The sequence below is a fragment of the Theropithecus gelada genome, chromosome 20, assembly GCF_003255815.1.
Source record: "Theropithecus gelada isolate Dixy chromosome 20, Tgel_1.0, whole genome shotgun sequence".
Classification (NCBI taxonomy): domain Eukaryota; kingdom Metazoa; phylum Chordata; class Mammalia; order Primates; family Cercopithecidae; genus Theropithecus; species Theropithecus gelada.
In genome coordinates this window covers 59039294-59110330 of record NC_037688.1, presented here as the reverse complement: position 1 = coordinate 59110330, position 71037 = coordinate 59039294, and the positions used below count along the sequence as shown (strand labels likewise).

The 71037-nt window shown below is 45.6% G+C and overlaps 3 protein-coding genes across 3 annotated transcripts; 2 read left to right on the top strand and 1 right to left on the bottom strand.

Annotated features, from left to right (window-relative positions):
* The first annotated feature begins 21967 nt into the window (after positions 1 to 21967).
* Positions 21968 to 34007, top strand: AQP8 (aquaporin 8). The gene is made up of 6 exons (XM_025371533.1): positions 21968 to 22078; positions 22219 to 22466; positions 26420 to 26546; positions 29153 to 29367; positions 31612 to 31746; positions 33490 to 34007. The coding sequence occupies exons 1-6, from the start codon at positions 22067 to 22069 to the stop codon at positions 33536 to 33538; spliced, it is 786 nt and encodes a 261-aa protein (XP_025227318.1). The 5' UTR covers positions 21968 to 22066; the 3' UTR covers positions 33539 to 34007.
* Positions 34008 to 40841: 6834 nt separating this feature from the next.
* ZKSCAN2 (zinc finger with KRAB and SCAN domains 2) lies at positions 40842 to 63553 on the bottom strand. Its single transcript, XM_025371532.1, has 7 exons — positions 62351 to 63553; positions 60813 to 60999; positions 58656 to 58747; positions 57865 to 57991; positions 52337 to 53020; positions 48638 to 49129; positions 40842 to 45562 (listed from the first exon to the last, which is right to left on the bottom strand). The coding sequence occupies exons 1-7, from the start codon at positions 62747 to 62749 to the stop codon at positions 44640 to 44642; spliced, it is 2904 nt and encodes a 967-aa protein (XP_025227317.1). The 5' UTR covers positions 62750 to 63553; the 3' UTR covers positions 40842 to 44639.
* On the top strand, positions 63225 to 65442 carry LOC112613888. The gene has a single exon (XM_025369760.1). It carries the CDS (start codon positions 63225 to 63227, stop codon positions 64410 to 64412), a length of 1188 nt encoding a protein of 395 aa, XP_025225545.1. The 3' UTR covers positions 64413 to 65442.
* The last annotated feature ends 5595 nt before the right edge of the window (positions 65443 to 71037 follow it).

The window sequence follows — 71037 nt, the reverse complement described above, 5'->3', positions numbered from 1 at the left end:
TCTTTAAAATTAAAAAAAAATTGTTTTGGCCGGCACAGTGGCTCACACCTGTAATCCCAACACTTTGGGAGGTCAAAGCAGGCAGATCATTTGAGGTCAGGAGTTTGAGACCAGCCTCACCAACATGGCGAAACCCCATCTCTATTAAAAATACAAAACTTGGCTGGATGTGGTAGCGTGCTCCTGTAATCCCAGCTACTTGGCAGGCTGAGGCAGGAGAATTACTTGAACCTGGAGGCGGAGGTTGCAGTGAGCTGAGACTGTGCCACTGCACTCCAGCCTGGGTGACAGACTCTGTCTTAAAAAAAAAAAAAAAATAGAAAGATGTTTTTGACTGGGCACAGTGGTTCACACCTGTATTCTCAGTGCTTTAGGAGGCTGAGGCCAGGATTATAGGTGTGAGTCACCACTCCTGGCCCCTCATTTTAAAATTTATTCAATAATTTATTTTTATCAGTATGGATTCATGGACACTTATTGTATACCTTGGGTACACGATCCATTACTGCTTTATTTATTTTGTCACGTGTAGGTTAAAAAAAAAAAACAACTATCACTGGGTGCAGTGGCTCACACCTGTAATCCTAGCATTTTGGGAGGCTGAGGCAGGCAGATCATTTGAGGTCAGGAGTTTGAGACCAGCCTGGCCAACACGGTGACCAGCCTTGGCCTCCCAAAGTGCTAGGATTACAGGCGTGAGCCACCGTGCCTGGCCCCGTGTTCTGTATTTTCTCCGGTTCATATGATCAATCCTTTCCGTTTATAAGCGTCTAGTATTCTTGTCAAGCCCCTCCCCTCTCATGACTACAAAAACATCCACCCATGTTTTATTTCAGTGCTTTTATGGTCCCTATTTTACATTTTAACCTTTGGTTCGTTAGAATTTATTTTGAGCTAAAGAAGAAGGCAAAGATCCAACTTTGGTTTTTTTTTTGTTTGTTTTTTATTTGAGGTTACCCAGTTTTCCTAACACGATGTAGGAGCCAAACAAAAGCTTCCCCTTTGCCCTCCGAAGGTTTGCTGAAAATCACTGACAAGAGGCAGATAAGTAGGAGAAAAGTCGTATACAGTTATTTGATCATCGTTTTATGTGACACAGGAGCCTGCGGAATGAAGACCCGAAGATACAGGGACAACTGTCCATTTTTAAGCTTAGGTTCAACAAAGTATGGACAGCCGTATAGCAATAGGATTGAGCAAAAAGGGTCCGATCTACTGCTAATACACTGCGTGGGGAAACCCTGCAAGGCTTGTCTGTCTGGATTCTCCTTGGCCTCTCTGAGCAGCTCTTTCCTTGCTGGTGTGGGCCGCGACCCTCTCTAGAATGGGGGTCTTATGATCTACAGTCTAACAAGATAGGTCAGATACATTCTGGGCCCGTTTTCACACCGAAAGGCAGGGGAAAATATACAGTAACAATTTTAGAGTTTATGGCTGGCTCAGGGGAAAAGGGGATCTGGTTTCTATCACCAGCCTTAAGGAAGGATTCTAGTTTCTATAACTTGCCTTGGGGGAGGAAGAGGGGCCAGAGACAGGAGGGCAGAGAAAAAATTTTTTTTTTTTTTTTTTTTTTTTGAGATGGAGTCTCACTCTGCCACCCAGGCTGGAGTGCAATGGTGCGATCTCGGCTCACTGCAACCTCCGCCTCCCAGGTTCAAGCGATTCTCCTGCCTCAGCCTGCCAAGTAGCTGGGACTACAGGCACCTGCCACCACGCCCAGCTAATTTTTGTATTTTTAGTGGAGATGGGGTTTCACCATGTTGGCCAGGGTGGTCTCGATCTCCTGACCTTGTGAGCCACCTACCTTGGCCTCCCAAATTGCTGGGATTACAGGCGTGAGCCACCACGCCTGGCCAGAGAAAAACTTTTGTTTCTGAAAACTTCATTTTAGGCTTCAGACCTCAGCCATTTTCTGAGTTCCAACAAATATTTAGTTTTTTTTTTTTTTTGGAGATAGAGTCTCACTCTGTTGCCCAGGCTGCAGTGCAGTGGCACCATCTGGGCTCACTACAACTTCTACCTCCCAGGTTCAAGCGATTCTCCTGCCTCAGCCTCCCCAGTAGCTGGGATTACAGGCATGTGCCACCACACTCGGCTAATTTTTGTATTTTTAGTACATTCGGGGTTTCGCCATGGTGGCCAGGCTGGTCTCGAACTCCTGACCTCAGGTATCCACCCGCCTCGACCTCCCAAAGTGCTGGGATTACAGGCATGAGCCACCATGCCCGGCCTTATTTAGACATCTTTAATTCATGACTGTAAACATCAATATAAATTTTCATGTGAGTGTCTGAGTCCAAAAGGACTCTTTTAAAAAACCTACGGGTTATCAAAGAACTGTGTATTTTGATTATTGCAAATTATTCACTCTTGGCCTTAAATGAAGAATTCCTTGAAAGAAACAAGGTATGCCTTATCTTTAAGGGGAAACTATTTTACCCAATAGCGATTTGTATAAACCTGTAATCCCAGCACTTTGGGAGGCTGAGGTGGGCAGATTGCTTGAGGTCAGGAGTTCGAGATCAGCCTGGCCAACATAGTGAAACCCCGTCCCTAGTAAAAATGCAAAAAATTAGCCAGGCATGGTGGTGGGCGCCTGTAGTCACACTACTCGGAAGGCTGAGACAGGGGAATCGCTTGAACCCCAGGGGGCAGAGGTTGCGGTGAGCCGAGATCGCACTATCGCACTCCAGCCTAGGCGACAAGAGTGAAACTCCATCTCAAAAAAAAAAAAAAAAAAGACTGGCTGTGGAAACAGACTTACAGACTTGGTTGAATGCCATCTCCACTGTTCACATGTGTGGTCCTTTACCTCTCTGGGTCTCAGCTACCTTGTCTGTAAAATGGGGATGATAATTATGATCCCTACCTCACACAGTTGTTGGGATTCTTGTTCTAGCTAAGAGTGTCCTGCCCACCTGTGGGTATGACTTTGTACTTTCAGCCAGAGACTACCATGCAGCACCCTCTGCTTTGGGCTGATGGCTGGGGTCCCACTTAATCATGCCACTGTTTTCTTCTCATTGGCCTACGGTATCAAGGTCCTACGGGGTGTTGAGGAAAACTAGGATACTCACTGGGACAACTGCATATTCCCAAAGAGGATGACTGGGAATGCAAATGACTCCTTCTGTTGTCAGAATTTCTGGCATTGTGACAAAGAGACATTGTTAACAGACAGGTACACCCTATCTATTGGACTAGAGTTGGGTCATCAGCGGTGGCCACATAAACCCCAGGGCAGCTTACTGGAGTGTGACTTTTGCCTTCATGTTCTGTTTTATATGACAGTTACTGGTGCATCTGACACATCTCCCCGATTTGACCGGAAAGTCTGCTTGACATTATCTGTTACTCATCTATATTCTGGATGTGTCATAAGGTGACTAAGGTATTGCCCTGTCCATATTCACGAGCAAAGTCCTGGGCTTCAGAAACACCAAGGGCATGTCTTCTTGCTGTGGTGTCTCTGGTCCAGCATCTCCTAGGAATTCTGAAATCTAAAGAGCAAATGGTATCTTGGCAGAAAAGGGAGTTCAGCAAGCAGAATTCTCTTTTTTTGAGGAAGGGACAAAAATCCAGCTCCAACCGGCTTAAGAAAGAAAAAAAAAACCTGAAAAAGACCAGGGCTAGGCCAGGTGCGGTGGCTCACACCCGTATTCCCAGCACTTTGGGAGGCTGAGGTGGGCGAATCACGAGGTCAGGAGATCAAGACCATCGTGGCTAACACGGTGAAACCCCGTCTCTACTAAAAATACAAAAAATTAGCTGGGCGTGGTGACTGGCGCCTGTAGTCCGGCTACTCGGGAGGCTGAGGCAGCAGAAAATGGCGTGAAACTGGGAGGAGGAGCTTGCAGTGAGGTGAGATCAGACCATTGCACTCCAGCCTGGGTGACAGAGCCATACTCCATCTCAAATAAATAAATAAATAAATAAATAAATAAATACCAGGGCTAGTTCAGGCACAGCTGGACACAGGGCACAATATGGATTCATCAGTCTTCCTCCACCTCTCAGCTCTGTTTTTCTCTGACTGGCTCCCTTCTCTTCCGGCCCATCCCTTCTGGTGGCGAACACAGTGGCTGGCAGCCTCAGGTCTAAATCCTCACCCTCAGCAATCCCATTGACAGGGTATATCAGCCAGGAGCAGTGGCTCATGCCTGTAATCCTAGCACTTTGGGAGGCTGAGACCGGTAGACCACCTGAGGTCAGGAGTTCAAGACCGGCTTGGCCAACATGGTGAAATCCCATCTGTACTAAAATACAAAACTAGCCGGACATGGTGATGCATGCCTGTAATCCCAGCTACTCGGGAGGCTGAGGCAGGAGAATCACTTGAATCTGGGAGGGGGAGGTTGCAGTGAGTTGAGATCACGCCATTGCACTCCAACCTGGGCAACAAGAGTGAAACTCCATCTCAAAATAAATAAATAAATGAAAATACAAAAATTAGCCAGGTGCAGTGGTAGGTGCCTGTGGTCCCACTACTCAGGAGGCTGCGACAGGAGAATCTCTTGAACCCGGGAGGCAGAGGTTGCAGTGAGCTGAGATCGCGCCACTGTACTCCAATCTGGATGACAAAGCCAGATTCTGTCTGGAAAAAAAAAAAGGAGGTATGTTTAACTCCCCAAAGTCTCCAGATTCCCAGATTGGCCTGGCTGTGATCACATGCCCATCCCTGAAGTTTGAAGTATGGCCTGGGAGAGGGAGTGTCTGATTGCTGGACCCGGGTCTGATGTGCAGCCTTCGAAGGGGTAGGGTGGATGAGGTTGGGGAGCTGAATGACGGGGGGAAAGGGGCTCTGCTCTACTCAAATCATGTGAACCTAGAGTGGAGGAATGGTGACTTCCCCAAGGAAAATCAAGATGCTGTCACCTAAGGAAGGAGGAATGAGATCTTGAGCAGATATTCATGCGAGATGTCCGTGGACCACAGAACACAGCCAGAGACATAGCATCAGAGAGGGGGAGGGAGAGCCAGAGCTAGATGGACCATTAGGGAAGCCAACCACTGACACAGGGGAAAGAAAGAGACTTTTGTAATTTTAAGAAGAAAAGTGACTTGTTTTTAACAATCAGGAAACACAGCTGGGTGTGGTGGTTCATGCCTATAATCCCAGCACTTTGGGAGGCCGAGGTGGGCGGATCATGAGGTCAGGAGATCGAGACCATCCTGGCTAACACGGTGAAATCCCATCTCTACTAAAAATAAAGTTTTAAATTAGCTGGGGATGGTGGCGCATGCCTGTAGTCCTAGCTATTCAGGAGGCTGAGGTGGGAGGATTACTTGAGCCCAGGAGTCCATGACCAGCCTGGGCAACATAGGGAGACCCCATCTCATATTTTAAAAAGGAGAAAATAAAAAGAAACAGTTATTACATGGATGTTCATAGCAGCATTATTCACCACAACCAAAAGGGGGAAACAACCAAAATTTTCATTAACAGATAAATGGATAAACAAGGGCTGGGTGCAGTGGCTCACGCCTACAATCCTAGCACTTTGGGAGGCTGAGGCGGGTGGATCACCTGAGGTCAGGAGTTCGAGACCAGCCTGGCCAGGCATGGTGGCGGGCACCTGTAATCCCAGCTTCTTGGGAGGCTGAGGCAGGAGAATTGCTTGAACCAGGGAGATGGAGGTTGCAGTGAACCAAGATGGCATTACTGCACTCCAGCCTGGGCAACAGAGCAAGACTCCATCTCAAAAACAAACAAACAAAAAATGTGGTCTATACCTGCAATGGAATATTATTCTGTCATCAAAAGCAAGGAAATTCTGACACATGCTGCAACCCAGGTGACCCTTGAGGACATTATGCTAAGTAAAATAATCCAGACTCAAAAAAATATATATTGTGTGATTCCCCTAAAGTAGTCAAATTCATGGAGACAGAAAGTAGAACAGTGGTTCCCAGGGCCTTGAGGGAAGAGGTTTAGGGAGTTAATGGAACAGAGTTTCAGTCTGGGAAGATGTAAAAGTTCTGGAGGTGGATGGTGGCAATGATTGCACAACAATGTGAATGTATTTAATGTCACTGATTTGACCTTAAAAGTGGTCAAAATAGTAATTTTTATGTTATGTATATTTTCCCACAATAAAAATTAAATTAAGGCCGGGCGTGGTGGCTCAGGCCTGTAATCTCAGTGCTTTGGGAGGCTGAGGTGGGTGGATCATGAGGTCAGGAGATGGAGACCATACTGGCTAACATGGTGGAACCCCGTCTCTACTAAAATATAAAAATTAGCCGGGCGTGGTGGCTGGCACCTGTAGTCCCAGCCACTTGGGAGGTCGAGGCAGGAGAATGGCGTGAACCTGGGAGCGGAGCTTGCAGTGAGCCCAGATCACGCCACTGCACTCCAGCCTGGGCGATAGAGCGAGACTCCGTCTCAAAAAAAAAAAAAAAATTAAATTAAATTAAAAGAAAGAAACAATCACTATTGGGACTGAGAGGAAGAAAGCGATTTCGCCTCACACCTTCTTGGCAATACACTTAACTCAGACTGTCTAGTGCGGTGCCCTACAAACAGAATAAATACATAAAAATTTCCTGGATATATCAATAAAGTAACTTGAGATGTTCTGGCCCCATCACCAAGCCAGCGATGATTTCTTTTGTTTTCTTTTCTTTTTTTGAGAGGAAGTCTCACTCTGTTGCCCAGGCTGGAGTGCAATGGCACTTGTGAGCTACCTTGCCAGGCCACCAGCAATAATTTCTGAGCACATGTTAAGATCATCATCCTCTGGCCGGGCACGGTGGCTCACACCTGTAATCCCAGCACTTTGGGAGGCTGAGGTGGGCAGATCACCTGAGGTCAGGAGTTTGAGACCAGCCTGGCCAACGTGGTGAAACCCCATCTCTACGAAAAGTGCAAAAATTAGTCAGTCATGGTGGTGCACACCTGTAGCCCCAGCTACTCGGGAGGCTGAGGCAGGAGAATTGCTTGAGTCTGGGATGCGGAGGTTGCAGTGAGCCGAGATCACGCCACTGAACTCCAGCCTGGGTGACAGAGCAAGACTCTGTCTCAAAAAAACAAAAACAAAAACAAACATACAAAAATTATCCTGTACATGTCACATCGTGGCCCTGAATTCTTGAGTCTTTGTGGGAACCTCAGCATTATCTCACGCAGACCTGATCATCAGCATGTGGCTGTCAGCCTTTCCCAAATAGCCCAAATCCCCTTCAGTTCTCAACCCTTCTTGCCCATAGAGCACATAAGGCAATATCTAGAGATCTTTTTTTTCTTCTTCTTCTTTTAGATGGAGTCTTGCTCTGTTGCCCAGGCTGGAGTGCAGCGGTGCCATCTCGGCTCACTGCCACCTCCACCTCCCAGGGTCAAGCAATTCTCCTGCCTCAGCCTCCCGAGTAGCTGGGATTATAATTTTTGGTTGTTATAACTAGGGGAGCAGGGAGATTTCATGGATAGAAGCCAGAGATGCTGCTAAATATGTCAGAATGCACAGGACAGATCCCAACAACAAAGCTATTCAGTCCTAAATGTCGATAGTTGCCAAGGCCAAGCCCGCCCCGGAAGCCCTCTTACCTGTCCAAAAGCTCAAACATGCACGTGCACACACACACACCCTCACCTATGTCCTCCTAGGTACCTTCCTGGTCTGTGTTAATTTTCAATGAATCACAAGAAGTTTACAGCATAAAAATACACTTCTAAAATTAACTTATTGCTCAATATCCTTTACAGCAAAGGGTCATGCAATACATTTGCCTTGGGTTCAATTCCATGCTTGGGATTCTGCATGACAGGGTAGGGGCAGGAAGAGGAAGGGAAAGGGAGGGGCATTGAGATGCACCCATAGCGCAAACAATAAGGACCGATGCCCCCTCCCGCCCAGCTGGGCCCCACTGAACCATCCTGACCTCAACACGCAGATGTAAATCACCGATCAGGTGCAACACACAGCACGGACTTTCTGGAGGTTGCGAGGAGGGTTAAGGGGTAAAGAAGGGAAATCATGCTGTTTCAAAAAATATGTTTAATATAAGCATACAGCCAGGTGTAGTGGCTCGTACCTGTAATCCCAGCACTTTGGCAGGCCAAGGCAGGTGCATCACCTGAGGTCAGGAGTTTCAGTCCAGCCTGGTCAACATGGTGAAACCCCGTTTCTACTAAAAATACAAAAAATTAGCCGAGTGCGGTGTAGTCCTAGCTACTGAGAAGGCTGAAGCAGGAGAATCGCTTGAACTGAGGAGGCAGAGGTTGCAGTGAGCTGAGATCATGCCACTGCACTCCAGCCTGGGCAACACAGCAAGAAAAAATATATTTTGGCTCCCCACCAAAAAAAACATATATATGTATATATATAAAATAAAACTGTATGATTTTATATATATATGTATATATGTATAAATGTATAATGTATGTATATGTGTATATATGTATATGTATATATGTACAAATGTAATATATATATATGTATAAAATCATACAGTTTTATTTTAAAAACTGAATACATATTGACCTTTCTGTGTTTCTCAAGAGGTGGTTTAACTTACAGAATGTTGCAGTTTGACACTTTTTATCAGGCCAGAAGTTAAACTTTCTACTTGATTGACAAAAATTCTTTTTGTGAAACAAAGTCAGAAAAATAAAAACAAAAGCAAAAAAATCTAATTACATATTCCTCTCCCTCCTTTTTTTCTGAGACAGAGTTTCGCTCTTGTTGCCCAGGCTGGAGTGCAATGACACGATCTCGGCTCACAGTAACCTCCACCTCCCAGGTTCAAGCCAGTCTTCTGCCTCAGCCTCCCGAGTAGCTGGGATTATAGGCATGAACCACCACGCCAGGCTAATTTTGTATTTATAGTAGAGACGGTGTTTCTCCCTGTTGGTCAGGCTGGTCTCGGACTCCAGACCTCAGGTGATCCGCCCTCCTTGGCCTCCCAAAGTGTTGGGATTACAGGTGTGAGACACCGCGCTGGCCCCTCTCCTTGCTTTTAAATGTTTTGTATCCAGACAGCTTCCGGGTGGATGAGTTAGTCTCGACAAATATTTTCCCCCTAGGTGTTTTGTTGTTTTGTTTTGAGACAGAGTCTTGTTCTGTCACCCAGGCTGGAGTGCAGTGGCTCGATCTCGGCTCACTGCAACCTCTACCTACTGGTTCAAGCGATTCTCATGCCTCAGTCTCCCAAGTAGCTGGGATTACAGGCACTCACCACCACGCCCAGGTAGTTTCTGTATTTTTAGTAGAGATTGGGTTTCACCATATTGGCCAGGCTCGTCTCGAACTCCTGGCCTCAAGTAATCCACATGCCTCAGCCTCCCAGTGATGGGATTACAGGTGTGAGCCACCACACCCAGCCAATACCCCTAGGTTTTAAATGTATACTATTGCATTTATGTTTTTTTCTGTTACATTAAATATAATAGAATTACATCATTTAACTTACGGATGACTGTATAACTTACGTTTGTAAAATCCTACTCCATTAGACCAATGACTAGAAGTATAAGAGTGATAGTTATTCAATAGGATTCCAACAAAAAATGCCAAATTGGCCAGTCTTTTCTACAGTTTTTCAAAGAACAGAATATATGTGGCTCTGATTAAGCAAGATGTACGTTCTAATTCAACAAATATGTATTGAACATACACTATAAAGAGTTATTAAAGTTCTATGCTAGGTGCTGTCATATGTATTTGGCTTAGTAATCAAAACAATAAAATATCTTATACAGAATATTTAAAAACCAATGGAAATAATCCTTGTAAACAACTGGAAGCACTGCATAATTTTCCACCCTTTCTTTTATACTTATTGAATGGTTTAGATGACCAGACAGGTTTTTTTTTTCTTTTTTTTTCTTTTTCTGTCTTTCCTTTAGTCTAGCTTAGAGGGTCTGAATTGTAATGTTCATAAGAATTGTGAACATTAGGGCTGGCGCAGTGGCTCACTCCTGTAATCCTAGCACTTTGGGAGGGCGAGATGGGCAGATCACTTGAGGTCAGGCGTTCGAGACCAGCCTGGCCAACATGGTGAAACCCCATCTCTACTAAAAATACAAAAAAATTAGCCAGGCCTAGTGACACATGTCTGTAGCCCAGCTACTCGGGAGGCTGAGGCAGGAGAATTGCTTGAACTCAGGACACAGAGTTTGCAGTGAGCCATGATTGAACCACTGCATTCCAGCCCAGGCAACAGAGTGAGACTCCATCTCAAAAAATAAATTAAAAAATAGGCCAGGCATGGTGGCTCACGTAATCCCAGCACTTTGGGAGGCCGAGGCAGGTGGATTACTTGAGGTCAGGAGTTTGAGATCACACAGTGAAACCCCATCTCTACTAAAAATACAAAAATTAGCCAGGTGTGATGGTGGGCGCCTATAATCCCAGCTACTCGGGAGGCTGAGGCAGGAGGTTTGCTTGAACCTGGAAGGTGGAGGTTGCAGTGAGCTGAGATTGCACCATTGCACTCCAGCCTGAGCAATACAGCAAGACTGTCTCAAAAAGGAAAAACAAACAAACAAACAAACAAATAAATAAATAAATGTCTGAATGTTTTTCTCTAAGTTCTGAATAGAATTTCTAGGTCCTTATTCTATTATCTTTTTTAAAAAACTCTTAATACTTAACATTTAATTGAAAAAATTACTAACATTTCCTTATCTCTAAGCTCACTAGTCAGTCTTTTTCCCCTATTATTGGGGACAAATATGCCTCTGAGTTTTTGAGGAAAGCCTATTTTTCTAATTAGACTAAATTATTTGTGTTTTCTGAAGACATTAGAAATTCTTTCAACTGGGCGACATGACGAGACGCCATCTCTACAAAAAATTAAAAAATAGCTGGGTGTAATGGCCTGTGCCTGTAGTTCCAGCTACTCAGGAGGCAGAGGTGGGAAAATTACCTGAGCCCAGGAGGTAGAGGCTGCAGTGAGCTGAGATCACACCACAGCACTCCAGCCTGGGCAACAGTGAGAATTCATCTCCAAAGAAAGAAAAAAAAAAAAAAAATTTGGAGAATAAGAAGGAGAATGAAATAATTTTGGAGAAGATTCTTAATTAAGACCCACATCTGTTCCCAAACTCTGCCCAGGGTTTTTTCATCCAGAGGTCGATTTTCACAAGTGAAATAGAACCAGATGACTTTGTCAAAAGGTATTGCTTGTTCCTGTTTTCCGGTGGTTTCTCTCCTGTAGAGAGATTTTACCTGTTAAAAGCATAATTTTCAGAGTTTGCAAACTGATTCAGATCCTAATTATATAATATATGACCTTTTGTGAATCACCAGGTCTTTGAACTTTAGTTTCCTGCAAAATGGCAACAATACCTACCTTATAGGATTGTCACAAGGAGTAAGTAGGATGTTGTTTGTTAAATGGTCTGTGCAAAGCCTAGGCTAGGACTTACTGCATGTTAACCTTTATTCTCCTCAGCAATTTCAACTGCTGTCATTATAAAGAGCATAGTAGAGGCTCCAGATTTTTTTTTTTTTTTTGACAGAGTCTCATTCTGTCACCAGGCTGGAATGCAGTGTCACAATCTCGGCTCACCGCAACCTCCACCTCCCAGGTTCAAGAGGTCCTCCTGCCTCAGCCTCCTGAGTAGCTGGGATTACAGGTGTACACCACCACGCCCGGCTAATTTTTGTATTTTTAGTAGAGACGGGGTTTCACCATGTTGGCCAGGATGGTCTCGATTTCTTGACCTTGTGGTCCACCCGCCTCGACCTCTCAAAGTGCTGGGATTACAGGTGTGAGCCACTGCGCCCCACCTTCTGATTTTTTTCTTTTCTTCTTCTTCTTTTTTTTTTTTGTTTTTTGTTTTTTGAGGAGGTGTCTTGCTCGGTGGCCCAGGCTGCATTGCAGTGACGCCATCTGGATCCCCCCTCATTGCAACCTCTGCCTCCCAGGTTCAAGCTGTTCTTGTGCCTCAGCCTCCCGAGTAGCTGGGATTACAGGCGCCCGTTACCACGCCAGGCTAATTTTTGTACTTTTAGTAGAGACAGGGTTTTACCATATTGGCCAGGCTGGTCTCAAATTCCTGACCTCAAGTGATCCGCCCTCCTCGGCCTCCAAAGTGCTGGGATTACAGGCATGAGCCACCACACCCAGCCGAGGCTTCTGATTTTTAGAGGCAATTTCCAAATGTGCTTATTTATTTGTTTAGACACAGGGTCTTACTCTGTCTTCCAGGCTGCAGTGCAGTGGTATGATCAGGGCTTTCTGCAGCCTCAAAGAGATCCTCCCACCTCAGGTCACCCCCAACCCCCGGCCCCAGTAGCTGGGGCTACAGGCGTCTGCCCCTAGGCCAGACTAATTTTTTTAATTTTTTTTTTTTTTGTAGAGACGGGGTTTCGCCATGTTCATATTGCCCAGGCTGGTCTTGAACTCCTAGGCTCAAGTGATCCACCCACCTCAGCCTCCCAAAATGCTGGGATTATAGGCATGAGCCACTACGACTGGCTTTTATTTATATTTCATGGTGATAAAATGTTATAGCCGACAGCATGGAGTTTGAATTCAGTATTATCTTCAGCATTCTCTTCTTAGGTACTAAAGAGTCACCTACAGATTTCCTCTTATGTCCAGCAGGTGACTGTCTGAGAATAGACTGGTTTTAACTTTTTATTCAAGTATACCATACACACAGAAAAGCACACATACTGTAACAGCTAGATGAATTTTCGCTAAGTGAACTCACCCGGTTAACCAGTGTCTGCACCGAGAAACAGAGGTATCACCCCAAAAGTCTCCATGTGCCCTGGGCAGTAACTAACTCCTAAAGCTAGTAGTGTGGCCAGCTTTGCTTCTTTCTGGGTTTTAGAATCCACAGTATGTACTCCTTTGTGTCTGGTTTCTTTCACTTTATGTTTGTGAGATCCATCCAATTTCTAACCAGTACACGTGATTTGCATTTCCCATGATGCTTTCTCTCTTTCTCCCTTTCAAAACATTATCATTTATCTGTAATCCCAGGAATTTGGGAGACCAAGGTGTGCAGGTCTCCTGAGCTCAGGAGTTAGAGACCATCCTGGCCAACATGGGGAAACCCCGTCTCTATTAAAAATACAAAAATTAGCCAGGTATGGTGGTGGGCGCCCGCGGTTCCAGCTACTCGAGAGGCTGAGGCAGGAGAATCGCTTGAACCTGGGAGGTGGAAGCTGCAGTGAGCTGAGATCGTACCAATGCACTCCAGCCTGGGTGATATGGCGGGAATCTGTCTCAAAAAAAATTATCATCTTTTATCCTTTTATCTTATGTGCAGTATATCAATTATGCCTCAATAAAGTTATTAGAAAAAAAACAAGAAAATCATATATATATATATTTTGTTGTTGTTTTTTGTTTGAGACAGGCTCTCACTCTGTCACCCAAGCCAGAGTGCAGTGGCCCAAACATGGCTCACTTCAACCTTGGCCTCCTCGACTGAAATGATCCTCCTGCCTCAGCCTCCCATGCATCTGGGACTACAAGCACATGCTACCAAGCCTGACCAACTTTTAAATTTTTAATCTGTAGAGATGGGGTCTCACTTTCTTGCCCAGCCCCCCAAAATTATTTTTTCTTAGTTGAGACTTGAAGGATGGGTAGGTTGTCTTCGGCATTAGGGAGCAGTTTGGGTAAAAGAAGTAGACTGTCTGAAGACCTGAACAGTGAGAGAAACTATGGGATGTTCAGGACAGTGAAAGAAGACATTCATCTTTTTTTTTTTTTTTTTTTTTTCTTTGGTGAACGGTGATGAAGTTGGCCAGGCATAGTGGCTCACGCCTGTAATACTAGCACTTTGGGAGGCCCAGGCAGGTGGATTGCTTGAGCTCAGGAGTTCAAGACCAGCCTGGGCAACATAGTGAGACCTGTCTGTACAAAAAATACAGAAACAAAATTAACCGGCCCTGGTGGCGTGTACCTGTGGCCCCAACTACTCGGGAGGCTGAGGTGGGAGGAACTCTTGAGCCTAGTCAGCGAAGGTTGCAGTGACCCGAGATTGCACCACTCCACTCCAGTCAGAGTGATAGAAGTGAAACCCTGTCTCAAAAATATAAAATAAATAAATAAATGAAGTCAATGTCTCTGTAATTGTATTCTTACCTAATGGAGCTTTTATTTCTGTAGTCTAGAATTCCCAGTTTGAGGTTTGCTGGGTCAAAGGTGTGTGTATCTAAGTATTTAACAATAACTACTTCAAGATTATGTTACAAAATACTGTAGCAATTCCCACTTCTACCAGCAATGTATAAGTTTGCCTATTTTCCCCCCATCTTTTTTTTTCTTTTCTTTTTTCTTTTTTTTTTTTTTTTGAGATGGAGTCTCACTCTGTCACCCAGGCTGGAGTGCAGTGGTGTGATCTCGGCTTACTGCAACCTCCACCTCGTAAGTTCAATCAATTCTCCTGCCTCATGGCGTGAACCCGGGAGGCGGAGCTTGCAGTGAGCCGAGATCACGCCACTGCACTCCAGCCTGGGAGCACAGCGAGACTCCGTCTCAAAAAAAAAAAAAAAAAAAAAATTCTCCTGCCTCAGCCTCCCAAGTAGCTGGGATTACAGGCGTGAACCACCACGCCCGGCTGATTTTTGTAGTTTTAATAGAGACAGGGTTTCACCATGTTGACCAGGCTGGTCTTGAGCTCCTGACCTCAAGGTGATCTGCCTGCCTTGGCCTCCCAAAGTGCTGGGATTACAGGCGTGAGCCACTGCGCCCGGCCTGTTTTCCCCTTCTTTATCAGCACTGTATGTTAATCATTTTAAAAAAAAATCTTTCTATCAGTCTAATGGTGAAAATGTTATTTCTGTTGCTTTAATTTGAATTGTTTTCTGGCTATTGCAGAGATTAAGTTGTTGTTGTTGTTTTTTTTGTCTGTTTATGGATCATCTGGATTTTTTCTTCTGTAGAGTTATTTAATTTGGATGTAGATTAAAAGGATAAAAGAGATAGAAAAAGAAGCCGGAGTGCCAAGCTCTCAGTAGGTTCTCAGAAAGTGGTGGTCATTTTTATTGTTCAAAACATGCAGATGAGAGAAGCTGGACCCTTGCTGATGAGACTTAGTGGACTTCTTCCTTCGTTCAACAACGCTTTGGCTGTAGAGCATTCTGAAATAGCCAGTATAACTGGTTACCTGTGACTCAAAAGACATTCAACAACTTGACCTTGACACTGCAGGGGAGAAAAGAAAGATCTGGTGACTTCTATGAGGAAGGAAGTTGCTCAGATGCAAACTAATCTTGCAGTTTGAGAAGACGGAAAGGTGAAAACTAGACTTACTTCCAACGGCTGGTGGCCCTGAGCTCCAAGTGGTAATATATTGAATACATTTGCAAATCTACTGAGATAGAAAGAAAGCAGTTTCAGAAGAGAATGAGAGGTTCTGCTTTAAGTTTCTGTGGTTGTCCACAGAGCACAGCCTAAATTGTCAAGTCTCTGCATTATAAATGGTGTCTAGTTTTGAGAAGAAATCATTAAGCTGAAACCCAGTATCTCTGGAATTTTGGGATGATGTTTCTGCAAGAACTGTTCTCTTCTGCAAGTACTTCAAATAGAAGAACATACATTCTTTAATTCAGAGGACCCCACACTTTCTTGGTTCACTCTGTGCAGAGGCCCCTCCCCCCAAAAATACCTAATAGCTCTATTTATTAAGGAATTAGGTTCGAAACACTTAAAAAATTCTTTTTTTTTTTTTTTGAGACGGAGTCTCGTTCTGTCGCCCAGGCTAGAGTGCAGTGGCCGGATCTCAGCTCACTGCAAGCTCCACCTCCCGGGTTTACGCCATTGTCCTGCCTCAGCCTCCCGAGTAGCTGAGACTACAGGCGCCCGCCACCTCGCCCAGCTAGTTTTTTGTATTGTTTTAGTAGAGACGGGGTTTCACCGTGTTAGCCAGGATGGTCTCGATCTCCTGACCTCGTGATCCGCCCGTCTCGGCCTCCCAAAGTGCTGGGATTACAGGCTTGAGCCACCGCGCCCGGCCTAAAAAATTCTTAAGTTCTAACAACTTAGTAGCCATTTGAAAAAAACCCCACATGTACACAAAAAATTCACATATATTGTACATACAGACAATAACACACATACACTGAATAAGACACGTACGTTAAAAACATATTTTATTTATATTTGTATTTCATTCCTAAATAATTACATAACCTCCCAGCAGATTCACCTTGCCTGCTGCCTAGACAGAGCCAATTTATCAAGACAGGGAAATTGCCATAGAGAAAGAGTAATGCACGCAGAGCTGGCTGTGCAGAAGACCAATTTATTACTACTCAAATCAGTCTCCCTGAGCATTCAGGGATCAGAGTTTTTAAGGAAAACTTGGTGGGTGGGAGTAAGCCAGTGAGGCAGGAGTGTCGATCGGTCAGAGATGAAATTTTAGGGAGTCGAAGCTGTCTTCTTGCGTTGAGTCAGTTCCTGGGGGGAGGGCACAAGATCAGATGAGCCAGTTTATCCATCTGGGTAGTGCCAGCTGACCCATCAAGGGCAGGGTCTGCAAAATATCTCAAGTACTGGTCTTAGGTTTTATAATCATATATGTGTGTGTGTGTGTGTGTGTATATATATGTATGTGTGTGTGTGTGTGTGTGTGTATATATATATATATATATATATATATTTTTTTTTAGATGGAGTCTTGCTCTGTTGCCCAGGCTGGAGTGATCTTGGCTCACTGCAACTGCTGCTTCCCAGGTCTAAGTGATTCTCTTGCCTCAGCCTCCTGAGTAGTTGGGACTACAGGTGTGTGCTATGATACCCCGCTAATTTTTGTATTTTTAATAGAGACGGGGTTTCACCATGTGGCCAGGCTGGTCTCGAACTCTTGACCTCAGGTGATTCGCCTGCCTCGGCCTCCCAAAGTGCTGGGATTACAAGCATGAGCCACTACATCTGGCCTATATATATGGTCCAAGGTGGCTGTCACAGCACCAGCATCACATCTGGCACAATAGTGCAGCCATCAAGGCAAGAAAGAAGAGAAGAAGAGAAAGGTGAGATGCCAGGGTAAAATGTGACCTGATTCTACACTCCATCTGGACCTGGTGGGGGATGGCAGACAAGTATAGATGCAGAGAGGTCTTGCCAACCAAACAGGGATAAAAATTCAAAACCTTGGTCGTGTCAATGAGACCTGGGTTTGGAAAACTAGGAAGTTTGCCAGCCAAAGAATTTCTTAGGAAGACAGTTATCTCCTTAGCCCACTACATTTTTCAGTGGTTTTGAGAGAGCAGTATATTGTGTATGAGGACATCAGGACATACTCTAAAACTCTCATGTAGTGGAAATATGTTGTTTTGTCTGAATGGCATTCAGGTTTTCCCTGGAAGCCACTAGTTTTTTTTTTTTTTTTTAATTGAGATGAAGTGTTGCTCTGTTGCCAAGGCTGGAGTACAGTGGTGCAATTCTGACTCACTGCAACCTCCGCCTCCCATGTTCAAGTAATTCTCCTGCCTCAGCCTCCCGAGTAGTTGGGACTATAGGCGTGTGCCACCACGCCCGGCTAATTCTTTGCATTTTTAGTAGAGACAGGGTTTTACCGTGTTAGCCAGGATGGTTTCGATCTCCTGATCTTGTGATCTGCCCTCCTTGGCCTCCCAAAGTGCTGGGATTACAGGCATGAGCCACCACGCTGGTCTAGTTTTGGAGCTATGGAATCCAACCTTGCCTTGAGCAAAGGAAGGGTGTTTTTAGAGGACTATTAGGTAGTTGGCCCAGGCATCAGAGGACATAATATTTGATCTGAGATCTGAATGAGCAGTAGAAGTTGGCCAAGAGGGCAAACAAAGACTCCAAACAGAGGGACCGGCATGGACAAGGCCGGGTGAGGGCACGTAGCTTATCTGATAAATTGTTTAGGGTTCATGTGGCAAGAGATGATTCAGGGGCTAGGAACTGACGCCTCTGTGGCTAGCTAAGGGAGTCTGGTTTTGTCTTGAAACCATGGGAGACACTGAATGACTTAATTCAGGGATAAACTTGACTAGAACCATGGTCTCTGGGAAAGCAACAATTTCTAGTTTGTGGCAGACATTGCTCGATATTCATAAACTGCCTTTCTTTTTCCCCCTGGGCACAGGGCAAGACTACAATTCCCAGGCTCTGTTGTAGTCAGGTGAAGCCATGTGACTGAGTTTGAGCCCATCAAGTATAGATGAAAGGGATATATAGTATTTCTAGGCCCAGCACATAATAATCTCCTGCACAGCCCTCCACATTCTCTCTTTCCCATTTTGCTGGAGAAGATCTGAGGACCTAGATGGGGCGGCTCCAAGATGGAAGTAGCCTGGATCCCTGAGTCACCATTTGGAGATGAGCCTGCCATGGACTATTATGTGAGCAAAGAATCCATTTTTTTGAGGTGGGGGTGGGGGATGGAGTATCGCTCTGTGGCCCAGGCTGGAGTGCAGTGGTGCGATCTCGGCTCACTGCAACCTCCGCCTTCCAGGTTCAAGCGATTCTCCTGCCTTAGCCTCCTGAGTAGCTGGGATTACAGGCGTGTGCCACCATGCCCGACTAATTTTTGTATTTTTAGTAGAGACGGGGTTTCACCATGTGGGTCAGGCTGGTCTTGAACTCCTGACCTCGTGATCCGCCCGCCTTGGCTTCCCAAAGTGCTGGGATTACAGGTGCAAGCTAGTGCGCCCAGCTTAGTTTTTCTTTGTTCAAGGGACTAAGCAAGAATAGATGAAGGCATAGGTGAAAACGAGAGAGAATTATTCTGGAAGCAGTACTGGCAGGACTTGGGCAAATAATGAGGGGGATGGGGCAGCCTTGGGTCAGACTATCTTATGTTGCTATTTATAGGACGTGGAAGGAAGGGTCTAAGAAACATCCTGTATGATGTGCTGTGGGATATGTGGGATATGGAGGAGGTAGAGAACAGGGCTAAAGATAACATTCCTAGAGGTGAAGATATCCGGCAGAGACCCTGTATTCCTGGGCCTCTCACTGACATGGGCTGTCAACAAACTGTCACACTCTTCTCTAGATACATCCACTTCTGTCCTGAAGCAGATATTCTTTGTGTACACAGCCATGGGTGAGTTCTTTAACTTCTTTGTGCCTCATTTTTATCATCTGAAGATGGTGATAATAAGTGATAAGACTTATCTCAAAGGGGGGTTACGAATATATACAGAGTGTTTAACATGGTGTTGGAGATGTAGTGAGTAGTTGAGAAATGTCAGAAATAATCATTAAAATTCCTTTAGCTCCAGCATGACTTCTCTATCAGTGCATACAAACACTCAGAGATAAAGCTATGAGCACAGAGCAGGATTTCGCCTGTCTTGTTCACTGCTACATCTCCAGCCAGCTTAGAGCAGTGACTGACTTGCAGCAGCTATTTAAATGTTTGGTGAGTGAATGAATGGATAAGGAACTCATCTCATTTTCTTTCCTTCCTCCTTCCTTTCTCCCTTCCTTCCTTCCTCCTCCTTTCTTTTCTTTCTTCCCTTTTTTCCATCTATCCATCCATCTATCCATCCATCCATCATCCACCCACCCATCCATCCATCCATCCATCCATCCATCCATCCATGCATCCATCCATCCATCCATCCATCCATCCATCCATCCATCCATCCATCCATCCATCCATGCATGCATGCATCCATCCATCCATCCATCCATCCATCCATCCATCCATCTATCCATGCATGCATCCATCCATCCATCCATCCATCCATCCATCCATCCATCCATCCATACATTCATCCATCCATCCATCCCTCCCTCTTAGAAAGGCAGTAGAGTGTAGTGGGTTAGCTCACAAGTATTTTTTTTTCAACTGTGGCAAAATACACATAAAATAAAATATGCCATTTTAACTATTTTTTTTTTGAGATGGAGTCTCGTCCTGTCACCCAGGCTGGAGTGTAGTGGTGTGATCTCAGCTCATTACAACCTCTGCCTCCCATGGTCAAGCGATTCTCCTGCCTCAGCCTCCGAAGCAGCTTGGATTACAGGTGCGCACCACCACACCCAGCTAATTTTTGTATTTTTAGTAGAGATAGGGTTTCACCATGTTGGCCAGACTGGTGTTGAACTCCTGAAATCAAGTGATCTGCCTGCCTTGGTCTCCCAAAGTGCTGAGATTATAGATGTGAGCCAAACATGCCTGGCAATTTGAACCATTTTTAAGTGTACATTTCAGTGACATTAAGTACTTCACACTGTTGTGTCACTATATCATCCATCCCAAAACTTTCCTCCCAAACAGGAAATCTGTACCCGCTAAACACAAACTCTTCATTCTTCCTTCCTCTCGGGCCCTGGAAACCACCATTCTACTTCTGTCTCTATGAATTTGACTAGTCTAGGTACTTCATACAAGTGGAATCATATACAGTATTTATCCTTTTGTGACAGCCCACAAGTTCTGTGATCATATAAGCTGTATAATCCTGGGAAACTCAATCTTCCTGACACTCCACTTTCTCGTCTGTGAAATGGCTATAATAATAGTACCTGCTTCACAGGGTGGCAGTGAGGTTTAAATGAGATAATAGAAGGCACTTAGCCCCAGTGCCTGGCACATAGAACATGCTCACTATTAGCTATTACTTACAGCCAAGCATACATTGTAAATTCGTGGACACTGGTATTGTGTGTCTAGCACTGTCCTGAGCACTTTATCCATATTATCTCATTTAAACTTCCCAACGACCCTATGACATGGTGCAGCCACAAACATCCACACCCAACAGATGAGAAAACAAAGGCCCAGAGAGGCCAAGTGGTGTGCCCAAGGGTTACATGGCTAGTTTACGGCAGAGCTGGGACTGAACTCCAAGCAGCCTGTTTCCAAAGTCCATGGGTCTTGCCACTGCATTGCATTACCTCTTGCTAGTCTCTGCTGCCTCTGTCTGTGAAGGATCGTCATCTATACACTCAGTCCTGGCTCAGGTTGTCACAGTGACTGTAAGCGTTTGAAGCTGTGGGACTCAGTGGAAAAATACTTGAAAATGGGTTTGCTGTTTCTTTCTTTTCTTTTTTTTTTTTTTTTTTTGAGACAGGGTCTCACTCTGTTGCCCAGGCTGGAGTGCAGTGGTGTGATCTCAGCTCACTGCAACCTCTGGGTCCTGGGTTCAAGTGATTCTCATGCCTCATCCTCCTGAGTAGCTGGGATTACAGGCAAACACCAACACACCATCTCTTCCTTCCCTTCCCTCCCTCCCTCTCTCTCTCTCTTTCTTTCTCTCTTTCTCTTTCTTTCTTTCTTCTTTCTTTCTTTTCCTTCCTTCCTTCCTTCTTTCCTTCCTTCCTTCCTTCCTTCCTTCCTTCCTTCCTTCCTTCCTTCCTTCCTTCCTTCCTTTCTCTCTCTTTCTTCTTCCCTCCCTCCCTCTTTCTTTTTCTCTTTTCTTTTCTTTCTTCTTTCTCTTTCCTTTTTTTCTTTTTTCCCAGAGCCTTGCTCTGTTGCCCAGGCTGGAGTGCAGTTGCACGATCTTGGCTTACCGCAATCTTCGCCTCCTAGGTTCAAATGATTCTCCTGCCTTCGCCCCGCTAAGTAGCTGGGATTACAGGCATGCACCACCACGCCCGACTGAGTTTTGTGTTTTTAGTAGAGGTGAGGTTTCACCATGTTGGCCAGGCTGGTCTTGAACTCCTGACCTCAAGTGATCCACCCACCTCAGCCTCCCAAAGTGCTGGGATTCCAGGTGTGGGCCACTGTGCCTGGCTGAGTTTGCTGTTTCTTAACATGTGACGTTCCAACCCAGTGGGACCCACTTACATGCACTGTCCTGCTTTGGACCATGGGGAGCTGGGGTGCTGGACCCATCTCCCACCTTCTACAGCCTGGAGTGTGCTCCCAGATGACATAGCCAAGCTGGCAGGTTTTTCCCTCATTGGTGGAAAGTTCAGCAATCCCTGACTCCCTCATCCTGCCCTGTTGAGATTTAAAAAAATTTCCTCCTCTGGGCCTCAGAGCCGCCTCCTACCTGAGGTTTATTGCTTTCTCTGCACTTGCATTGAGCCTCTGCAGCCCTTTAAAAGGGGCAGAGCCTATAGTGTGACCAGCAGGTCCTGTCCCTAGGAGATAACAGCGTCCCGGACAGCAGGTGCAGGTTTCCCAGCCGCTCAGGCAACAGCCTGATGTTTGTGCCACCTGATCCTGATGTCTGGAGAGGTGAGCCCTCTGCCAGCATCTTCCTCTCCAGGCTGGCAGAGCAAGGGGGGCTGTGAATTAATTCGGGGTTGGGGGTCGGGACCTTCTGTATCTGGACTTGCCTCCCACCCGTGTCCTCTGTCCCTTTTTCCCTACGGCAGATAGCCATGTGTGAGCCTGAATTTGGCAACGGCAAGGCCAGGGAGCCGAGTGTGGGTGGCAGGTGGCGAGTGTCCTGGTATGAACGGTTTGTGCAGCCGTGCCTGGTCGAACTGCTGGGCTCTGCTCTCTTCATCTTCATCGGGTGCCTGTCGGTCATCGAGAATGGGACGGACACTGGACTGCTGCAGCCGGCCCTGGCCCATGGGTTGGCTTTGGGGCTCGTGATTGCCACGCTGGGGAATATCAGGTGAGACCAGCTCTGAGGATTCAGCCTGGTGCTGACTTGGGGCGCTGGGGGTGGAAAGCAAAGCTGTTGTCAAGGACCCCTGGGCGCATATATTGGGGATTTCAAGGAGCGCTCTGGATAACGATGGGGTTGGGAGTCAGACTGTCTGGGGTCACCTCCAGACCCCACAGCCTGTGAGCTTGTGACTTTGGGCAAGTCATTCTCTTTTTGAGTAGCTGGATCACAGGCATGTGCCACAGCACCCAACTAAGTTTTAAATTTTGTGGTAGAGATGGGGTCTCACTATGTTGCCCAGGCTAGTCTTGAACTCCTCGTCTCAAGCGATCCTCCTGCCTTGGCTTCCCAAAGTTTTGGGATTACAGGTGTGAGCCACCATGCCTGGCTGGCAAGTCACTCTCTAAACCCAAAGTTCCCCACCTATAAAATGGGAATAGTAGCGTACTTTTAAATGGTTTTTTTTCAAGCCAACACATCTATATTGCTAACCATGTACCAGGCACTAGTCTAATTACTTTATAGATATTTGTTATTTAATCCTCACAAAAGCCTTGTGGGGTATGTCTTGTTATTAACCCCATTTTATAGCTGCAAAAGAGAGAGGCTGTGTAATCTGTCCAAGCTTAGAGGGCCAGAGAGTGGCAGAGCCGGCAATCAAGAACAAGCTGTCCGGCTCCAGCGCTCAAATCCAAGTGCCTCGGGGGGAGGCGTGAGAATTAAATGAAGTAGAGCGCCTGGCACACACCAAACATACAATAGGCATTGGTTGCTGTGTTATTGTTACCACTAGAAGGGGGTTTTAGGGAAAGCAGAAATGCACAGAAGACCTGAGCCAGGTTTTCCCACCTGGGTATGCGGGGATTTGCAGTGGTCCTGGCTTATCAAGAGGTGACCAAGAAGGAGGGGCAGGGAAAGGGACAGGCTTCTCTGGCTTAGCTCTCATCTGGGTAGAGGATCAATGGGAAGGTCTGTGGACATGGCTGCTGGTTCCCAGGAGAGCCAGCCAGCACGACGAAGATCCTGAATGGGGTGCCTGGCAGAGTGATCTGGGACATGGTTGGTCTGTATCAAATCTCACTCAAAACATAGATCTGAATGGGGAAACAGAAATACTGTTTCTGAGAAAACCAGAATGGAAAAGAGCTTTAACATCTCTTTAGACTGGGTGCAGTGGCTCACGCCTGTAATCCCAGCACTTCGGGAGGCTGAGGCGTGTGGATCACCTGAGGTCAGGAGTTGGAAAGCAGCCTGGCCAACAGGGTGAAACCCTGTCTCTACTAAAGCTACAAAAATTAGCTGGGAGTGGTGGCAGGTACCTGGAGTCCCAGCTACTTGGGAGGCTGAGGCAGAATAATTGCTTGAACCAGGAGGGGGAGGTTGCATTGAGCCAAGATTGTGCTACTGCACTCCAGCCTGGGCAACAGAGTGAGACTCCATCTCCAAAAACAAACAAACAAACAAACAAACAAAACCACGTCTCTTTAGACGTCCAAGGGAGGCTGTGAGTGAAAGAAAAAGTATATGATATTCCCTTTGGACGGATCTGAGATTGAAGGTAACCTTTATCACTTCTTAGCTGGGTGACCACAGCAAGTTGCCGAAGCCTCTGTGTGCAGTGGTATAAATGTGAGTAATAATAATAGCTGATGTTTATTGAATGCTAACTCCATAGATAGTACTATGGGCTGTACACGTATTAATTCTTTGTATCGTTGCAATAGCTTTCTCAGGCAGAGATCACTGAGGCACAGAGAGGTTATGTAACTTGGCCAATGTCACACAGCTCTTCAGTGGCAGAGCTGGGCTTTGAACCCAGGCCAGCTGGCAGGAAAGATCATCTCTTTGGCACTGCAAATACTGCCTCTCTGTTTGGCTTTTTTGACAAATATTTATTCAGCACCTACTGCGTGCCAGACACTGACTTTGAGGTTGTTCACCGGATCCAGGATAAGTTATGTATGTAAGTTATAAGCACCACAGCACCTGGCACAGAGTAAATGTTAGAGAAATATTTGCTGAGTGAACAGTGAATGAAGGAATGAATGTGTCTTGATTGTTTTATTGCTAATGAGTGTAAACCAGGAAATGTGTGATTCTCGTCACCTGGCCCTCCTGGTACAGCCATGCTCTGAATGACAGTTTCTCTCCCTTTTGGGGCTCCCGTGGGAAGCCGCCTCACCCTGACTCCATCTGTGTATCTCAGCAGAGCCCAGGCTAAGCTACTTGAGGCCAAGTAGGCCCGGCTGCCCCTCTTCCCAACCTGTGGAGTTTAGCACTGGCTGGTGCTTTCAAACCATGCATGGAGGTTGGGCACGGTGGCTCACGCCTGTAATCCCAGCACTTTGGGAGGCCGAGGCAGGTGAATCACCTGAGGTCAGGAGTTCAAGAGCAGCCTGGCCAACATGACAAAACCCCGTGGTGGCACGCCCCTGTAATTCCAGCTACTTGGGAGGCTGAAGCAGGAGAATCGCTTGAACCCAGGAGGCGGAGGTTGCAGTGAGCCGAGATTGCACCATTGCACTCCAGCCTGGGTGACAAAGTGAGACCCCGTCTCAAAAAAAGAAAAAAAAAATCAAATCAAATCAAACCATGCATGAGGGTCTGGGCCCAGAGCTGAGTCAGACAAGTTGGGGCAGCTGGTCTTGAGGTATCAGGGTGTTGGACAAAGTCCTTTTATGTAGAGCTGAGGTCCTCTGTCCAGTCTCAGCTGAATGTCCTATGTCCATTGGAGGTTGGGTAAACTCATTGGTGGGCTCTTAACATTTGGGGGGCACTTTGGTTCTTGCGTGACATGGGGAGTCTTGGGGTCCCTTTCTCTCTCATTGGGGAGTATCCATTCCTGGAAACCAGATGGATTCAGGAGGCCAAACTGTGACAATAGTTCCTCCATTAGAGTGGGACTGGATGGGACACTGGTGAGTGCAGCCACCCTGGCTCTGGGGCCTGGGCTGGTTGAACATCTTGATGAATAGGAAGGCTCTTTACCCATGGGCCAGGGAGTGGCTGATCAACTGCAACCTGCCCTTTGACCTCAGGTTCTGACTTGTCTAATTCCCTTCCACACCCCAAACTCCCAATCCCAGTCCCCAACCTGGTCATGAACCTCCAATTCCACCCCAGGATTCTCCATGCCATTTCCAGCCCGAACTCCAAATCTGCATTTTACACCCATCACACTTTCAGACCACAAGTAGGGTTTTCATTGGCTGAGCAGTTCAACCAATCAGGAGGTCTTATTCAGGGCCTAGCTACTCATAAGGGGAGACCCGGGCCGGGCAAAGTAGCTCATGCCTGCAACCCCAGCACTTTGGGAGGCTGACGTGAGTGGATTGCTTGAGGTCAGGAGTTCAAGACCAGCCTGACCAATATGGTGAAACATCGTCTCTACTAAAAATACAAAAATCAGCTGGGAATGGTGGCACACGCCTGTCATCCCAGCCACTTGGGAGGCTGAGTCAGGAGCATTGCTTGAACTCAAAAGGTGGAGGTTGCAGTGAGCCGAGATCATACCACTGCACTCCAGCGTGGGCAACAGAGCAAGACTCTGTCTCATAAAATCAAACAAATCATAAGGGGAGGCCTGGATACGGCTCATGGGCTACTAACTTGGAGCCTTGGTGTCTCAATGTGACCTGTGGCCACATCTCTGAAGGGCTGGAGGGAGGCTCGGAGGGAGTCAGGGAGGAGTTAAGGGATGGTCTCCTACACGTGCTTCCTCCAGGGCCATCCTGGGGGCTGGACTTAGGACGTAAAGGCTGCCCTTTATCTCTTACCCTCTGCCTGGCATCTCAGGGAAATTGGAAGCAATTTGGCGTCTCTTTGTATTTGAGCTGGGCCCTGGACTGACTCTCACCCTGTGAAACCAGCCTGGTGGGTTGGCTGGGACATGCTGTCTCGAGTGCCAGCCATGTGGTCAGCCCTGGGCTCATGACTCCCTCTGCTCTTGTGGGTTACAGTGGTGGACACTTCAACCCTGCCGTGTCCCTGGCAGCCACGCTGATCGGAGGCCTCAACCTGGTGATGCTCCTCCCGTACTGGGTCTCACAGCTGCTCGGGGGGATGCTCGGGGCTGCCTTGGCCAAGGTGGGTGAACCCCAGGCGCTGGGCTAGTGGCTTCCTCTCTGATGGGGCTGCTGGAGGTGTATGATGTGTGTGTGTGTCGGGGGGGACAGTGGGGAGTGGGGAAATGTCCAATCTTTTGCTTATTTCTGCCAGTGGAATTAGTGGATGTTTTTCTTCTCTCTTTCTTTCTTTTTGCATTTTATTTTATTTTTTTTTATTTGCTTTTTTTTTTTTTTTTGATGGAGTCTCACTCTGTCACCCAGGCTGGAGTGCAGTGGTGTGATCTCGGCTCACTGCAACCTCTACCTCCTGAGCTCAAGCAATTCTCCTGCCTCAGCCTCCTGAGTAACCGGAATTACAGGCGCATGCCACCATACCTGGCTAATTTTTGTATTTTTAGTAGAGACGGGGTTTCACCATATTGGCCAGGCTGGTCTTGAACTCCTGAGCTCAAGTGATTTGTCTGCCTCGGCCTCCCAAAGTGCTGGGATTACAAGCGTGAGCCACTGCGCCCGGCCTCTCTTTTTTTATTTTAGAGATGGGGTCTCACTCTGTTGTCCAGGCTGGAGTGTGGTGGTGCAATCATAGCTGACTGCAGGCTGGACCTCCTGGGCTCAAGTGATCCTCCTACCTCAGCCTCTTGAGTAGCTGGGACTATAGGTGTGTGTCACCACACCCAACTCATTAAAAAAATTTTTTTGTAGAGGTGGGCTCTCACTATGTTGACCCCATTGGTCTCCAACTCTTGGTCTCAAGTGATCTTCCTGCCTTGGCCTCCCAAAGTGCTGGGATTACAGGCATGAGTGACCCAGCCTGGCCAGCCACAGAATTTTCATAGCTTTATGCATAAATCCATCCCTCTTTTTCTTTTTTTCCTCTCTCTCTTTCCTTTTGCCCTTAAGTCTCAGTTCAGCCAGGGACCCTTCAAGCCCGTCAAGATGTGGGCCTTGCTTGGTGGGTGTGTTGGGGGTGGTGGATGGGGAGCTCTGTTAGCTTGGCTGCGATAGGGTCTGAAGCTGTAACTGCTGACCCACCGCAGACTTTGTTCTCAAGCCTCACTTTACTGTCATCCCCCGCCCTGGTCTCTCCATGCTCCCATTTGAGAGCCACAGTCTGTTCCCCTATCTATGGAACATGCCCGGGACCTTCCTGCTCTGCTTCTTGAGGAAAAGCAGTGCCCAGACCTAGCTCAAGCCCTGCCACTTAAAACCTGTGAAACACGGCTCTGCCAGTTGTGGGACAGCACGGTTCCCTGAGCACATTCTCCCTGCTAAATGTTTTACACATATTCTCTTATTTCATCTCCCAGCAACTTTACGAGAAACCACAGTCAGCTCATAGACAGCGCTTACCTTGTGCCAGGCACACCAGCGGCCTTGTCTGTGAGCCGGGAGCTGTCAGTATCATCCCTATTTTATAGATGAGAAAACAGAGGGGCAGAGAAGCAGGCAACTTGCTCAAGTTCAGACGTGCTTGTAAGCAGCGCAGCCCCGACTGGGTCCAGAGTCCAGAAGCTTGCGCACTGCGCTGTCTTTCCCTTTTGGGGCTGTGACAGCCCTGAGGCTGACTGCCTGTAGAAGTAATTGAGCTCAGGCTTCAGGGCCCTCCTGCATACGCCCCTTCCACAGTTCTATGGGGGCCTAGCAATGAGTTCACCTGATCATATGTGTTTGTAAAGTTTGTAAGCGTAAAGTATTTTGAGCCGCACATGGCAGCTGATGCCTGTAATCCCAGCATTTTGGGAGGCGGAGGCAGGAGGATCACTTGAGCCTAGGAGTTCCAGACCAGCCTGGGCAACATGTGAGACCCCCCCATCTTTACAAAAAATAATAATAAAAAAATTAGGTGGGCGTGGTTGGTATGTACCTGTGATCCCAGCTACATGAGAGGCTGAGGTAGGAGGATCACTGGAGCCCAGGAGATCGAGGCTGTAGTGAGCTATGATCGGGTCACTGCACTCCAGCCTGGGTGATGGAGCTAGACTCTGTCTCAAAGAAAGAAAAAAAAGACAGTTTATGTTCTTCTTCTCAAAGAGGATCATCTAAGCTTTAGGCCTGTAACCTGGAGCCATGACTGGGTTATCCTCAGTTTTCTTTTTCTTTTTTCTTTTGAGATGGAGTCTTGCTCTGTTGTTCAGGTTGGGGTGCGGTGGTGTGTGTGATCTCAGCTCACTGCAACTTCCGCTTCCAGAGTTCAAGTGATTCTTGTGCCTCAGCCTCCTGAGCAGCTGGGATTACAAGTCCCTGCCACCTTACCCCGCTAATTTTTGTATTTTTAGTGGAGATGGGGTTTCACATGTTGGCGAGGCTGGTCTCGAACTCCTGGGCTCAAGTGATCCACCCACCTCGGCCTCCCAAAGTGCTGGAGTTGCTGGCGTGAGCCGCCACGCCTAGCCCCATTCCTATTTTTCAGCTGAACAAAGTGAGGCTCAGAGAGGTTCAGTAGCTCACACAGGGTCACAGAGTAAAATCTGGCAGAGCTGGGATGTGGATCCAGGTCTATGTAACTGACATTGGACATAACCCTTCACTGGCCCTTACGGTGGGCAGGCATGTTTTAAGCCCTCTCCCCTCAGTTTCCAGCTGTCTCTCTGCCCCACTGTGAGGCTGAGCAGCTTCTCTGTGCAGGCGGTGAGTCCCGAGCAGAAGTTCTGGAATGCGTCTGGGGCAGCCTTTGTGACTGTCCAGGAGCACGGGCAGGTGGCAGGGGCGTTGGGGGCAGAGATCATCCTGACGACGCTGCTGGCCCTGGCCGTGTGCATGGGTGCCATCAATGAGAAGACAAAGGGCCCTCTGGCCCCATTCTCCATCGGCTTTGCTGTCACTGTGGATATCCTGGCCGGGTGAGTGTCCCTTGGCAGTGGGGCGACCATGCCCAGATCTGCACTGTTCAGCTCTGGAGGAGCTCAGGCCTGAGGGCCACAGATTCAGTTGCTATTAGGGGCCAGGAAGGTGCTGCAAATGAGGAGGTGGGCCGGCATCAGGCAGACAACAGGGAGTGGTGGGGACTGCGGTGTTGGAGGCGCTCCAGTCAGTTCAGCTCTTGTCAATTATTGCTGGGAACACGGGTCTGGGGTGATGATTTCATTCAAAGGAAGTCAGAAATTTAAATTTGTACGTGATGTTTTCCAATTTTCGTAGCGTAAATACAACATTTCTGTGAACTGTGTTCATTTGGTCACTGGGCAGCCAGGTTTTAGCCTCAGGATTACAAAAAGCACCTGTAGCTGTTGTCTCCTTTATTTTGAGTTTCCCAGCAGGCTTTGGAAGGGATTAAGGCAACAAGATTGGGGATGATGTCTCCCGTTTTATAGATAAGGAAACTGAGGCTCAGAGATGACAGAAGTGACTTATTTAAGGTCAGTGGGCAGTGGCAAATTAAGTGACAGATTTGGGACAAGAGGATGAGTGAGCCCTTTTTATTTTTCTTATTTATTTTATTTAGAGATGGGGGCTATGCTATGTTGCCCAGGCTAGTCTTTAACTCCTGGCTTCAAGCCATCCTCCTGCATTGGCCTCTCAAAGTACTGGGATTACAGGCATGAGCCACATTGCCCAGCCCAGGGAGCCTCTCCCTAATGTCTGACTCTTTCCTTTCTTTTGGACACAGAACCAAGCCTAACCTTTCTCCTGGGTCAGCTCTCCCTCAGCTTTGGGAGGTGGAGCCTGGGGAATGTGTAAAGTTGTGGCCATGCTTTGCTTCCCCCTAGTGGCCTTTGATTCACTTACAAGTCTTTTGACTTCGAAGCTGGACACAGGGTGGGGATGAGGTCTACAGGCCCCCAGCTTGAGAGAATGGGGTAAAGACAGAGCCCCAGAACGAGAGAGGTGCACCTGGGGAAGAGTCTCCCTGTAGGAGATTCTGGGCCTTAAGCTTGTGGTGCAACAAGGGCCTCATCTGGACCAGTTAGATCAGTTAATGCTTTTTGTACATTAATTATATTCGAGATGTGGGCTCCGTTTGCATTTTCTCATTCACTTCTGATGACAACCTATGGGATAGTCACTTTCACCTCACTTGAATACAGAGAGGTTCATGGAGCTCCCCACAACTAGAACTATCTAGGCTGGGGTTTTTCTTTCTTTATATATATATATTTTTAAAATTTTGTGGTTGAACCTAGTAGGTGTATATATTTCTGGGTTACATGAGACGCTTTGATATAGGCATGCAATGCATAATTACCATGTCAGGGTAAATGGGGTATTCATCCCCTCAAGCATTTATTCTTTGTGTTGCAAACAATCCACTTATACTGTTCATTATTTTATTTTAGTTTTAGTTTTAGTTTTTGAGACAGAGTCTTGCTCTGTCACCCAGGCTGGAGTGCAGTGGCATGATCATGGCTCACTGCAACTTTCAACCCCCAAGTTCAAGCGATTATCCTGCCTCAGCCTCCCCAGTAGCTGGGATTATAGGCATGCGCCACCACACCTGGCTAATTTTTGTATTTTTAGTAGGAACGGGGTTTCACCATGTTGGCCAGGCTGGTCTTGAACTCCTGACCTCAAGTGGTCTGCCTGCCTCAGCCTCCTAAACTGCTGGGATTACAGGCGTGAGCCACCGTGCCTGGCTGAGGTTACATGAGGTGTTTTGATACAGGCAAGCAATGTGTAATGATCACGTCAAAGTAAACAGGGTATTCATCCCTTCAAGCATTTATTCTTTGGGTCACAAACAATCCAATGATACACTTTTCGTTATTTTATAATATGTGGGCTGGGTTTTGAATCTAGGTCAGCTTGACTCCAAAAGGACTGAAACTGATGGACTTTGCTCTGTAGACTTTGGAACAGATGTAGATCCAGCTTCTCTTCCTGCCGTCGCTGAGCAGGCATTTTTGCTGGGTGTTCTAGAGGAGTTTGTGGGGAGTGCTGGACTGCACACCCAGTGGGGAGCCACACCTTCTGCTTCCTAGTGCTGATAGCCTCTCTACCTTCTTTAGGATCTACCCAGGAGCTCATGATGTGGGAGTTTAGAGAGGGTTTCTGGGTGGTGTGTGACTAGGCCTAGTTGGGGACATGAGCGTGAGGTGAGGTGGGGCCTGGCTGGGATCCTGGTGACCGGGGTGCCTGGGTGTTTGCAGGGGCACTGTGTCTGGAGGCTGCATGAATCCGGCCCGTGCTTTTGGACCTGCAGTGGTGGCCAACCACTGGGACTTCCACTGGATCTACTGGCTGGGCCCACTCCTGGCTGGCCTGCTTGTTGGACTGCTCATTAGGTAGGAGTGTGACACAGGGTCACTGGCCCGTGGAATGGGCACTTGGCAACATCTCTCAGAGAGTCCGGGGCTAGAGGGCTAGGCTCTCACTTGGGTTTGGAAGAGAAAAGAGGAAGCCTCTTTAGAGGCAAAGAAAATGGCTCCATCTAGGAGCTTTGGTTGCAAGTGACAGAGATCTATTTCAAAACAGCGTTTGCCATAAAGAGGAATTCATTGGCTTACATCATCAGAAACTTCACAGGGAGCAGTGGTTTCAGGTGGTGCTCAGACAATGTCTTTAGGATTTGATCTTTCTCCTTTTTTTTTTTTTTTTTGACAGAGTCTCCCTCTGTTGCCCAGGCTAGAGAGCAGTGGTGTGATCTCAGCTCAGTGCAACCTCTGCCTCCTGGATTCAAGCAATTCTCCTGCTTCAGTCTCCCAAGTAACTGGGATTACAGGCACCTGCCACCACACCAGGCGATTTTTTCAGTATTTTTAGTAGAGATGGGGTTTCACCATGTTGGTCAGGCTGGTTTCAAATTCCTGACCTCAAATGATCCTCCTGCCTAGGCCACCCAAAGTCTATCTCCAATGGAGGCGAAGATGCTTACCAGCCACTCGAGACTTGTATCTCGGCAGCTTAACAACTCTAGAGGAAATAGAACAACAAGATCTAGCAAAAAGCTAGGGTCTGGTATTCACTGGTTTGAACTGACCCACCGTGCGTGGGTGATTTGCCCACTTCAGAATCAATCACTGAGCTATGGGGGTCAGGCCCCCTTTTTTTTTCTTTTTTTTTTTGAGACGGAGTCTCTGTCACCCAGGCTGGAGTGCAGTGCGAAATCTCAGCTCACTGCAACCTCTGCCTCCTGGGTTCAAGCAATTCTCCTGCCTCGGCCTTCTGAGTAGCTGGGATTACAGGTGCATGCCACCATGCCTGGCTAATTTTTATATTTTTAGTAGAGACAGGGTTTCACTGTGTTGACCAGGCTGGTCTCAAACTCCTGACCTCATGTGATCCACCTTCCTGGGCCTCCCAAAGTGCTAGGATTATAGGCATGAGCCACTGTGCCCAGCCAGTTTTTGTAATTTTTTTTTTTTGGTAGAGATGGGGCTTCACCATATTGGCCAGGCTGGTCTCCAACTCCTGACCTCAAGTGATCTGCCTCCCAAAGCGCTGGGTTACAGGTGTGAGCCACTGCGCCCGGCCATCACTATTCATTTTTTCCTGGGCTTTCAGAGTGGCAGCAATGAGCATCTTCAGGAAAAGGGTTAGAAACTAAGCAGGACCCAGGCGTGTGGCTCACGCCTGTACTCCCAGCACTTTGGGAGGCCAAGGTGGGTGGATCACTTGAAGTCAGGAGTTGGACACCAGCCTGGTCAACATGGTAAAACCCTATCTCTATTAAAAATACAAAAATCAGTCAGGTATAGTGGTGTTTGTCTGTAGTCCCAGCTACTCGGGAGGCTGAGGTATGAGAATTGCTTGAACCCGGGAGGTGGAAGCTGCAGTGAGCTGAGATCACGCTACTGTACTCCAGCCTGGGTGAGTGAGACCCTGTCTCAATTAAAAAAAGAAAAAAAGAAAAAAAAAAGAAACCAAGCAGGAAACAGTGTCTCCCTCTCCCCAAGGGAATCTGGCTATTAAGGCTGGGGAGGCTCAGGAAGTCATCTCTCTGGAGAGTTCTGAGCCTGGAGACATGTGGCGAAGGGCTGGGTCTCTCCTCCGGGGCTGAGACCTTACTGGGTCATCTTTCTTTCAAGGTGCTTCATCGGAGATGGGAAGACCCGCCTCATCCTGAAGTCTCGGTGAAGCTGAGCTCGTGGGATTCCTGCTGCTCCAGGTGTCCTCAGCTCACCTGTCCAAGACTGAGGACCAGAGAGTTCCTTCATTTCCTGCTAAGGCAGAGGCCTGGAGGAGCCACTCCCTGCTTTCACTGCTTGGGCCTGGTTTCTCAGATAGACTGACTGCTGAGAAGGCTCTTGGTTCCTGGAATTCCTTTGTGCTCATCAGAGACCCCAGCCTGGGGAACACGCTGCCTGCACTGCCCAGAGAGTGGTGCAAACACCACAACACGAGGGTATTTCTTGAGAGGAAGGTCCCCGAGTTGGACGAGGAGGCTGTTTCTGCACATCAGCTCATTCCCGCACCCCGTTTCTTTCTCCTTCTCTTGTTTCTTGATTGTTTTGTTGTAGAAGGGCCTTCTGGGGGCCCGGCCACTTCCTTGCTTCTCAAGCTGACAATTCTCACTTTGCAATAAATAGTCCAGTATTTCCTTCCATGTGCTTACTGGCTTGCCTTTCATTTGAGAAATGGGCACTGCTGAGGAGAAAGCAAGCAAAAAAAAAAAAAAAAAAAAAAAAAAAGTCTGGGGTTAGGCCTTGGCTGTCCAGAGCGGCTGATCCTACAGCCCAGCTCAGAGTCCTGGGCCATGGCAGGCATTTGGAGTTCAGGCCAGCCTAGAGCCAGTCCCCACTTGGACAGGCCCATCCTGGAGCTCTGCCTGGTGCTCAGAGTGCGTATTGAGTCCAATTTGGACTCCAGCCAGAGTCAATTCCAGATCACAGACCTCAGGACCCTGCTGAAAAGCCCCAGGCAGAGTCCAGGGTCTGGCTGAGTACTCAGGGCTGTCCTTAGTTGAGTGCTCCGTGCTGTCCAGGACATGAATCAGCCCATTCATTCACTGTAGCTGGGGAGGTGGGTGGGGGGCGGGGTGTGGGCTTAGAGTGGGCTGCAAGAATTCCCTGAGGAAATAGTAGGTTGGTCCAAAATATATATATATGTATATTTTTTTTTTTGCTTTTCGTTTTTTGTTTTTGAGACAGAGTCTCGCTCTGTCACCCAGGCTGGAGTGCAGTGGCATGATCTCAGCTCACTTCAACCTCTGCCTCCTGGGTTCAAGGGCTTCTCCTGCCTCAGCCTCCCAAGTAGCTGGGATTACAGGCACCCGCCACCACGCCTGGCTAATTTTTGTATTTTTAGTAGAGATGGGGTTTCACCATGTTGGTCAGGCTAGTCTTGAACTCCTGACCTCAAATGATTCATCCACCTCGGCCTCCCAAATTGCTGGGATTACAGGCGTGAGCCACCGTGCCCAGCCAGTTGGTGCAAAAGTAATTGCAATTTTTTCCATTACTTTCAATGGCAAAAACTGCAATTACTTTTGCACTAACCTAATAGAATCCTGAACAAGTGACACAGTACAGGCCTGAAGAGCCAGTGGCAGTTGGGTGGAAGATAGGAGTAGAACAAATGAGAAAGGATGGAAAGACACACTCTGGAAGTCACCCCTTCGAAGTAGAGTGTGTGTCTTCTTCTCCCTAGGAATCAATGGGTCATTTATGGAAGATGATCATTATAACACCAGAAAGAAGGGCAGGGAGAAACCACTCTCAACAACAAGCAAAATCTCACCCCCTTTAACGCGATGAGCAAAATGCTGTCTTGAGTGAAAATGAAGAAAATCACCACTACAATAAGAGACTGCCCATTGAGAACATAGATTCACGATATATCCACACATTCAAACCATTCTCAGAGACAAGGAGATAACAAACCAGAATAATGATGACAACTCAACAGAATAGAAAAGGGGAGGAAAAAATATGATACAACCAGAAACAAGCAAATTAGGACATCTACACAGAGTTAAAAATGGGCCAGGCATGGTGGCTCACGCCTGTAATCCCAGTACTTTGAAAGTCCGAGGCGGAGGACTGCTTGAGGCCCGGAGTTCGAGACCATTCAGGCAACATGGCACGACCCTGTAACTACAAAAAATAAAAAAATTAGCTGGGCAGGTGGCACATGCTTGTAGTCTCCTCTACTCGGGAGGCTCGGGTGGGACGGTCGTTTGAACCTGGGAGGTTGGGGCTGCAGTGAGCTATGACAGCACCAATGCACTCCAGCCTGGGGAACAGAGTGAGATCCTGTCTCAAAAAAAAAAAAAAAAGCCAGGTGCTCTGGCTCATGCCTGTAATCCCAGCACCTTGGGAGGCTGAGGTGGGTGGATCACTTGAGGTCAGGAGTTCAAGAGCAGCCTGGCCAACATGGTGAAACCCTGTCTGTACTAAAAATACAAAAATTAGCCAGGCATGGTGGCGGGCGCCTGTAATCCCAGCTACTTGGTAGGCTGAGAGAGGAGAATTGCTTGAAACCAGGGGGTAGAGGCTGCAGTGAGCCAAGACCGTACCACTGCACTCCAGCCTGGGCAACAGAGTGATACCCTGCCACAAAATAAAATAAAAGAAGAGTAAAAAATGTTAAAAGTTACTATTTTGTTTGGTGAAATAATGAAATAAATCTTTGACAAATCTAGTAAATAACAAAAGTTATATATCCATATATACGTATACCTACATGTATGTAGCTAACGTTTATGGAGAGTTTGTTACGTGTTAGGCACTGTGCTGAATGCTTTACGCGTATCGTGTCATTTACTTCCTATGACAATCCTATGAGATAGTACCGTGGGTTGAATAGTGTCCTCCCGAAATCTGTGTCAGTCTACAGTCTTAGAGCGTGACGTTATTTGGAAATATGGTCTTTGAAGATGCAATTAAAGTAAGGGTTAAGACGAGATCCCACTGGAGTAGGATGCCCTTTCCTATTAAGAGACAGTAAAAGAGGCACAGAGACACAAAGGAGAAGGCCACGTGAAGATGGAGGCAGAGGTTAGGGTTATACTGCCAAAAGACAGCACCAAGAGCCACCAGGAGCTGGGGGAGGGAAGGAAGGTTCTCATCTAGAACCTTTGTGGGAAGCCTGGCTCTGCTGACAGTCTAATTTCAGACTTTCTGGCCTCCAGAACAGAGAGAGAATAAGCCACGTCATCTTAAGCCACGAAGTTTGCGGTGTTTGTTCGAGCAGTTCCAGGAAACGAATACAGGTAGATTCTGTCATTATTCTCATTGTGCAGAGGAGCCAATGGAGGTTCCAAAGGATGGCGTTATGCTAAGCTACACAGTTAGTGCATTGGTGGGGCAACTGTTGAAGGTCAGGTATATCTGGCTGCAGGGTCCATGATCTTTGTCATCATACTTTTCTGTTTCTGAATAAGGGACAATATTATGTCCTCTGCCTAGTCTCCTACTTGCCTATTAGTTCCTCATTAAAAAGGGGACAGAGCCATGGTGGTGCGTGCCTGTAGTCCCAGCTAGTCAGGAGGCTGCAATGGGAGGATCGCTTGAGCTCCGGAGGTCAAGGCTGCAGCAAGCTATGATTGCACTCCAGCCTGGGTGACAGAGCAAGACTTTGTCTAGGGGGGGAAAAAAAAGGAGGACAGAAAGACATTCATTGTAACTCTTCTCATTTCAAACTTGCAATTGGATTTTAGGCTGTGGCTTTCATTTCCATTCCTAGACTATAAGCTCTCAAGAGCAAGATGGATATAAATTCATCTTTGTATTAAATAACTGTACATTATGTGTTTGGCATTTGCTGAATAGAAGGGACTCAGTTCTTTTTTTTCTTTCTTTTTTTTTTTTTAAATGGAGTCTTGCTGTGCCGCGCAGGCTGGAGTGCAGCGGTGTGATCTCGGCTCACTGCAACTTCCGCCTCCTGGGTTCAAGCGATTCTCCTGCCTTAGCCTCCTGCGTAGCTGGGATTACAAGTGTGTGCCACCATGCCCAGCTAATTTTTGTATTTTTAGTAGAGACAGGTTTTCACCAAGTTGGCCAGGCTGGTCTAGAACTTTTGACCTCAAGTGATTGGCCCACCTCAGCCTCCCAAAGTACTGGGATTACAGGTGTGAACCACCGTGCCTGGCCAGAAGGGACTCAGTACTCACTGACTGGAAGAATGGCATAGGCTGATCCCAGTGACTTCCAAATTCATTCTGACCCTACAGAGTGGAATCCAAAACTCATGCAGATCATCAGGTTCATCTCTCTCCCAGCTCCCTTTTTCTCAGTAACAAGGAGGTCACAGAATTTTGGGGTGTTAGAGCTAGAAACTCTATTACAGTAGTAAAATATAGTGGCTGTAAGTTTACGTCCTGAGGAAGATCCAAGTTTAAGTTTCAGAACTGTCACGTTTTTGCTGTATGTGCTTGAAGCAGCTATTGAAATTCTTTAGCCTCAGCTTTCTCATCTGCAAAATGCAACTATTACCTCAGAATGCTTATGAAAATTAACGTTTATAAAGTATTAGCACAATGCCCAGTACATAGTAAGTACACAATCTGTTAGCTCTTATATTTATCATTTAATCAAAGGTTTTGCAATTTGCAGGTATCAGAATCATGACAAGGGGTGGGGTTTGGCAAGAAATTTCTTCTTCTTCTTTTTTTTAGAGACAGTATCTTGTTCTGTCACCCAGGATGGGGTGCAGTGGTGCAGTCACAGCTTGCTGCAGCCTCAACCTCCTGGGCTCAAGTGATCCTCGAGCCTCAGACTCCTGAGTAGCTGAGACTACAGGTGTACATCACCACAGTGGCTCATCTAAAAACTTATTTTTGTAGAGATGGGTTCTCACTGTGTTGCCCAGGCTGATCTTGAACTCCTGTCTTCAAGCCGTCCTCCCACCTTGGCCTCCCAAAGTGTTGGGATTACAGGCGTGATTACCAGCCTTGGCAAGAAACTTACAAATAGACTTGGCATATATGTATTTTCTCAGTCAAGTATTCTCATATAGGGACCATTAGGGCCTCCCAAGGGAAAAAGGTTGGAACCCATTCATCCTGTCCAACACCAAATTTCAAAATCCAGAGAAGCTAAATAATTTGACTGTAATTACACAGTTGTTGAGCAGCAGAGTTCAATTAGAATCCAGGATCTTGGACACACAGTCTAGTGCCCTTTCTACTGCAACAGGTGTGTACTTAATTCTCCAGACCCTTGGGGTACAAGTACGGAGCCATTTCCTTTTGCCAGAATTGTGTTGACGTCCTCACATGCCATGGTGTTAGGAATTCTAGTATCCCTACTGGATTACATTTTCCAAGAACCCTGGGGGTTTAAACAAGCCAAAAGGGAAGTGTGCTGATATTTATTAGTACTTGCATGGGCCAGTTGCAGTGGCTCATGCCTGTAATCGCAGCACTTTGGGAGGCCGAGGTGGGTGGATCACCTGAGGTCAGGAGTTCAAGACTGGTCAACATGGTGAAACCCCTTCTCTACTAAAAATACAAAAGTTAGCCGGGAGAGGTGGCGCACGCCTATAATTCCAGTTACTTGGGAAGCTGAGGCAGTAGAATCTCTTGAACCTGGAAGGCGGAGGTTGCAGTGAGCCGAGATGGCACCATCGCACTCCAGCCTAAGTGACAGAGTGAGACTCCATCTCAGACAACAAAACAAAACAAAACGAAACACCTTGCACGTTATAGGGAAATTACTTCGTGCCTGCAGCTGCTGTTCTCTCCGCTGCCACATGGTGCCGCTGTTGGAAGAGGTGCTCAGAAATGGTGTATGCTATAGCAAAGTCACACTGGTGTCTTCATAGAGGGCTCCTTTACTGATAATTCCACAACGTCCATGCCAAGCACACTTGCATGCTCCATGGACTCTGCATATGTATCCAAGTAAGCTTATGGCCTTTCAGGTCCTTCCTCTCCCCTTGGCCCCCCTAGATCCCTACACACACCACCACCACCACCACCATTTTCCCTCCAGAGTCCAACCACCTCAGAGTGAGTTAGACATTTACCTGTCTTGGAACTCAAAGCCACTGTTCCCCCTCCAAGTCCCTGGACCCATCATAAAGTTTGGAGGTTATGATGAGCAATGCTCCTTTTAGTGCTTGGAACACAAAGCATTCATTCTCCTCCCTTAATGTCTAATTGCCTCAACTGACTTTTAGGAATTGAAAATTTGTAATCCTTAAGAGATTTTTTTCCCCTCAGAGACTTAAAGTCTCTCTTCCAATTCCCAGACCTGAGTGAGTTCATAGACTTAAGTCTCTGTGAAGGAATGGGAGGTCAGGTAACCCTGTGGAAGAACCCTGATGGAACACGGCCTGTGAAGATAACGAGCTTTTATCTTGGCTTTCGCCAAAAAGTTTTGTGACCATTTACTCAAGGAAAATACAGGGGGACTCATCTAGTTATGGATAGTCTACAGACAAGGTCTCTGGGTTCCACTGCAGCACGCTGCATAGAGCAGAGGCTTATCAAGTCCACGTGACAGATACTTTGTCTGGAATTGACCTCACGTTTAGGTGAACTGGCTCTCTGGACCCACCCTATAGTTCTTCCTACAGTTCCTGATGGTATAGTTGGAAATAGATCTTCAGCAAGTGGTAAAATCTCTACCCTGCCTTTACAACCCATGCAGCTGGAGTTGGAAAGGCTAAGTGGAAGCCACTGGAACACTTCCTGTATGCCAAAATTGTCAATCAAAAGCAACGCTGAAGGATGACAGAAGATGCCACCCCCATTTGTGCCCTTTTGGGAATAAGGATTGAGTTAAAGGCACTTGAGAAACAGCAGGTGCCACAGGGTGCTCTCACTCCTCTTTTACTTCTTGAAAGCAGGAGATGAACCCCCAAGTGAAAGATGCCCTCCCTGTCCTGGGAAGAAAGAAACGTTCTTATCACAAGATGGGGAGACAAGGTCGAGGGAAATCTGTACAGACCTTGTTAAAATAATTCTTATCTTCCTTTGGTCCTCCCATATATTTTAGGTACTTTTCCACAACTGACTCTTTGTTCAATCCATAATACAGTTAGGTTTTGCTACTTCTTTGGGTCTTCATTTCTTGTGGAAACTCCCGTGTATGCTTTTATCTGTTTTGTGTTATTTCAATCCTCACGCCTAGCCTGAGACCCCAAAAGAGTAAAGTTTTGTCCTTCCTGTTACTCTATCTTCCAAGAAACTTTCAAGGCTTCTTCCACCAATTAGGCTATGGGGGAGTGCCTCAGAAACACAGGCAGCACGTGTATCCAAGGCTAATTCCCTCCTAGCACTGGAGACGACCATTACTGGGACAATGGCAGGGACAACCACCAGAGGACTGCTGCCCACAGACAGCTGTGGACTCACAAAAGACCCCTGCTACTTGCGGGCAACAGCAGTGAACTCGAATGAGACTGGAATTCTTTTCATTGGCTACAGGATCAGCTTTTATCAACTTCTTTGGATACATTATATTTTCCCTTAATAGAATGACACCCTTCAAAGTATGGCAGAAACCAATGGGAGCCATTTATTTTAGACATTTATTCCACGAACAAGTTTTCAAGAAGACATCTAAGTGAACACTGATACAAAACAATGAATCGACATCTATTTGCTCTGGGTCTTGGAATGCATTCAGAGGCAGAGGCTTCCAGTTTCACAAGTTACTCAGACACTCCTTTAGCCAGGGCTGCCCCAGCTCCTCACAGCTGAGTCTTGTCTGTCACCGGGAGCCAGACCTCCTGACAGGCTTCCTTCACTTCAGCCTACCCGCCACTGGGTATGGAGGTGCTTGGGGGGCTGCCCGCTGTGGATCATGAGGGACTTACCCTTTCTCCTTCCCAAACAAGCTCCTGGGCTGACTTTGCTGTCACAGCATCCCTTCCCTTTCCTGAAGCATGAGATGGAGTTGGTATGGCCAGATGCGGCAGGCACAGGAGAGCTGGGCCGGCAGCCTGATCTTCTAACGTCTTCCGCATCTGTATCACGCTCCACAGCCTCATGAAACATTAGAGCCACAGCAACTTGGCAATCAAGTTCAACTTCTCTTCAGATGAGGCGCCAAGGCCCAGAGAGGCTATGATGTATCGAACAACGCTCATTAAGTAGTGACAAGACTAAAACTGTCTCTTTCAGCTTCTGGTCTCATACTCATTCCACCAAGGCAGGCTGCCCTGAGCCGTTTGTGTGTGAGGTTTCCCTCTTTTAAAAACTGTTTCTTTCCAGATGAATGAATTAGGTTGAATGCATTAATAACATCACTGGTAAGAACTGGAGGTATCTGTGGCAGTAACAAAGCAAGCCTAGGTGGGACATACGAGCCCAGTTTCCAAAATGCCTTTGATAAGATGACAGTGAAAAGTTGTCAGTCTATGCTGTTTTTCAAAAACAGGATTTGACTCAATTTACAAGGAAATAAGACAAAATGAAATAAATATAGGTTGGGGTAGGTGGTTGAGGTGGGCTGTAGGTTTTGTTGAGCTTTCCAGCAGCCAGAAGAGAGACACAAAAAGCAGCTTAAGTTATAAAAATCACAGTGTTTGTGATACATACATACAGATCTACACGCATATGTAGATGTGTGTGTGTGTATATATACTGCGCTTAGGATCAGAGCTTTCCTTGGTACTGAGATCTAGATAAAAAAACCTTTTTCTATGAATCTTCATAAAGGCAATGTTATATGATCTAAAAGACACATTGATCAGAACATGATTATTCATTTTGACTTACATGTACCAGATGAAAACAAATAAAATGCAGGGAGACAAGTAGTGTTGGTCTAAAATGGGGGATAGACCTTCCATTTCAGAACAAAGTTCATCAAATTAATGTAACACATTTCCAGACAGCCCATTTACAATCAGGAGTAGAGGTAGGGGAACCCAAATTCCACCTCAGCTTGCTCCCAGGCATATAAGAGTTAAATAGAATCAGTTTGTCCCACTAGAGAGGGAAAGGCTCTTGACCCTTTCCTGCCACTGGGGAAGGGTGAGAGATGAAGGTACAGAATATGATTCTGGGCAACCTAGCGAAACTCTTCTGCAGGTGAAGGTGATGTTCTCATGACTGAGCTCCTGGCCCTCTGTAGCTGCCATGGTGTAAGTGGCCCCCCCTTTTGCTGTGATACTTCCTCTATCAACTGTGAGTTCCTTGAACCCAGGCACCATGCCCCTTCCTTCCTTTTTGTATCCTTCACTGTGGCTAGAACATGGCCTTACATATAACAGTGCTTCATATTTATGAATAAGTCATCTACTTTCCTGAATCATGCTTCCATATAATATCAATCCTGTGTACGTATTACTAAGTGGTTATTTCTATTAATGTGCATCTTCTCTAGAGCTGGAATTCCAGAACATCTACACAATATAAACACAAGCCCACTGGCACCACACACATCTTACTGTGCTATGCATACTACCAACATGGAACTGTATTTAGCATTAGAAATCTTTAACTTAGACGACACAGAAAAATCAACCTACTGAGATGTGAAAAAGTCATAACATTTCCAACAAACATAAACCAGAAACATTTATCTATGTTTACCTGAGTCACCTGCCTTCCAACAGGCCACGCCCCATTCTGGCACCATAAATTAGATTTCTTTGTACAGCACCTACCCTCCTACGTACTTTGCTGAACAAGTTTCAAAAGATTGAAAACATACCAAAAGGAACAGTATCATTTCCAGATGGCTTCAAATAAGAGCATTTGACAAAGAAAGGGAGAGATAACAGCAAAATAATCACTTACAAACAGCCCTGACTCCAGTTCCCTTTCCATTAAACTTGTGACTTCTCCCTTGCCAAAGCAAAGCCACCCTGGGTTACCTACATACTAAGGGAATAAACACCACTAGCTCCATCCTGAAGCAACTGGCCCTGGAAAATCAAATTTCTGGGTTTTATCTGCAACTTCAAAAGTGAATTAACCATGCCCCATCAGAACTTTTCCTTCAGTGTTTACTGGGTTACTGCTGGGGGTTCTCAAAGAGATTTTTCAGACAAAACAGGTAAATGAGGAAAACAAAAACAGTGTTCTGGATTTCTGGACTGAGGTTTTTATGAATGTTCCCACTTTTCACCCAGTGAGCTCTAGGGTTGTATAAGTTACTTGGGGCACTACAGTTAGGTTTCTGATGCGGTGAACAGGGACTAGAAGCCTCAGGAATAGAGACTGGGAGATTTAACAGCCAGCCCCGAGAGCACTGATCTAAGCTGAGATGGCCATCTGATCTACAGCAGGCCAAAGGAGTACAACCGGTCTTAGCAATGTTTCAGGTGTCTATTACCTCTTCCCTATCCCCTTAAAGTTTTAGAAACACTATTATTATACTGCAGTGTGGGGGTGGGAGGTACAAAATATGCCAACATACCAGTCATGTTCTAAATAAGAACCAGAGAAATTAGATAAAACTAGAACGTGTCTGAAATCCTGCTTTACTTTAGTGAGACACACCATGAACAGGCCTCCTATTCCATCTGAAGAGGGCACGGTAGTTCAGAAGAGGTCGGCAGGCGCACCCAGAGCAACTGAGAGGTAAGTGCAGGGCTACAAGAAACAGTACAAGGACCTGGCATTACTTACAGACTGGAGAAGCAGCAGCCAGGGGATTTAAGTCTTCAGGTACAGAAAAGGATGAGGGGTGATCAATTGCTTCTCACCTCCACGTAGGGCAAGGCATTAGTAACAGGACTTCAGTAACAACACAGGGATTCTGCCCTAGCTATTTGGATCAACTTCTTGACACAAAAAAAGGTACACTGTAACGGACTTCTGAGGAAAGCTATAAAATCTTCACTCTTCTTTTGTGGATCTCTTCAAAACCAAGATGGATTTGATGTAGTTCTGAGCAGACTCCTCAAAGTTCTCCCTAAATGTGAAAATCTGTTATCAAGTTGCATCCAGGATCCCATGGAGTAGGTAACAACAACAAAAAAACTTTTGGCATTTTTTATATCCTTGAAAACAACTCTCATCCACATGGAAGGATCTTGAATGTTGCCAGACTTAGCAATCCAGCTGCACTGGCCTCAACGTACTGAGGAGTATTTCATTCTGAACTTGGACAATACATCTTCTCCACATTCTTAAAGGAGAAGCCGAGACACACAGAAGAAGAGGAACAGACCGATCAAGTTAGAGGCAGAGGTGAGAACAGGATGAAAGTGTCTAGTTTATTTATATTCTCAAGTTTATCTTGGGAATTACACTTCATAGCTAAGAAAAAATTGCTTCCAAGAATGAGATTAGGGTAAAATGGCTAAAGGGGCATTTAGGAAGAGAAGATCATCATCAAAAAGTTTTCCTAAATTCATCAATCTTTCCCTTATGTGGGTTCTCAGGGCAATACAGAGATGGAGGGTATGGCAGAGGCTTTTCTCTCACATGAACTTCCCGATGTTTGGTAAGAACAGAACTCTTATTGAAACGTTTGCCACACTGGGCACATCCATAGGGTTTCTCTCCAGTGTGTATTCTCCGATGTTCTCGAAATCTTGTACAGTTACTGAAACTTTTTTCACAGTCCACACATTTGTAGGGATTCTCCCCAGTGTGAACTCTCCGGTGGGCGCTGAAATGAGAACTGTTGGTGAAGCTTTTCCCACACTCTCCACACTGATAGGGCTTCTCACCGGTGTGGGTTCTCTGATGTATAATAAGACTAGAGCTCTGACTAAAGCATTTTCCACACTCTCCGCATCTGTAGGGTTTCTCTCCTGTGTGGATTCTCTGGTGGGCACCAAAATTTGAGGAGTCATTAAAGCTTTTTCCACAGTCAAGACATTTAAAAGGTTTTTCACCTGTGTGGATTCTTTGGTGTCTGATCAGGCTCCTGCTCCTACCAAAGCACTTCCCACAGACACCACACTTGTAAGGATTCTCCTTGTGGTGGGTCATCCGGCACATCAGACGAGTGCTCCTTCCAAAGCTTTCTCCGTATTTGAGAAGTCTGTAGGGTCTCTTCCCCACAAAAGGCCTCTGATGCACAACGCCTTTCCCTAAATCTCTAGGCTGAGACATCGGCTTTCCCTGTCTAATTCCTTGAAGATTCTCCCATTGTCTTCCTGAGATGCATTCTCTTTTGTGATATTTGCTGGGGTCGGTATTCTGGGAAACAACTCTTTTAGACTTTTCTATTAATGCCCTACGCTGTTCCATGTCCTTATAAACTATCTGTGCTGGATCCTCCTTGATGCTATTTCCAATTTCAAAATCTGAAAAAAACAAAAGACAATACAAATTTCATACAAGTCTGATGTTAACCATAAACAACTTGGCTTGCAAGGCTTGATCCGCTTGCTCTCCATACACTTCTCTAACCTCAGACCATGTGACTCTTCTCTGATTCATTCTGCTGTATTTCTTTCCATTCATAAACAGGCCAATAACAGCCAGGACAGAGTAGGCCTTCAGAAATTGTTCCTGCATTATAATCCAAGCCATCATTCCCCATCCATATCCCAATTAACATGAGGGCAACCTGGCTTATCTCCCTGAAGTTCCACTCTAATTCATCCTATTTTCATAATTTCACCTCTATACTAAAGCACACTACATCACACTGATCTACAGATTAGATTCTGACCAAGTCCAAGTTCCTTGAGGGACTTGAGTAACTAAATTCCTCTACATATCTAATCGTATCCCATCCAAGAGTACCTGTTTCTTCTCAAATGTTCTTCTCACTTTATTTTTCAGGCTGTCCTATAAACCACACTAATTGAAATCTTAATTCTCACTGTTCCCCAAATTGGAATTATTTTCTCACTCTTTTCATCTACATCCCACATTCACTACATCTTGGATCCAGATTTTCTGTGAAGTTTTCTGGACAGAGAGCATGACATTGTGAAGAGAGACAAGCTTTGGAATTACACGGCTCTGGGTCTGGTCCCATCTTGGTCAGTTATGAACTGTGTGATTTTTGTATTAACTTATTATGGAAAATTCAAACACAGAAAAGTCTGGACAACAACAGTATGTATAATGAACTCCCATGAACCACTTACCTACATTTAACTATGACCTATTCATGGCCAATCCCATTTCATTTCCACTCCCACACACTCCCTGCTCCCTCCATCCAGACTACTTTGCAGCCAATTCCAGACATCACATTATTTCATCCGTAAACATTTCACAAGCTGTGCAACTTAGGCCCAATTCAGGTTGACTTGATTCCCAAACCCTTGTTCTGAAGCATCTGCTCTCCTGCCTTGTTTCTATTGCCAGTTTCAACATTACCTTCCTTCCATACATTCAGTGGAAACCACAGATAACTCTCAATCCCAAGTGCGGAGGCTGTGGCATGGGAAGCGGAAAGGAGGGCAGCCATCAATCAATCTAGTCACTTAAGTAAAAAGCCCTAACAATTCCATCTTTCACTTATTAGTACTTTTTTTGTCACCCAGGCTGGAGTGCAGTGGCATGATTATAGCTCACCACAGCCTTGACCTCCCAGGCTCAAGTGATCATCCCACCTCAACCCCCCAAGTTGCTGGGATTACAGGTGCACACCACCACTCCCAGCTAATTTTTTATTTTTTGTAGACATGGGGTCTATGTTGCCCAGGCTGGTCTTGAACTCCTGCATTCAAGCGATCCTCCCACCTTGGCTTCCCAAAGTGTTAGAATTACAGGTGTGGGCCACCACACCTGGTCTGTCAGTACTTCTTTTGAAGTTTTCTGATTGAGTTCAATGTTATTCTGGGATTTGGAGGAAGTCGCAGCCTAGCAGTTGGCTTGGAGAAAGCTTGATAATTTGATGATATGTCTGGAGCTCACTTTAAAAACAAGATTCACAAGGACTTTGTTTCCAGAGTTATCAAAGCCAGGGTTCTACAGGACTTAATTCAAGCCTTCATACTATCATTTCGCATATATATACTAAGCTAGAGTCATTTGCTTCAATAAACTAGTCCTGTATTACCCTGCACATTCAACTGATTGCCAGGGGGCTTAATGTAGTGTTATGGGAAGATGGAGCTCCTGTCCTTCAGGAGCTCACCATGTCTGCGAGATCTTACATCTAAAGTGCTCAGTGCCATAAGACAGAGACAGACAAAGTATGGGAGGTGAGACATGGAGATATGTAGAGCCAAGGACATTCAACGTGGAGGGAACATCACAAGCTAAAGTTTGGATGGGAAAGGGCTTGAGGTGTGTGTAGGAAATAGCCAGTAGTTCTGCTCTGAATAAGCACAGAGTTGAGGAAGGAAAACACTAACATGTAGACTAGAAGAGTAAGATAAGCTCAGATCAAAAATGGCTGTGAAACCTTAATAAGAGTGTGGGTGGGGAAAACTGGTTTGGAGGCTTTTACAACAGTCTAGGCAAGAGAGAGAGAAGACTGAACTAGACAGTGGCTAATGGTAACTGAAGAGGGGACAGATAGATGTGATAGTCTGGATGAGGGCGGGAGCCCACAGGGAAGAGCCATGGTGTGGTAAGGAAGATGGTGATGTTAGTTTTGAACATCTTAAGCCTGAGTTACTAGTGACAGGCCCACGAGGGCCTAAGTCAGTGGGAAACATGCAGGTGGAGCTCAGGACCAGAATAAAGTCTTTCATGTAGTCTCTGCCTCTCTTTTTTGTCTTGCACACCACATATAAGATGTTCTTCTTTTGTGCTTACTGACACTCTTCCTTCATCCAAGATTTTTCTCATGTGTAATTCCAAGTTTTTCTTCCCCACAGTACTTCCAGGAGATACAAAACCCTGTCTGACCCATACCAACAAAAACCAAGGCTGAGAACCCAAGGACTGAGTCACTCTAAAGTGAGTTCCTCCTTTGAAGAGAAGCACCATGAGAACAGGAACTTTTGGTTGGTTTGTTTTTTTCAGATGGAGTCTCACTCTGTCACCCAGGCTGGAGTGCAATGGCACAATCTCGGCTCACTGCAACCTGCGCCTCCTGGGTTTCAAGTGATTCTCCTGCCTCAGCCTTCTGAGTAGCTGGAATTACAGGTGCCCGCCACCACACCCAGCTAATTTTTGTATTTTCAGTAGAGACAGGGTTTCGCCATGTTGGCCAGGCTGGTCTCAAACTCCTGACCCCAGGTGATCCACCCGCCTCAACTTCCCAAACTGCTAGGGTTACAGGTGTAACCTGTAACCTGGCCAGGAACTGTTTTATTCACTGCTATATCCTCTGTTCTTCAAGTAGCACAGGCACTCAAATATTTGTTGAATGAAGGAATATTCATGAGCTATGTGCAAGATCTACTGATTTTTCAGTAAATCACACTTACTCCTCTTTTGGACTAAAACTCTTTGGTTTTGCACCTTACCATTTGGGCTCTGCAGCAGACCTGGAGGTCCTTGGAATTCTGGCTCTTGCATAATTTCCTCCTCGCTCATTCTCTCACTGCAAGAGTCTTCTATTACTGCCTCCTGTGAGGTGTCTTCAGGTTCCCAGCCTGTAGGTTCCTGGGGTTCAACCTCAATACCCCCTCTTTCTTGCCTTGAAGGTGATGGGACTTCTTCTGGGGTGCTGGGGAAAGGAGCAGGTGCCCGAGAGTTAATCAGGGCATCCATCTCCTTGTAGAACGCGCAGGACTCTAGCATGTGGCCATTTTTCACCTTGCGGTAACTCTTCTGAAGGCTTTTGAACTTGGTTCGGCACTGTTCTGGTGTCCGGAGGAAGCCGTACTCTCGAAGTTGTTCAGCTACAGCCCCATACAATTTGCTCTTCCGATGACAGGCTTGAAGCGCTTCATAAAACCGAGTCTCACGGAGGATATCAAGAAAAGTCTTGGTTTCTTCATAGCCCCAGTGCACACCTGCCATTTGGGGACAAAGTTCACAATGTAAGAAAGAAAAGGAGTCTGTAGCCTCTATACTATATACATTAAGAAATATAGAGGTAAAAAAAATTCCATTTACAGTGGCAACAAGAACTACAATATGCCTAGGAATAAGCTTTGCAAGAAATGAGGTCTATATAAAAATGTGTAATATCATAAAACTAGAAAAAATGACGAGACACCGTTTATGAATAGGAAGACTCAAGTTGTACAGATATCATTTCTCATATGAATCTATAGTCAAAATCCCAATCAGATTTTTAAAATTGAAATTGGTAAACTAATCTCAAAGTTTATTTGGAAGAATAAAAATGCACTCCCCAAATCTGCCATTGCTACGGTGATTAACTACACAATTTAGTTCTCTAGAAGGCTCTTTCCAAAGCGGTTAAGAATAATGACTAGAATTTCCAATAGGAAGTTTTCCCCTCAATTTTCCTACCACTTTTGTAACTAGTCTTCCTTAAGGAGCAGAACTATGTTCAGAGTAGTTTTTGGATGTCATTGAATCCTCTACTTTGAGATGAAATGATCTGCACGATAAGACTATGTTCTGCCTTTATAGCAGAATAAAACTTTTCAGGGCATATCTAAATATAATTTGTAAAACATACTTTTTGTATGTTTTGTAATCTATAGTAGGAAAAAATCTCTATCCTCTATCTTACTAGGTGGTCTCTTCCAGGCCTATGACTGGATTCCCATATTTGAGACCACCCCAAGAGTCCCAGCCTCATGTTGATGGATTTTCAGATTGGTGAGACCTGTCTAGGCCTAATGTGTCTTCCCATCTTAGCAGATGTTTATTTTTTATTTTTTGAGACATAATCTCACTCTGTTGCCCAGGCTGGACTGCAGCAGCACAATCATGGCTCACTGAAGCTTTGAACTCCTGGGCTCAAGCGATCCTCTCGCTTCAGACTCCTGAGTAGCTGGGACTACAGGAGTGTGCCACCATGCCTGGCTAATTGTTTTATTTTCTGTAGAGAAAGAGTCTCGCTGTGTTGCCCAGTTGCTCTAGAACTCCTGGCCTCAAGGGATCCTTCCAGCTCAATCTCCTAAAGTGCTAGAATTATAGGTATGAACCACCGCATCCAGCCAGATATTTCTTTTGAATGGGTTTAGTCATGAATACATTCCCTAGCCTGATTTACTTTTCCATCCTATGTAAGAATTTATAGGCTGGGTGCGGTGGCTCATGCCTATAATCCCAGCACTCTGGGAGGTCGAGGTGGGAGGATCATTTGAGGTTGGGAGTTTGAGACCAGCTTGACCAACATGGTGAAACCCCGTCTCTACTAAAAATACAAAAATCAGCCAGGTGTGGTGGTGGGCACCTGTAATCCCAGCTACTTAGGAGGCTGAGGCAGGAGAATTGCTTGAACCCACCCAGGAGGAGGAGGTTGCAGTGAGCCGAGATTGCGCCACTGCACTCCAGCCTGGATGACAGAATAAGACACCATCTCAAAAAAAAAAACAAAAAAAAAAACGAATTTATCTCTAGCTGGAGTAAAGAAACATTACTAACAACAGTGATACCAGGCAATGCTGTATTGTATTTTAGTATTTTCACAGTGCCTTCATTTATATTATTCTATTTAACACTAATAACAACCCTATGAGGTATTCTTTTTTTTTCTTTTTTTAAATTATATTTTATGTTCTAGGGTACATGTGCACAACGTGCAGGTTTGTTACATATGTATACATGTGCCATGTTGGTGTGCTGCACCCATTAACTCGTCATTTACATTAGGTATATCTCCTAATGTTATCCCTCCCCGCTCCCCCACCCCACAACAGGCCCCAGTGTGTGTGATGTTCCCCTTACTACGTCCAAGTGATCTCATTGTTCAGTTCCCATCAGAACTCAAACAAATTTACATGAAAAAAACAAAGAACCCTATCAAAAAGTGGGCAAAGGATATCAACAGACACTTCTCAAAAGAAGACATTTATGCAGCCAACAGACACATGAAAAAATGCTCATCATCACTAGCCATCAGAGAAATGCAAATCAAAACCACAATGAGATACCATCTCACACCAGTAAGAATGGCAATCATTAAAAAGTCAGGAAACAACAGGTGCTGGAGAGGATGTGGAGAAATAGGAACACTTTTACACTGTTGGTGGGACTGTAAACTAGTTCAATCATTGTGGAAGACAGTGTGGTGATTCCTCAAGGATCTAGAACTAGCAATACCATTTGACCCAGCCATCCCATTACTGGGTATATATACCCAAAGGATTATAAATCATGCTGCTATAAAGACACATGCACACGTATGTTTATTGCAGCACTATTCACAATAGCAAAGACTTGCAACCAACCCAAATGTCCATCAGTGACAGACTGGATTAAGAAAATGTGGCCCTATGAGGTATTCTTTGTCATATTTTACAGATGAGAAAATTGAAACTCAAAGTAGTTACATGATGCGTCTACTGTCGCACAGTTATTAACTGGTGATTTAATTCTGCTTCTCTCAGTCACGAAGTATTTAATATCAGCTCTCTTTTGCATGGTGTATTTGTCTGCCTTTTTAAATTTTAATGTCTCTGTATTATATTTAAGATGGTTCTCTTAAAAGCAATTAATGTCTGATAATCTTAGTCCTTTAAGTTTGGAATTAACTATATATTTGGATTTATATCTTATTTTTTTCCATCTGACTCATCTATTTTGTATTCTTTTTTCTCTTCTTTCTTGTCTTCTAATTTTAGATTACGCAAAACACGTTTATTTCATTTTTAATGAAAACCTGTTGAAACTGTTACATAATTTTGTACTGGTTATTTTAGACAATGTAATAATGCATGCTTGACTTATTATAATCCAATACAATTGATTGCTTTATGCCAATTATCAGATAATACTAGATCCTTAGCACCCTTTAACTCCATTTGTCTTCCTTCCACGAGGACCCAAACACTCAAAATCCATGCTGTGCTCTAAAGTGAAAACGATTCCTCCATGGCTGCTCGGAGCTGTTACTCTCTGACTGCAATAGGGGTAGCAGCAAGCACTTGAGAGTACTTCAGTGATGTGGCCACACCACAGTGAAAGTGGTGAGGTGTGTGTGACAGCACCCCCCTGGGTTTGGTCACTTCTGGTCTACTCCTTTTTCCACAAGATCACACATCTGTTTTCTTACAAGAGAAACAAAGCACAATTCTTACCACTGAGGTTCTGAAATAAGACAGGGGCACCATGGATTTCAGACTTGCGGATAAATTCAACGCCCATTTCATCACCATCAGAATCTTCTGCAGCTTCCTCCTCCTCCACCAAGCTGATGTGTTCCTTACCACTGATGGCAATTCTCTTCAGTCTGGGGAGAGGTATCATCTCCTTTGGCTTATCAGTGGACGAAGCATGGGCTGCAGGGTTCAACAAAGCATCCATGTCCTCAAAGAAGGCGCAGGGTTCTAGCATGTGGCCATTTCTCACCTTTCGATAGCTTTTCTGGAGACTTTTGAACTTGGTTCGACACTGTTCTGGGGTTCGAAGGAAGCCACATTCTCGCAACCATTCAGCCACAGCACCATACACCTGGCTATTTCGGGGACAGGCCTGAAGTGTTTCATAAAAGCGAGACTCTTTGAGAATTGCCAGGAAAGTCTTGGTTTCCTCATAGCTCCAGTGGACACCTGCTATCTTTTCATCTTCTAAACCCCACTGCTGCTGCTCTCTCCATGTTTTTCCTGTACTCCTTGCAGGGACCTGAATAGCATGAACTGACTTTTCCTTGACGTAGTTGCTTCGTAGGATACTTCTCTTGTTAGAGGAATGCAGACCTAGAGTCCATGGCTCCCTTCTCTGTTCCAACCGGGCTATCTTGTTAGATGTAGACGCTGTACTTCCTATAGTAAAAGAAACATATTTCATGGTAGACATATAAATCATTACTGCATGCCTCAATCTTCTGCTGTCACATACTCTCCTGGGCCACTTGTTCACACCCAAACCTTTCTCAGCTGTGACACTGCACATTTATTTTTACATGACTTCCTTGGTACAAACACCTACTAACTTACATGATCATTTTACTTCTCATGTATGTACCATTTCTTTTCGTAGCTAGTTCTTAAAAGAAAACCTTTAAGGGTAAGAATATACATTTTTAATCTTTGATTCCCTCTCAGTAGCCAATGTTGTGTTAGGTTCAGGGTATGCTTCTACTCAGTATTTGTTACTTGTAAAATAAAGTGAATATTTTCCCCACATTCCCCTCTATGCCCACCCCAACATACATACATATATATGTACTGGGACTACAAGAGATGAGAAGTCAAGAATTTTTTGTTAAACTGTATTACAAATCTATAGTAATCAAAACAGTATGGTACTGGTATGAAAACAGACACAAAGACCAGTGGAACAGAATAGAGAGCCCAGAAAGCAATCCATGCATGTATGGCTAAATAATCTTTGACAGAGTGCCAAGAATACATCACTAGGAAAAAGTCATCTTTTCAACAAATGGTGCTGGGAAAACTGGATATCCAGATGCAAAAGAATGAAACTGGACCCCTCTCTTACACGACTCACAAAACTGAACTCAAAATGGATTAAGCCTTAAATGTAAGACCTGAAACCATAAATCTCCTAGAAGAAAACACAGGGGACAAAGCTCCTTGACAGTGGTCTTGGCAATAATTTTTTTGGATATGACATGAAAACACAGGCAATGAAAGCAAAAATAAATGAGTGGGACCATATCAAACTACAAAGCTTCTGTACAGCAAAAAAAATCTAATCCAAAACAACAACAACAAAAAGTCAACAAAGTGATGAAAAAATCTATGGAATAGAAGATTTGCAAACCACTCATCTGCTAAGGGGTCAATATCTAAAATATACAAGGAACTCCTACAATTCAATAGCAAAATAACAACAAACCAAACAATCTCATTAAAAAATAAGCCAAATGAATAGACATCTTCCCAAAGTAGACATACAAATGGCAAATACGTACAGGAAAAGGTGCTCAACATCGCTAATCATCAGGGAAATGCAAATCGAAGCCACAATGAGATATCACTTCATACCTTTCAGAATGGGTATCATCAAGGAGACAAAAATAAGAAGTGTTGGTGAGAAGAAAATGAAACCTCTGAATATTGTTGGCGGAGTTGTGAATTGGGAAGTCATTATGGAAAACAGTACAGAGGTTCCATAGAGAACTAAAAATACAATTACCATATGATCCAGCAATCCTGCTACTGGGTATATATGCAAAAATATTAAAATTAGTAGGCCAAAGAGGCACTACCATGTTCACTGCAGCATTATTCACATATAGCTAAGATACGGAAGCAACCAGGAGGCTGAATGGATAAAGAAAATGTGGTCTATATACACAAAAGAATACTATTCCGCCTTAAGAAAATTCTGCCTTTTGCAACAACATGGATGAACATGGAGGACATATGTTAACTAAGGTAAGCCAGGCACAGAAAAGACATATATCATATGATCTCACTTTCTTGGCAGGATCTAAAAATGTCCAACTCATAGAAGTAGAGAGTAGAAGATGGTTACCAGAAGCTGGGGGAGGAGGAGGGAGGAATGGGGAAAGTGGAGATTTGATCAAAGGGTACAAAATTTCAGTTAGATGGGAGGAATAAACTTTAGTAATCTATTATACAGATTTAGTAATCTATTACATAGTGACTATAATATGTAGTAATGCTTTGTCTATTTCAAAATTGCTAAAAGAGTAGATTTTCTTTTATTTTTGAGGCAGAGTCTCGCTCTGTCACCCAGGCTGGAATGCGGTGGCACGATCTCAACTTGCCTATGCCTCCTGGGTTCAAGCGATTCTCCTGCCTCAGCCTCCCAAGTAGCTGGGATTACAGGTGCCCACCACCACACCCGGCTAATTTTTGTATTTTTAGTAGAGATGTTGTTTTGCCACATTGGCTAGGCTGGTCTCAAACTCCTGACCTCAGGTGATCCACCTGCCTCGGCTTCCAAAAGTGCTGAGATGACAGGCATGAGCCACTGTGACTGGTCTAAAAGAGTAGATTTTAGATATTTTCACCATGGGAAAATAAGTATGTAAAGTGATAATTTTTTTTTTTTTTTTAGACAAATTCTCCCTCTGTCCCTCAGGTTGGAGTGCAGTGGCAGGATCTCAGCTCACTGCAACCTCCGCTTCCTGGGTTCAAGCAATTCTCCTGCCTCAGCCTCCTGAGTAGCTGGGACTACAGGTGCACACTGCCATGCCCGGATAATTTTTGTATTTTCAGTAGAGACAGGGTTTCACTATGTTGGCCAGGCTTGTCTTGAACTCCTGACCTTGTAATCCACCCACCTTGGCCTCCCAAAATGCTGGGATTACAGGCATGAGCCACCATGCCACGCTGAGGTGATGGATTTGTTAATTAGCTTGATTTAATCATTCCCCAATGTAAACATGTATCAAAACATCACATTGTACCCTGTAAATATATACAATTATCTGTCAATTAAAAAAAGACAAATAACAAGGTTTTGGAGAAAAGGGAATCGTCGTGCACTACTGGTGGGAATGTAAACAGGTACAGCCATTATGGAAAACATTAGGGAGGCTCCTCAAAATATCAGAACTACAATATGATCCAGCAATCCCACTTATGGTATATACCCCAAGGAGACAAAATCAGCATCTTGAAGAGATAGCCATACTCCTGTGTTCACAGTTCACAGTGAATAGTCACTGGACTATTCACAATAGTCTAGACATGGAAACAACCCAAGAATCTGCTGACAAATGAATACTGAAAATATGAAAATACAGGAAAAAATATATATAATGGAGTACTAGTCAGTCATAAAAAAGGAGAAGCCTGGGCGCAGTGGCTCAATGCCTATAATCCCAGCACTTTGGGAGGCCAAGGTAGGTGGATTACAAGGTCAGGAGTTCGAGACCAGCCTGGTCAACATAGTGAAACCCCATCTCTACTAAAAATACAAAAATTAGCCGGGCATGGTGGCATGCACCTGTAGTCCCAGCTACTTGGGAGGCTGAGGCAGGAGAACTGCTTGAACCTGGGAGGCAGAGGTTGCAGTGAGCCGAGATTACACCACTGCACTCCAGCCTGGGTGAGAGTAAGACCCTGTCTCAAAAAAAAAAAGGAAATCCTGCCATTTGTGACAACACAGATGAACTTGGAGGGCATTGTGCTAAGTGAAATAAACCAGAGAGAGGAAGACAAATATGATCTCACTTACATGTGGAATCTAAAATGCTGAACTTAGAGAAAGCGAGAACAGTGGTTGCCAGAGGCTTAGGTAAGGGGAGATGTTGGTCAAAGGGTATAAGCTTTCAGTTATATGATTAATAAATTCTAATTATCCAGCATGATGGTTACAGTTAATAATATTATAGTGTATACCTGAAATTTACTGAGAGTGTAGATCTTAAGTGTTTTCAACACACAAGTACATAACCATGTAAGGTGATGGATGTGTTAACTCAAACGTGGTTATTATTTTACAACGTATATGTACAAAAAATCATCAAGTTGCAATATGATATTCTTAAATATACACAATTTTATTTGCATATATATACATATATATATTTTTTGAGATGGAGTTTCGATCTTGTTGCCCATGCTGGAGTGCAATGGTGTGATCTCAGCTCACCGTAATCTCCGCCTCCTGGGTTCAAGCTATTCTCCTGCCTCAGCCTCCCAAGTAGCTGGGATTACAGGCATGTTCCACCATGTCCAGCTAATTTTGTATTTTTAGTAGAGATGGGGCTTCACCATGTTGGTCAGGCTGGTGTTGAATTCCTGACCTCAAGTGATCCGTCTGCTTTGACTTCCCAAAGTGCTGGGATTACAGGCATGAGCCACTGTGCTTGGCCTTATTTGCATATATTTAATAAACATTAAATTTATTTGTACCCCAGTAAAGCCAAAAAAAATAGGTAGAAGAACCTAATTTCCAAACAAAAACTTACAGGAACCCACAAATACATACATCAAAGAAATAAAATTGACTTGTTTTGCTTAAGGAGGTTGAGGGTGGGTGGGCAAAAAAAGCCTTAGAGCTTATTATAGAGCTTTGTGGTCCTGAGACACATCAAAGATGTCTTTCTCCTCAAAAGAGATTGAGATCCACTCTTCTATTACATGAAGGGGAAAGATAATCTGTGACTTCACATTTGAAAATTATTGGTACAGATACATTTTCATAAGTATTTATTGAAAACAAAATATTTCATTAATAACGTATTTCATTTAAAAAAGCAACTTCTGAAGACATTTTGGTGAGGTTAATAGGAAAGAGCTGTTAAGAACAGAAAGCAAATTGAGAATGTGCCAGCTTACAATACAAAAGAGATGAACATGTCGTAATTTGAATCCTAGCTACATTGCTTCCTTCACTTTTTGATCAGGGGAAGTTCCTTAAGCTCTCTAAGCCTCAGTTTCCTATGGAATAATACCATTTACTGTACTATACCATTTTATATAATACAAATATGACATTCATATGTAACTCCTCTCCAATGTTTTAATCACTAAATTATTATTATTTTTTTTACTGGAAGAAGGAATGGGTGAGGGAAGAGAACCTGGCTAAGTAATTACACTACACAATCCTTAGAGATCCTTTAAGTGTTAACATTTATATCTGACTATCTTCCAATCAGTACAAATGAATACATTAGAAAGCCCCAAGTCTTATATTTGGAAAGGGAAGGAATCCTTACCCAGGGAGACCATGTTCCCAACATTCTCCTTCCTGAAATCCCGGTAGAGGTCCCTGTGGGCAGGAATCTGATGCACACTCTTTTTGTAGGAAAAGCCTCTGGCCACGTGGACATCTTTCACTGGTTCCTGTAATGACACTAACACCAATGACTACCAAGATAACTGCACAGGTCTTCAAAGGATGAACAATCATGGATGAGGCAGAGAAGGACCCTAAATAAGAACTGAAATCGACGAACAAGTGGATAGTTTGTGCCAAATGAAGCAGAAGAGAAAGAATCATAAGATGACAAGATAAGCAAGATGATCCAGCAAGGAGTCTCATTACTCAGAAGACTGGGTCCCATCTTTTTGGGAAAAGGAGTAATGGGGAAAAAGTCTCTTGTGGAGAGTATAAAAATTTGAGGACAGTGAAGGCACAGAAAAGCATTGTGCCTAAATACCCTAGTAAGGAAGGCCAGAGAAGACAATTATGGCAGGGCATGGTGGCTCACACCTGTAATCTCAGCACTTTGGGAGGCCGGGGTGGGCGGGTCACTTGAAGTCAGGAGTTTGAGACCAGCCTGGGCAACATGGTGAAACCCCGTCTCTACTAAAAATATGAAAACTTAGCCAGGTGTGGTGGCATGCACCTGCGGTCTCAGCTACTCAGGAGGCTGAGGGAGGAGAATCGCTTGAACCCGGGAGGCAGAGATGGTTGCAGTGAGCTGGTATCGTGCCACTGTACTCCAGCGTGGGTGACAGAGTGAGACTCCATCTCAAAGAAAAAAAAAAGACAATTACAATGTACCTGGGACCCAGCAGGAAGCCGTGTGGTTGTCACTTCCTGATCTAGGGTATTCCATTCATCAGCAAGGGCAGGAACCCAGGGAGAAGGCCGAGCTGTAAGAATAGAAAGAAACGATTAGTAATCTGGGCTTCGACCCTTTAATTCATGCTGTCTCTCGTTTTAAGAGAAGAGTATGTATTGAAACACCAACAAATATAAATTCACCATTTTCTCTATGAGTTGAGAACAATGCCCAGAACCACAGTACGCTAAAGCTGGGATCATAACCTCAAATTCTTTCTGGGGGTAAGCAAGTAAAGTACAAGATGAAGGGGGCCAGGTAAGGACTGTGGGAACTGGAGAGCACACATCTGATTGAAAGGGCACCGCCAATGCTCAGGTCCCACTCACGTCTCAGTGTGAGACTATGGCTGTGGTTCCTCCCCTCCTTCCCTTCCCCCCTCTTCTCTTTCCCTTCCTTTCCCTTCCTCCCTCTCTGTCTCTCTCTCAGAGTCTCTCTCTCTCAACCATGGACATTTGCAATGCATTCCATCATAATATAAATTTGGGGAGGCATAAAAAAGTATAGTAGTACCGAATCTTGTCTCTCAGTGAAGAGCTGTGTAAGTCAGACATACTTGAGGTTTAAAAATAATTGTGCCATTCTGGGGGAAAGGAAACTAACATTTATTGAGCACTATTATGCACTGGCTCCTTTACGCTGCCTCATTTAATCTGCACTAATGGCCTTGTTACTTCCCTTTTAAAGATGAGAGGACTGGGCGCAGTGGCTCACGCCTGTAATTCCAGCACTTTGGGAGGCCAAGGCGGGCAGATCACCTGACATCAGGAGTTCAAGAGCACCCTGGCCAACATGGTGAAACCCCGTCTCTACTAAAAACACAAAAATTAGCCAGGTGTGATGGCACACGCCTGTAATCCCAGCTACTCAGGAGACTGAGGCACGAGAATCGCTTGAACCTGCGAGGTGGAGGTTGCGGTGAGTCGAGATCGTGCCATTGCACTCTAACCTGGAGCAAGACTCCACCTCAAAGAAAAAATAAAATAAAATAAAATAAAGATGAGAGAGTGGAAAGTCTGAGAAGTATCCTGACCACGGCCTCATACATTAAAAAAAAAATGGCAGAGCTAGGTTTTGAATCGAGGTCTGTCTGCCTCTAAAGCCTAAGCTCTTAGTCTCTGTGCATTCATGTTCCTTTTCATATTATTTGCCCAAGTTCACAGACAGAGGGTGGCAGAGACAAGATATAAACAGAAGACTTCTGACGGCAGGTCCAGTGATGTTTCCCTTCCTCTCTTTAAGCCTGAGATGAAGCCACAGTTCAGGAGATAGAGAGATCACTGTGGACTGGGAAGGACAAGGTATTCATTTCCTAGTATTTGACCTGATTCATTAATGTGCAGTGCAGCTATGAATGTCAGCGGTCCCTCCTCTGCAAAGTCTTAACTGTTTAACCCTCTCGTATGCCACTTCTGTGATGCCTTGTGAGTCAAACTTCAAACACAAATGTCTTGTTCCCTTTCAAACAGCTTTTTGACTTGTTTAGTCAGCCAAGAGCACATACACATGGCAGGACTGAAAAACACAAGATTACTGTAGTGCCTCGGCCTCCCAAAATGTTGGGTTTACGATGTGAGTCACTGTGTCTAGCTGTGGAGAGTTTAAATACCACCACAAGATCTCATAGCTGGTCCAGGCAATCTGTTTCCCCAGTTTGGATCTTTTTTTTTTTTTTCTTTTTTTGAGACACGGTCTCGCTCTGTCACCCAGGCTGGAATACAGTGGTGTGATCATGGCTCACTGCAGCCTCAACCTCCTGGGCTCAAGCGATCCTCCTGACTCAGTCTTCTGAGTAGCTGAGACCACAGGTGCACGCCATCACACTCGACTAATTTTTTTTTTTTTTTTTTTTTTTTGCAATTTTGTAGAGACTGGGTTTTCCCATGGTTCCCAGACTCAGTTTCCAACTTTATGATACCTTTTCACTTATATTGCACATGTTCCTAATTCTTGAAGTGAACAAAATCTTTCTCCTTAAATACTCTATTTTGAATATGTATCTGGGAGGCCCTCCACTGGGCATTCACAGCGTTGGGGGTACCATGGAAATCTGCCCCAGCCTCTGCACTGGGCATGCTCCAAGTCTTCCCTCTTACCATTCTTCGGTAAGGGCCGACGTTCTCGCTTTCGGTTCAGTTGTTCCTGGTGTACTGAGTGGAGGCTTCCAGCTTCCTCCCGAGACACCACCCTGGGTTGGGTCTCTACCTGCTCTGGCTGGAAGTCTGCCACCTCCCACGCTGCTCCAAGTAGGGCATGCTTCTCCGGGTGCACGGGACTGCTGACCTGAGAAATGAAGTCAATACCATAAGAGGGAGTAAAACAGGCCCATATCAGGGCGAAATTCTCCTAGGAAAGACATCAAAGAAGGACAGAGACATGAGAAGGAATGAAAATTCCACTCCATCCCCAATGGAGTATCTGAGAGCGCTGGGCTAAGAGTACTGTCCAGCAGTCTGGGTGTAAGGTAACAGAAGAGCATTCTCTTTTCTGAAACAGAGTTTCGCTCTTGTTGCCCAGGCTGGAGTGCAATGGCACGATCTTGGCTCACTGCAACCTCCACCTCCCAGGTTCAAGCAATTATCCTGCCTCAGCCTCCCAAGTAGCTGGTATTACAAGCATGCACCAATACACCTGGCTAACTTTGTATTTTTTTTAGTAGAGATGGGGTTTCACTATGTTGGTCAGGCTGGTCTCGAATTCCTGACCTCAGGTGATCAACCCGCCTCAGCCTCCCAAAGTGCTGGGATTACAAATGTGAGCCACCACGCCCAGCCAGAGTAATCTTTATTACTAAACAGAGGGGGAAATCTGTCAGGAGTGAAAGAGCCTCCTTGTTGCTAGAATAGATATTATTTGACTCTTTATATTTGTTAAATTCGCAAAGAAGTAAAAGTTACCAGGACATGAATATATTCACTAGTGAAATGAAAACTTCCAAAATTAATATCCACATCTATCTGTCTAGCCCTGACGAACACAGGAAACTGCTGATAGATCTATACACAATGCAAGTCCGGTGCAAGGTGAAACTGCAAATCTTGCAAATACTGCAGGATTTCACGAGGTTCATGAAAGGGAGGTTGAAGAACAACTAGAAGAGCATGCAAGCCACTGAGAAATGAAGATGTGGCAGTTAGACTGGAGGAGAGTGACAGAAATGACAGCATGAGAGCACTTCAGAAGACACTGAGTGGAATAGTAAATGCTTGGAGACAGCTCTGGGATAACGAATGAAGTCTTTTTTATTTATTTATTTATTTTTAAAGGGGGAACAGAATAGCCTTTTTTGATCAAAATGCGTAAGTGAACCTCTATGACGCAAAACCATATTGTTCTCTTACATTGTTTTGTTGCAAACATTATGCCAATGATGACGATAAATGCTTAGGTGAATAACGTCTGGTTTCCATTGCAAGGTAATATTTCAACCAAAGCTTTTACTTTTGTATTTCATATGAAACTCTGATCCCCTTTTAAGTGGATTCACTTAAAGTGAAAAGATCCCCTTACAGGGTCTTTTATTAGTACCATTTATCTTTCTCTGAAAAGCACTTCTTTCTACAATACATCCTGCCCACATGCCTTTCCCATTCCCTTTTTTCTAAGTACAAAAATTTGGAAAATCCTCTCTCACCTGCTGCCTTAGTCTTCCAGTCTCTTTTTCCAAATGCACTACCAGGGCCACCGCTTCCTCTCCACTTTGCGGACACTGCTTCTGTGCCCAAGCCTGAATCTTCTCGGGTAAAATGGTGAGAAACTGCTCAATCACCAGCAGCTCAAGTATTTGCTCCTTGGAACGCATTTCTGGCTTCAGCCACCGGCAGCAAAGTTCCCAGAGTTTACTGAAAGCTTCATGGGGTCCGGTCACATCCTCGTAACAGAATTGCCTGAAGCATTTGCGGAAGGTCTCACAGCTATCCGATCCTTCCAGAATGGGCTCTGATGCCCACTCGGGGTCCTTTTCCATCTTCATTATTAGGCATCCCTCAACCTCCAGGGGCGAGTCGATCTGAGAGTCGAGGGCTACAGCCATGCTGCAGCCCAGGGGTCAATTTCACGTCTAGCTCAAGGTGGGGACCCAAAGAAGACGCCAAGCGCTCCCTGCTTAATCTTCCTGGGAGTGTGGTAAGGTAGGGAGGTAAAAACGGCCAGGTCAGCAGGAACAGGGTATTCCAGGCTGATTAATCAAATCTATGCTAGGCCCTTGAAAAGGTGAATGTATACCCTAAGATGCAAAAGCCCGGCCTTTTCTCCAAACAAGATGTGACCCCGCAATGTGGTTTTCCAGGGTGCATCCCTCTTAGTGCAAAGTCGGAAACCGGGAGGCTGGCGGACTGGTAGAAAAATGAAGCTGGTTGAGGAAAGGCTGGGCGGAGGCGGACAGCCGGGCCAGGAGGGGGTGTGTCCGCTACTCCAGGGTCGGGCTCCGAGAGGCGAGGCCCCGAGTGGGTGGGGCCGGATGTGCAGGCCCCGCCCGGCGCCAGAGTCCGGGCTCGGGTCACGGCAGCATGCCCGGGCCGCTGCGGGTGCCGCTGGGGCCTGGCGGAGTCCGAGAGCGGCGCCGGGCTCTTTCGGGCCCACTACGGCCCCAACCGTCCTCAGGAAACCTCTGCCCACTGAGGAAAGGCCGCAAAAACCGTTCCGCTCGGAGGGGAGAAGAGCCGCAGGCCGAAGCTAGGCCTCGCAGGGGGCAGCGGCCGCCTCCTCGCGTTCGGCCTCGTCCACTCGGCCCGCGGAGAGCGCGGGGGGCGCTGGGAGCCGCAGCCACGCATGCGCCGCCTGCCACCAAGCGCCGCGGGGCCCGCGCGAGGCGTTCTCGCGGGCGAGGGGCTGGGGGAGGGGGCCCGTGTGGAGGACTCTCGCGAGAGCGCGCTGCGCGGCGACTGGGCGCCGAGGGTCCTCCCGGGGCGGAGGGACACAGAGGGACTCTAGGGCACCTGCCATCGCGAACAGTATGGAAGCGGGAGGCGAGTGCCGCTTCAGGCGGAGAATCCAGGCGGTGGCGGGACCTCCCTGAGGCGGAGTTGCTGCCACCGAGGCCTGGCTGCCGGGGAAGAAGAGCACGGGAGCGCGGACTCGTGTTGCTGGCGGAGGGACACGGAGTTGCGGCGGAGGGATTTGGGCCGTGTTCCTGGACCAGGGCCGCGGTCGGGGCTGGAGTGGGTCACCAGACGCCGTGGGACTTTTTTGCCCTGGCGGAGGCGCACGTGTGGCCTTTGCCTTTGCCTGCGGAGGGATCTGTGCGTGGCTCCAGGTCTTTCCTGGCGCTGTCCCAGCTCAGTGCTTTTTTGTTGCCCCTGGCGTTGGGGAGGTGGATGTGGTCGAGCTTGAGGAGAAGGGGGCAGAGGGGTCTCGGGGCCAGCGTTCCGCCACCCAGGCCCGAGCTTGCTCCCTCATGGTGCTGCCCCTGTCCCCGATTTCATAGACCGGCTTTCCCTCTCGAGCACCTACTATGTGCCAGGCTGCGCTTTGCGCGCTTGGCAGAGGCAACAGTGTCACCAGGGGGTGCTGGTTTCTGCCCAAGGGGCTTTTGTCTGTCCCTTGTTGCAGAGCTAGCGCATGAGACCAAGTGTGTCAGGCCGTTCAGCCTTCAGTGGCCATGGAATTGGAGAAGTGGAAGCGTAGCTCGCAAGTCAAGCTCTCAGCTCTTGAAAACTGAGAAGTTACAGGTAATAGGGAGTGTTGACGAAAAGTAAAACTGAAATATTTGAAGAGATTTATTCTGGACTAAATACGAGTCACCGTGGCCCGTGACACAGCCCTCAGGAGGGCTTGAGAACATGTGTCAAAGGTGGTCGGGGTGCAGCTTGTTTTTATACGTTTTAGGGAGGCATGAGACATCAATCAAATACATTAAAGAAATACATGGGTTTGGTCCAGGAAGGCAGGACAACTCAAAGGGGTGGGGGCTTCCAGGCTATAGGTAAATTTAAACATTTTGTACTTGACAATTGGTTGAGTTTGTCTAAAGACCTGGGATTGATAGAAAGGAAATGTACAGGTTAAGATAAAAGTGGAGACCAAAGTTCTTTTGAAGTCTTATGGTGGCTGCCTTTAGAGATAATAGATGACAAATGTTTCCTATTCAGATCTTCAAAAGGTGTTAGACTTTTAGTTAATCTGTTTAGGATTGGGAAGGCCTGGAAAAAAAAGATCTAGCTATGTTAATACATGTTCTTTACAGAGGCACATTTTCCCCCACAAAGGATAGGTTTTGGGGGAAAATGCTGTCCTTTATGGAAGAAATTGCAAAATAGGGCAAAGAAACATGTTTTGGGGTAAAATATTTTGACTTTCTTCTTTGTCACGTAATGTTATGCCAGAGTCAGATTGGAAAGTAAGTCGTCATATATAGGGTTAAATAAAGCCCATCTGATGAATATTTATGGTTTGTAGGGCATGACTCCCCAGATCCCTTAGATAGGAATTTGGGCAGGATTTAGAAAATCAGAGTTTAGGCCGGGTGTGGTGGCTCACGCCTGTAATCCCAGCATTTTGGGAGGCCAAGGCAGGTGGATCACTTGAGGTGAGAAGTTCAAGACCAGCCTGGCCAACATGGTGAAACCCCGTCTCTGCTAAAAATACAAAAATTAACTGGGCATGGTGGTACACACCTGTGATTCCAGCTGCTCGGGAGGCTGAGGTGTGAGAATTGCCTGAACTCGGGAGGCAGAGGTTGCAGTGAGCCGAGATAGTGCCACCACACTCCAGCTTGGGTGACAAATTGAGACTGGGTCAAAAACAAAACAAAACAGAGAACAAAAAACATACAAATCAGAGCTTAGTCCTCAGGTGTCCTTAATGAAGGGGTTGGGCATTAAGAGCAAGGCAAGGAGGCAGAAGGAACGCTTGAGCCCGGGAATTGGAGACCAGCTTGGGCAACATGGCAAGACCCTGTCTCTAAAAAAATAAAAAATAAAAAAATAAAAAGAACAGGAGGCGGAATATTCATGTTTTTTCTTGGGAAGGGAGGTAGATTTTCCTGGAATCAAGGAGCTAACCTGTTTTTTTGTCCTTTTCGGGTCATGATGGTGATTGTCAACTGTCATGGCGCCAATGGGAATATCATTTAGTACTGAAGTTGGATGAGGATGAAGCTAGAGGTTCTTGAGAGGTGGAGTAAGCTAAGAAGGAACCTATGACCACAGCCATCCTGTTTGCTAAAAATAAGCAGAGTTAAATCTGAGTAGGCATTTAGCTATGTCATGGAGGCATTGCATTGGGTAACAAAAGCCAGATAGGCGTCCAGCTAAGTCCCCTAGGCCCTGCAACGGGTAACAGCAGTACTGACTGTATGTTAGAGAAAAGCTTGCTTGCTTGAGTATAATTATTGTTTTGCCTGACTTTGTAAATTATTCACTAAAAACAGTCACAGCAGAAACAGGACCTTCTTCAACAGATAAAACACACAGACCAGCAGCTCTGGGAACGGGCTGATGGTCCCTGCACAATCTAGTCACAAGGTGTTGACCAAGAAAGTAATGATTAACTGCCCATCTGAGACTGTGCATGATTGACGAGAATGTTTTTTGTTTTGTTTTGTTTTTTGAGACAGTCTTGGTCCGTCGCCCAGCCTGGAGTGCAGTGATCTTGGTTCACTGCAGCCTCTGCCTCCTGAGTAGCTGGGACTACAGGTGTGCGCCTCCGCACCTGGCTAATTTTGTATTTTTAGTAGAGATGGCGTTTCACTATGTTGGCCAGGATGGTCTCGAACTCCTGACCTCAAGCGATCCACCTGCCTCAGCCTCCCAAATTGCTGGGATTACAGGCATGAGCCACTGCCCCTGGCCCACAAGAATGTTTTGATCATTATTTCTCCTAATTTTCCTTAAAATTCCTGGATCTAGAGGCACAACTGAGAAAGGTGGTCTTTGAACGCTAGTGCACTGCCTTTTGCAGGTTGCTGGTTTCTTGAATAAAGCTAATTTTACGTTCACCAAAGCTTGTCTTTTGAGTTTTTGGCTTTCAGGCGACGAGTGGCCTGGACACCAGTTCGGCTACATGTATGTCAGTGGGCAAAACAAAAATCCTTATTCTGGGAGGTAGATAGCTTATTAGAACACACAACCTAATCACTTCTTTCCCAAATGTTAAAAATTGAGCCAATTTTAGCCCCGGAAACTTAAGATACCATGTACGTAACAGGCATTAGCTGAGGGTGGGGCAGAGAGAATCAGTGGGGCACCTCGTATATGCCAGGGGTTGTATCAGCATCCGTACACAGCTCATTTTTCTTTCTGAATAACACTGAGGACCTATTTAATGCCAGATATGGTGGTAGGTAGGGAGCAAAAGCAGGATTCCCCTCCCATTACTGAGTTTTCAGACTGGTGGGAGAGGCAGGAATTGAGCAAGTAATCCACCAACTGATGTATAATTCTAAGGGAGATGGGTGCCAGCAAGAAGAGACATGGTGCTGAGAACCTGTGTCTATCAGAGGGATTTGATCTATTTGGGAGGTCTGGAAAGGTTTTTTTTAAGAAGCAGTGCTAGGGGTGAGATCCAAAGGAGGAGTAAGAGCTAATTAGGCAAAGCCTAGTCCTCACAGAAATCCTATAAACCAGATATGATTGCCTCCATTTTAGAGTTTAGGGCATTGAGACTTCAGCAAGGTGATGTCACTGCCCAAGGTTACATCAGATTAAATGGTAACCCAGGATTCAGATTCAAATAAGAGTGGGGTCCTTTACATTCTCCTTGGGCTATTTGGTGGTTTTAGGAGAGGCAAGTATCACAACTTGGGGACATGAGGGAGCAGGAGTCACAAACTTGAAAGCTTGCAGAGCTCAGGCAGATAACAGAGTGAAGTAAGGCAGAGTATAATACAATAGGGAATGGTGGGGAGGGTGGTGAGCTACAGGCCACATTTCCTGTAAAGGAAGCAGCCACTAGTTCCAGCCTCTTGTTGCCATGCAGGAATACAGACCAAGCCTTGCAGATCTTCTGATAATTAATATTATTTTGAGAAGGAATCTTGCTCTGTCACCTAGGCTAGAGTGCAGTGGTGCAATCATAGGTCACTGCAGTTGGGACTGCAGACACGTGCCACTACCTGGCTAATTTTTATATTCTTTTTGCAGAGACAGGGTGTGAAACTCCTGAGCTCAAGCGACCAGCCTGCCTTGACCTCCCTAAGTGGTGGGATTACAGGAGTGAGCCCCTGCGCCCGGCCTAGATCTTCTGATTTCTAAAGAGAAGCTGGCAGTATTTTTAGGTGAAGTTATCACACTTTTAAATAATTGACAGTTACATCAGTTTGCCTCACTATAATGTTAGCTCAATGAGGCAGGACATTTTATGTTTTTAACCACTGTGTACTGGGAGCTTATAAAGTACCTTACGCATAGTAAGCACTCAACCTCATCTGTGATATGTAGCCTCTAAGCAATTCCTCCCATGTGTGCATGGTTTCACAGTTTTGGAAGCAGTTTTATAGTCATTTTATCCACCAGTCTTTCTGCTGGCACCTCATTTGTCCTGATGTGGCTGCTGCATGAAAAGTCCCCCAAAAGGCTCCCTAGAGGAATACTTAGTTGTGTCTTCCATTTATACCTTTCTGTCATCTTTGTATTTTACATTTTCTCCATCGTAATGTGCTTGGCATTATATCTTGGCTCCCTCTAGTTATCCAGCCCATTTCGTATTTAATATTTTGCTGCTGTTGCTTTGGTTCTCGCCTAGACTTTATGTATTGACCTGGGGCCCATGACCACAATCAGGTGTGCTTTCACTTACGCTTGGCCCAGCCCCTGCTCCCAGCTGCTTGTCAGGGAAAAGTGCATGAAAAGGTTTCATTTCTTAGAAATTGCTGTCCTGAGACATCTTGCAAAAGTGATCATCCCTGGACATCTGAACTTCCTGCTCCATCACGTGGACTTGAGCAAGAGAAAAATCTCAGGTCTGCGTGGGGCGTTTAGAACCTTGCCTCCTGAAAGCTCCTCAGGGAGCAGAGGGAATCAGGCTTGCTCTTTATTATTGCTCAGGTGCAGGATCATAAGTTGTTCAGGAATTATTGTTACAATTTTTTGGTAGCATCTCAGTAACACGCACAAGTGCGCGCACACAGCCTCATATATATGCATGTGTGTGTGTGTATATATATTTGCATATGTATATATTTAATGGAAAATTTTGAACATAAAATAGAATCCTCACGTTTCTGTCCTCCAGCTTTAACAATGAGCAATTCATGGCCAATCTTGTCTTGCCTGCTCTGATCCTGGATTATTTTGAAGCAAATTCTGGACATGATATTATTTTATTTGAAACTGTCAGAATGTATTGTGTAAAGACAGGAACTTTTTTTTTTTTTTTTTTGGGACGGTCTTGCTCTGTCGCCTAGGCTGGAGTGCAGTGATGTGATCTCAGCTCACTGCAACCTCCACCTCGCAGGTTCAAGTGATTCTCCTGCTTCAGCCTCCCGAGTAACTGGGAGTACAAGCGTGCACCACCACTCCAAGCTAACTTTTTGTCTTTTAGTAGAGACGGATTTCACCTTGTTGGCCAGGCTGGTCCTGAACTCCTGGCCTCAAGTGATCCGATTGCCTCAGCCTCCCAAAGTGCTGGGATTACAGGTGTGAGCCACTCTGCCTGGCCAGGAACTCTTATTTTAAACATAGCTTCAATATCATCATAAGCCCTTCACAATTGTATCAACAATTCCTTAATACCATTTAAAGAAACAGCTAATTTGGGCCAGGCGTGGTGGCTCATTCCTGTAATCTCAGCACTTTGAGAGGCTAAGGGGGGATGATTGCTTGAGGCCAGAAGGTCAAGACCAGCCTGGGCAATATAGTGAGATCCTCATCTCTACAAAGATAAAAGTTAAGCAGGTGTGGTGGCACACACCTGTAATCCTAGCTACTCAAGAGGCTGAGGTGGAAGAGTAACTTGAGCCCGGGAGGTCGAGCCTGCAGTGAGCCATGAGGGAACCACGACACTCCAGTTTGGGTGATAGAGACTCTGTTTCTTCAAAACAACAACAAAGAGCAAACTCAGGACAGCTAATTCGTTTGAAGGGTGGTTTGCAAAAGAAAAAAGGGTTATAGATGCTGGACATGTAAAAAGAACAGATGTCCTCCACATTTGCTAACTAGGTGTTTACATTTAGTTCAGCATGAAAATAGTGTCTTGGGAACAGAAGAGCAGATTGTCGAAGAAGTAGTGAATCAATATATAGGTCAGTAAATGAAGCAAGTCATGGTACTCAGAGGTATCTTTAAGGAGTGGTTATTTTCTCAAGACCTTAATCCTCTGAGTTCATCCAAACCCAGAGCCACTCTCTTCCTTTAATGCCAAGAAGAATGTTCACACTAATCTTTCCTTGGTAGAACATCATATATCACAGCTCACAGCTGTTATTTTGTAAGCAGGCGCAGATCGAACTTTTGCACCAGATTCCTCTGTCCATGGTGCTGAGCCACCAGCCTTTTGGCCGGCAAGCTGATTAACTATAACTTGGTGTCGGCCAGTGGGATCTAATGTAGGGTCACCGTAAACGTGAACATTAAATATGCATTCAAGTCCTAAGAAATTATATCTATGCCTATGTTGGGTAGAAAATAAAAAATAAAAACTCCAAGATAGAGAATTTTTTAGTAATGCCTTTTACTTCTCTTTTTTTTCATTTTTTTCTTTTTTTTGAAACAGAGTTTCACTCTGTTATCCAGGCTGTAGTGCAGTGGCACAGTCTTCGCTCACTGCAACCTCTGTCTCCCAGGTTCAAGTAATTCTACCTCAGCCTCCCAAGTAGCTGGGATTACAGGCACACGCCACCATGCCCAGCTAATTTTTGTATTTTTAGTAGAGATGAGGTTTCATCATGTTGGCCAGGCTGGTCTCGAACTCCTGACCTCAAGTGATCCGCCCACCTTGGCCTCCCAAACTGCTGGGGTTACAGGCATGAGCCACCGTGGCGAGTTATTTCTCATTCCTTTTTTTTAATTTTCTTTTCCTCCCTCCCTCCCTCCCTCCCTCCCTTCCATTTCTTACTCCATCACCCAAGCTGGGGTGCAGTGGTGCAGTCTTGACTCACTGCAGTCTCCACCTCTCAGGTTCAAGAGAGTCTTGTGCCTCAGCCTCCCGAGTAGCTGGGATTATAGGTGTGTATCACCACGCTGAGATAATTTTTGTATATATATATATTTTTTTAGTAGAGACAGGGTTTCACTGTGTTGGCCAAGCTGGTCTCAAACTTCTGGCCTCAAGTGATTCACCCACCTTGGCTTCCCTAAGTGCTGGGATTACAGGTGTGAGCCACTGTGCCCAGCCTTCTCATTTCTTTTATGCCAAATCTGATCTGCTTGTTACAAATTGAAAAGT

What these genes read in the sequence shown, in the direction of transcription:
- AQP8 (XM_025371533.1), top strand. An exon ending in GCCACGCTGGGGAATATCAG is followed by an intron (nt 22,467 to 26,419) that starts GTGAGACCAGCT and finishes TGTGGGTTACAG; the next exon opens with TGGTGGACACTTCAACCCTG. An exon ending in TCGGGGCTGCCTTGGCCAAG is followed by an intron (nt 26,547 to 29,152) that starts GTGGGTGAACCC and finishes TTCTCTGTGCAG; the next exon opens with GCGGTGAGTCCCGAGCAGAA.
- LOC112613888 (XM_025369760.1), top strand. Translation starts at nt 63,225, where the DNA reads ATGCCCGGGCCGCTGCGGGTGCCGCTGGGGCCTGGCGGAGTCCGAGAG.
- ZKSCAN2 (XM_025371532.1), bottom strand. Translation starts at nt 62,749, where the DNA reads ATGGCTGTAGCCCTCGACTCTCAGATCGACTCGCCCCTGGAGGTTGAG. An exon ending in TCGGCCCTTACCGAAGAATG is followed by an intron (nt 58,748 to 60,812) that starts GTAAGAGGGAAG and finishes CTATTCTTACAG; the next exon opens with CTCGGCCTTCTCCCTGGGTT. An exon ending in GGCTTCCTGCTGGGTCCCAG is followed by an intron (nt 57,992 to 58,655) that starts GTACATTGTAAT and finishes GTGTCATTACAG; the next exon opens with GAACCAGTGAAAGATGTCCA.